The following is a 72,089-nucleotide window of genomic DNA, read 5'->3' as shown; positions in this document are numbered from 1 at the left end:
AGGTCCTCGGGTCCTATTTGTTGTCCAGTAAATCCTTTTTTTAATCACCTTGCTGTATTGGTTTCCATCTCTATGTCCACAAGCACACACTCAACCCAACATACAGCCCCTGCTCCAGCATGGCGCTCGCTTCCTGTCGCTTCCTGTCGCTCCCTGTCGCTCTCTGTGCCCGAGCAGCACCATATTGATTTATATCAAGCTCCTGTCTGTGCACAGTACTCTTACCTCACTGTCAATCACAGGAAGGAAATGGGAGCAAGTTTCATTGACGACTAGTCCGTCTTATTTTGCCATAATTACCAGATAAAGTAAGACAGCGTTTTACTGTAATTGCTGGTACTCACGTATGCATCAGCCCATAGCAGAAAATCATGATCTAATTCCACATTTCTCTGGTAAATAAAACACAATAAGAGATAAGAGTTTAGAAAAGCCTTTTTTTATCTATCTGAGGAAGCATATTGCCATCCAACTGGCCTAAAAAGCACTATATGCCCTACTTAGCATAGCTGGTGGAGAGCCTCGTTAGTGAAATTTGACATGATTAGTTCCCCATTCAGGCCTTTCATCAAAGCAGCCTTCCTTCAATTTGGTTGAATTTCATCTCCACTCCACAGAAAAGTTGCTGGCAATTTCCACACATCTGCGCAGCTTCGCAATCAAGACATTGGCAGAGCAGGAAAGAGGTGGAAAGCAGAAAGACAAAAATTCAAAGAGAGAAACTGGCATTGCGCAGGAGAGAATACAGAAATAAGTACTATTATCTATAGCATCTGAAAGCTCGAATAAAAGGATTGGTGGCATAAAAGCAGAGCTCATCTGGAGGTGTTATTGATTTCACAGCTGCTGTCAGATGCACAGAGAATAGTGATAAAAAGATGCTCCACAGACCTCTTGAGGATAGCGAGGATGCAAGATTTCTTTAGATGTATATCGTAATTCAAAAGCAATTTAAAAATTATCAATTGCTTGACACATTCTTCTCAGAGAAAGATCTCATTCCAAGTTGATACCATCCCAGCAGGCACCAGGCATCAGTGTAACAGCAGAAAAACTGTGTTTATATAAAGTACGAGTGAGTATATAAGGTAACACGAAGAGAATATTGGGGGTTGGACAGCTCAAGACAAAGTGTTGGCGGTGTTAAAACTTAATTAAATCATGCCATTAGACAGCTGCAGAGGAAGACAAAATTAGCCATGAAGGTATTCTTTCTCGAGCTTATGTGTTTGTTTTTTAGTGGACTTCATATTTTACTTTGAAATTATTTATCTTTAGTGCCTCATATTTTAAATCCGGTCTTAATCCAGTTCACGCCACAGTGCAGTACATTCTTTGATTATTTGGGGACTGGAGATAATCGTAGCTGATATGACGTGAGGTCATTATCCACCCTGGATGACTGGGTGCAGGACTGACGGACAACCAATCATGCCTACGGGCAAGTTTTTGAAAAATGGGACAAAACTGGGAGAACTTTGGATTGTGGGACAAAGGTGGAGTACTAATAATTTGATTCCTTTTTGCTGCTTCAGTCATTCCATGTGTGCAGTATTACTAACAAACAGAGGACACTTTAGGACACTCTTTGTCCTCCTGTTGTCTTCTGTCCTTTACTGGCATTCTCGTTCATAAGGATCCTGTGTGTGTGGAAGGAAGTGAAAATATGACCTTTAGGTTTTTACCCTGTAGAAAACCATTAGGGTAATGCTTGCTGAGTATAGCCATTGTAGCTTAACTTTCATGAAAGAAAGACTTTTTAATCCAACAATGTTCGTGACAGTGATAAAGCTTTCACTCTGCTCTTCATCAACGCAGCTCAAAATAATGAAGAGACTTTATGACAATAACTTGGAAAATCTCTGGTGTCTTTGATTAGAACAATGATCCACTCAATGCTCAGTATTTCTCTGCTAGTGAAGGATCATTTCAGTTAACTATATTTTATAATATAATATTATAAAATAATATTATAAAATTATAATATATCTTCTTTTTGTGCCGCTTTATCTGGCAGAGCTCACAGTTTCATGTCATTGTGTTAAGACCTTCATTTGCGGTTCTGTGATTTAAAACTTGGTCTCATTCATATGAATGGAACCCTGAAGTAGTAGTTTACGACCACTTTGTAGTATTGATTGATGTCAGGTCATGCCGGATAGAGAAAAAAGATCCTGGTTGATGGGGCTTTGTAGTTCAGGTCTCAAGTTCAGGTGTTTGTCCTTGCTTGACCTCGAAGTTCCTGTCACATGAGTACTTTATTCCAGCGGTCCCCGACCCCCGGTCCGCACAGAAAGAATAAATGACTTACATTATTTATGTTTTATTTATTAGCTGAATCTGAACTATGTTCTACTTTGAAAAATGACCGGATTCTCTCAGTTACATCCTTCGATGACTCACACTTGACGCATGTCAAGACGCTTGTCACGGTCACGTGATACGTTACCGCTAAAATTAAACCCGCCAAGCTAGCGAAATGATTGAAAAAGGACAGTTTCTTTGTGAAGGGGAGAAGGCCCAGTGAGGAGACAGAAGAAGATCCTGAGAAAGCTGCATTTAGACTCGGGGTCAGGGGGCAGAGAGGATGTTATGTAGCTACGAGGAGTTTTTATGCCGATCATATCACTTTATTTTGTTGCATTTATCCGCCACACCTTAAAGTCTGTGGAAATATTGTTTGACGTTAAACTGGTCCGTGGTGCAAAAAAGGTTGGGGACCTCTGCTTTATTCTATACTGAATAAAATGAACAACACAGTCCAGACCACATCTGTCTATAAAAACTGTTTGTTCCAGGGTACAGATATGTGATTCAAGACTTTTGGTTAAATGTTGTAAATGTTGTAAATCATAGATTTAGATTTAGTTTGTCAATCAATTTTCAGTTCTTTTGTTTTTCCTGAAGTCATGCTGACGATGGTGCTGAGTTTGTGTGTGTGTGTGTGTGCGTATGAGAGAGAGAGAGAGAGAGAGAGAGCCCCCTGAGCCCTTTGTTGGCCATCTGGACTTCACTGCCTCAAATGTAATTTTGCAAAAAAATTAATAAATAAATATTTCAGTTTTCCTCAGTCCTTAAACATTAGTTCTTGTCTGAACATTGGATCTAATGCAGTTTGACATATTAGTGGTGTCTTTAGTCTGACCCTCTGTGTTGTGTTGCTGTCCCTGTTAAGCTTTTGTTTGCGTGTCGAGGAAACATAAATTTGTAATTTAATCTTTCCAGCAAACAGCACTCGGAAAAGAGGGGAAGAAGTTTCATTTCTTTTGTTCTTATTGCTGCACAAAGCCTTCAACAGTGAAAATGTTTTGTAGGAAACAGACTCATTGGCTGGATTATGTTCAGAGGGAACATGTTTTTATATGCTGGGCAAAGCTCCAAAATGTCACACGACAGACTTGGGTTTGATTCCCAAGTCCTGTTTATGCTTAGGTGGTTCATGGTGAGGCAGCACCACGGCATAGTGGTTAGTGCTGTTGCCTCACAGTAAGAAGGTCGTGGGTTGGGGCCTTTCTCTGCAGAGTTTGCACATTCTCCCCGTGGGTTTCCTCCCACAGTGCAAAGACAGGCATGTTTAGGTTCATCGGTGGCTCTCAATTGTCAATATGAGTGAAAGTGATTGCTCTGTCTCTGTGTGTTGGCCCTGTGATGGACTGCTGGCCTGTCCAGGGTGTACCCAATGTGAGCTGGGAATGGCTCCAGCATCCCAACTACACCCATGACCTGGAAACAGGTAAGTGTTAGAAGATGAATGCATAACTGGTTATGGTGATCTTTTGATTATTGTTACATGCGCACACAGTAAAAAGTTTGGACTCACTTTCCTATGCATTTGAATGAGAAGGTGTGTCCAAACACTACCAGACTGGTCGTGTAAATCATCACGTTTCATGAATCAAATTAATAAATTTGCCGTCCTTATGAGCTAGAGTTGGGCTCTTATGGCTCTTTGAAGAGACTCGGATCTTGAGGATCTTGAGGAGTTCCACTCAAAGAGCTGTTCACTGGCTCGTCTTTATATTTAGAAGTCAACCAGGGGCAACTCATTTTTATCAGGGAAATGATCGCTAGTGGCAATTTTTAGGTAAGATTGGGATCAGAAATTCAAATTTACCAATCCCACCTATATATATTAGTGGGAGTTATTCTGAAGTATTGACTATTGTTTCATTTGGCCAGATATTGATTCGTGCCCAGTGGTGTCTGAGGGAGCGTTAGGTGATGCTGCTGCTGAAGATAGAATAAGAGTCCATGGCGATGTAAAATGTTTGGTGACCTGGACTCGAATGAAATGTTTTTCTGGCAAATATTGGGGAGGAAGGAATATCTACCCACTAGGGAGCCCACATACACACAGGGAGAACTTGTTTACTCCACACAGTAGGGACCAAGGCCCAGGAACTGAATTTGTTGTTGTGCGGCAGCGAGCCTAACCACCATTCCTTTTTACCCCCTGAGGTTTTGGTGGAAAACAAAAATGATCATTATCAATATTTTTCCATCGTGCCAAAAAGAACTCACATAATCTGGCCACCATTGTATAACTTATGAGACATTCACGGATGCAAACTAAGCATCAATTCTAAAGGAGACAGGGTTGCTGCAACACCTCATACACTGAGGCCAGTGATTTGCTTCTTTTTCTTTTCAAAGTCTTAAAAAAAATGTGTACATCTAAATATATTTTTACACTCTTATTTTCAGTATGTATGCATGGAAGAATTCATCCCGTCTCCATCTGGAGCGAGAGAGAGAAACCAAGTGAAACCAAGTGTGTGACACACAATTTCAATTTATGAATGCAAATCACATCCCGACTCTCCTCCGTCCTCTTATCGCTGCTTTCTTCCCGTGTGTGTGTGTATGTTCAAGTGTTTTTTTTTTTTTTAATTCAAGCTGGCGTCTGTCATGCTTCTGTGCACACACACGCACACCCACAATGTACTTGGTAGACACAAACATGCACAAGTCTGTATGCCAGCTCTGTGTGTGTGTGTGTGTGTGTGTGTGCGTTGGTGAGAGAGAGACTCATTCCTTATTTCTCCCACTGGAGCTATGGGGGAGATGGAATCTGCACTGTTGATGAGTTTAATGATTTCATCCAGAGCAGCCACCAGGTCAGTGCTTTCACACACACACACACACACACACACACACACACACACAAACAGTGGTTTTGACAGTATGATGAATTACAGCAATGTGGAAATACAAACAGGCGGAGATGCATTCGGACACCCACTCATATTCACTCTCACACACCCATTTCCTCACTCACCCACTGCACGCACATTCATGCAGGCAGTACTATACATACATTCAGTTGTCTATTTGTATGCTCGACACACAAACACAGTCAAATACATTCATCTATGACAATAGCAGCACAAACATATTTGCATCACCATGATTACGTTTATCTGTACAATAAGACTATGCATTGACACAAAGCACAACACAACACACACAATAGACATTTCCAGCAGAAAATATTAGGTACTATTTAGATACAGTTTTTTATGTAATACTTTGTTTCAGTCGTCAAGCTCTGTCTAGTTCAGATAAGAGTAAAATGTATTTCTGTATGTATGCAGAAGAGATGAATAAAATGTGAGCTGATGGTATAAAGTCGATTTTAAGTAACTGTCAAATGTGTTCCTTCGCTTGAAGTCTTTATGCCTGCTCACAGGTGAGACCTCCCTTCAGTTTTGACCCTGTGTTTACCGTAACTTGACTTTGTGTATGATCTGTTTGCTTTTTGTTGTTGTTGTTGTCGTTGTTGAATCTATAACAGCTGACAAACACAGTGTGACCTCAACGGTGAGCTCTGCCCCCTCCAGGGCAGCATACACGAGTTTGATTGGCAGTGAAGGTTATAGCCAAATGTAGGTCTCTCTGCAGTCTTTGAAAGATTTGCAGTCTCAATTTGAAAATGAGACCTAATTTATAAACCCAGTGAAATGCACAGAGCCTGGATTCAAAAACTGTGCCTTAAAAGCAACTGTCAGGACTTTTGGAACTCAGTGATGTCACAACAAAGAAAAATCGCTTGCCTCAGCTTCAGCCTCCGCCCCAAACCTCACCCATCATTGGTTTCTGTCTCAAATCTCTCTCAAATCTATAGTTTTTACTTGATCACGAAGAAAACATTTAGCCAATCAAATGGCTAGGATCCTCTTTCTGATTGGCTCACTGGCCTGATGTTACCAAAGATCCATAGAGAATATAAAACTGCACCGAGATCACTTTTACTCAATAAAATCACAAATTGCAATGTCTTATCAATTTCAAAATGTTAAATTAATACACAAATTAAGTTTCAAATGACGGGCCTTTTAATAAATTTGGAGTTCATCTTAATTTGGTACTATCTTGTCCTAGGCCTTGATGAAGAGGAATTAGACACCTAATTAGATTTGTTGCATATGCAAAGCTTGTAAAAAAATATACAGACAGCTTTTTGTCTTTGCGCTGTGAAAAATAAATTTTCCATTTATTTCTTCATAAGGAAACCCCTCTATATGAGAGACAATCTATTCTTTATTAAGTGTCGTCCTCCTGACTTAGCTTTGGATTTATGGTGGTATGAGCCCAGCAAAGGTTATCTACTCTGCAATTTCTCTCCCCCTCCAGCTCTTCCTCCCTTCCTTTGCTCCTCCCAAGACGATAAAATGACCTTCACCCTGACAGATTGTTTCAGCTCCATGATCAACACCGGCCACAATGAGTCACCTCCACCGGAGTGACGAAGGTGGGGAAGGGGCGGAGGATGGTTAATGAGGCAGGGAGAAAGACAAGGGCAAGTGTGAGAGTTAAGATGATAGTAAGACAGGTATGGGAAGGAAAGGCAAAGACAGAAATAAAATGTCGTCCCTCTGGCTACTGCATTATTCACTGTCAGAGGAGAAGGGAAGTCCTCATTGGAAAACCCCCCAGTCAGTTAATTAGCAACTTCCTGCATGTGGAAGGTGGATAGGATTGCCATAAGACGTGGAAGGGCCAGCTTTAAAGGTCTCTGGGACCATAAGTGAGATAAGAAAAAGAAAAAAGAATGGAAAAAAAGATGGAAGAGATTTATGGCAACAGCACTGTGGGGTTGCTCATTTCCAAATTTTAAACAGCTGTGCACACACAAACTACGCTTCTTCTTGATTGCTAGATTTAGTTTCTTCATGGGATTTTTATTTTCCATAAGAAAAATATAAAATATCGCCAGACTTCTCCCTTAATGAGCGAATGTTGAACAGTAACACAGGCACTATTGCTGCTGCTGCTGCCTGCCCTACAAGTGAACTCTGGCAGTTATTTGAACTTCCCTTCAACTTGGTGTAGCAGTGGGACAGACTTTAAAGGAGGGATTTCATGTCAAAGACTGATGGGAGACATGAAAATAAATTTTAGGACGGTTGCTCAGGGAAAACCTCCCTCAGCCTTGTGGGCTGTATATTTCTGTATAATGCTATGTCAGCATGGTGCCAAATCAGCTTTGACAAGTCCCCATGATTAATGAGGTTAGGAGCGGCTGCTCCAGCATCATTTAACAAGTGGCTATATTTTTTTGACGAAGGCGGCTTTATGGGACACTTTCAAGGCAGCCAGAATCGCAACGCACAGACATGGGCTGCCCGTATGTCCTGCAGTTGCTGCAACCTCCAGCATTATTTATGCACTTCACACAGGAATATACCTTCTGACCATTTATGTTGTAGATCAGAGGTGGTGAGGTGACACAAACAAGCCTGGATCCTTCCAGGTATTCGTTTACAGAATTTTCCCTGGATTTTTTATGTATTTCTGATTCTGATATTCTAATGAAATAAAATCTGTAGAGAAAGACTATTGAACATAGAATGTCCTCTTTTTTTGTGGACATCATGCCGGTACATGAATAAAACAAAAGATGTTAATAATCTACCCATCTAACAATGGCCCAAGTCAGGAAGTTTTATTCTTGTGCTTTAAAGCCAGAATGTGGATACAACATGGTTTACAACAATGTGCTGTAATCTATGACCAGAGCATTAAAACAATACGTTGATATCCATTCATAGTATGTGCTGCTAATGAATAACATTTTAACTCGTCTAGATCTAGATATTACAACAAACCATTCAATGCCCTCATCCACGCCCAAAGCTCCGCCCACTTGGACCTAACATTCAGCATTGAAGGACATGGTTTCTGACTGTTTAGCTGAAACATTAATTTTTTTTACCAGCTCACTCTGAAAACAGTCAGCCAATCAGAGAGACTTAGAGCTATGTCTCGAATCTTGAGCCTTAGCTAACAGGTTAGCATCTTAGCAAGATAAGTATGTTAATGCCATTGGCATTGTTGATTTATCCAGGGAACTGCTCTAATCTGCTTCAATGGCGTCACTTGCTCAGGTCTGCAGGATAAAACTGCTGAAAACGCACACATCCATTTTTCATTGTTGTTGTTCACCTTTTCTAAATGAATGTGTATCTGAATTCATTTTTTTCATTACTTGTCTTAAAATCAACATAATCCGACATCTGGTCAACATCAGAGGATGGGGGGGATGATATGTGGAACAAGGATGAGATAAGTGTCACAGCTGTCCAGCATCCTGGACAAATTGCTACTGCAAACGAGGGAGAGATGTGTTGGCATTAAACATCGGCAGAGAGAAAACTCTTGTTACCATAGCAATGGAATGAATGGTTGTTGTTTTTTGTTTTTAGTTTTTTCCAACCCTGTGATACGATCTGCACAATTGTCTCTTGAAATAGCACTGATGGCGGTGGCGTTTTCGGACCTTGGTTGTCATGGGCACATGCAGACTGTGCCAACATTGATCTACCTGGATCATTGCCATGGTTATTATAATAACGGTAATGTCTTGCTTAGGTTTTGGAAAAGATAATAATTTAGGTCAAAAGTAAGCACTTTCTCATTACTGGTGATTTTTGTTGTGACGGTTACAATCAGAAAGTCATGCTTAACATTCATGGATATAAAAACAACAAATTGCTAACATTCACCTCCATTATCTTTTATTGCTATGTTTTGCTGGCCCATCCATCAATCTCAACTTCTTTTTGACCTGGACTTCATCGCTTTATAAGCTATGCCACTGCATTTTCTCTTCGCTGCTGTCATCATTACAGCAACCATTAGATGTCATCTAGCAACACAATCTGAGTCTGACTATGGTTCATTATAACTTGCTGGGAGTTACAGTCTTTTCTTGTAACAAAACCTGCCTCATTTTATCAGTGGAGGGTCAGGGGGAGCAATTGGCACAGACATCAGGTATGGCTTGAAGGAGAAGCAGGACTTTATTTTCTTCCTTCAGCATTTTATTTGCCATCCGCTGTCGGACCACCACTCCTCCTGTGTGCCAATTTAAGCAATGAACTGCTGTCAGGAAAATGGGGTGAAGCCCTCTTTTCCTTTCCACCACATTGCACGGAACGGTACTGTTTACAGGCCCATGAAATGACATTTGAACTGTGACATGAAGTGACACCAGAGGCATCCGGATGCAGCTATCACCACTCATGAGCCGCCAGAGCTGGTGACAGCAGGATCTGTCTGAACAACGAAAAATCCTCAGGCAAGATAACTTTCTCCCTGAGTCACTTACTGACAGAACCCCCCCGACACCGTCTTCCCATCCACAGCTGGACCGCCCATTCACTGCTGCTCGTGTCCAGTGACTCAGATGTGGAGGAGGTCCTGCAATTTCCTGCAAAGGAAATGTTTGATCTTAATTACTGTTCTCAAAAGGTGAAAAGAGAAATCTAATTTGAAGAAAAGCAGTCCAGTAGTATTAAAACGAAACCGTAGGATCACACTGTTGATGTCGAAAACAAAGCGTGCTTGTTCGTCCTACTACATTACACCACGTCGCCCTTTGTATCTGATTTGCATAAAGACCCCAGGAGACGTGTCCAGATAGCATGACGACTGTTGGCAGTCTTGTCTCATGGGCTTGCTGAAAATGCTGCATCTCTATCTTCAAATTATTAACTGAGGTAATTGAGTCTCAAATTTAGATCTGTTCTGATTTGAATGAAATGTTTAATAATCACAGACAATAAGTGAACAGTGAGCTAAACTTGTGGTGATGCAATAGCCTGGAGGGTAAAGATGATGAATTATCGCCATGGTTTAACCCCCTTTACTGACTAGGGAGCTGTGGGTCAGTGAGGTGTACAAGTATTACTCCCTTTATACCACTTATGAGGCTCTGACAAAGCCACTGAACCCTTAACTGCTTGAGGAGCCTCCCAGTAGAAAATAATAAAGCTGTAGGTTGTACTGGGCAGGGACTGCCTGCCTGTAAATAGACCAGGCCCAGGCCCGTTGCCAATTAAAACAGGATAGACCCCTGGACCAGAGTGTGGCAGAAAGCTGGCAATAAAAAAAAAATAAATAAAAAAAAACTGTCACACAAACATTACAATGTGGAAATTTATCACTGAAATAAAATGAGTTCAAGCACTCATAGGTTTTGCACATCACTTTGGTGACCGTGGTGCTGACCCATGCCGAACTTCCCTCGTCTGTCAAGATACAAATTCCTCCACAAAAACAGACACATTAGTGATATTAATCAATAGTATACATACATAAACAAAGAGCATGTATGCCGTAATGTTAATAACAGATCTAGCTACCTTGAATACTTTGGTAGGTAGCTAACATGGAAACAGAGCTATTTTGAACGTTTGTTTTTTTTTTAGCTGTCTAGAATTTAAGCTTGTTGGATACAGTAACAGTTACTGACTCACATTTCCAAACAGGGAAGAGGGCGGGAGAGTAGAATGTAAGCAAGGATGATGATATAGATGAAACCCAGGAGTAAAATCTGTGTTGCTGTAACCGTTAATTTACCATCAGGGGTCGACTCCACTGGTTGTAAAAAGAAGTCAGATTGCATTAAAGTCGATGGGAAAATGGCTTTACTTCTCCGTTGATTTATTTGCACACTAAATGTATTGATGAGTTTATGTTCTCAGTTTCTAGTTTCAAGACTTCTATACAAAATTATGTAAATTTTTCGAATGACGGTTCCATTTAGGAGAGAAGACCATAACTTCGATAATGCCTTAGCGAGCATGGCTACTGTGTTATTGACAGACCGTAGCACACAATCAGGACAGAGTAAAGAGCAGGTCCGATCCAGCCCTCCCTCCTCCTCAGCTCCGCCTTCTCCATCAAACATGGTTTCTGCTAGTTTAAAAAAAAACAAAAAACAACACAAGATGGCAGCTGACAAATTACAAATCGAAGGTTTCAAAACAGTAGATCACAAACCAATGGGTGACATCACAGTGCGTTGCCACTTAGTTACAACTTATACTGTTCCTGGCAGGCAAACATGCAGTTTGATTCCATAGCCAGCAAAAGCAATTCCCTAACCAGCCTAGTGAGTAGTGACAGTCATCAAACAGTGAATGTGCAGCATGTATCTTACACGAACATCACTCATGGCCCGCCCTGCAATTACGCACTGAAGAGCAGACATAACACATTTCATTTGAACTGCTTGCTGTTTTGGTGCTTTTCTAGATTTACCACGGACGACTTGATTGTGTTCTAGGGAATTCTGGATAATAATCTGTAAGCCGCTCCCACACGTGCCTCTGAATGGAAGAGCCACCGAGCAGACCCACTGGCAAATAAAAAGGAGAGACTGGATTGCGGCATGAAATTAGGTGGGCATACTGTCAGAAGGAGGTGATTCACTCTGTGTGTGCGTGTGTGTGTGTCAGCGGCAAGTGACAAGCTGTTCATTCAGGGACTGCCAGTGCAACTGCTTGTAACCTGTGAAGAACAGATGGAAAGGACAACGGACACTGAAGGAGCATGACAGAGGTATGTTTTATGGAGTTTAAAATCCTCTGTGTGGTTGCTCTATCTGCCACCAATGTCCCACGCTCATATGGACAGTGCTGAGTGCTTTCTACTCTCCCTGCAGGTAGAGCGATGTGATATTAGAGCCCTGCCGAGGCTCAGAGGCCGTGAAGATGCAAACGCTGCACGGGAATTCCTCCATCCCCCTGCAGCACTGGTTGACTTCCATCATCTACCTAGTTTCTTTCTCGACTCCCCTTGCGCTACTACTTTGTCTCTGCGGAATAAAAGAGCTTTTCATGTTGGTGAGTGGGGGAAGAAACCTGGAAGGGTATCTCTCTCTCTCTCGCTCCCTCTCGATCTATCGTTCTCTCCCTCTCCTGAACAACTTTAAATCCAGGCCTTCGGGGGGTTGTTATGCAGTGCATCTGCAGACTCACCAAACATGCATCCTGGAGTGTCTTCACTACTGCATGTTCATACGCTTCCCTCATCAATTATTTACACCATGCATTTGTGTTCACCCAGTAATTCGCTAAATAACAGGGGTGGAAAAGTCCAGCAAGACAAGAATATTTAGTACATGTTAATGAACATATGGAGCATTAGAAAACATCAACAAATAAAGTGAATAAATTTAGACCTCTGGTTGTTGGAATACAATGGACCTGATATCAAATCTCTCTCTCTCTCTCTCTCCCACTCTCAACCCAACCGGTTGAGGCAGATGGCCTGGTTCTGCCCGAGGTTTCTGCCTCTTAGAGGAAGTTTTTCTTTGCCACTGTTGCCAAGTGCTTGCTCATGGGGGGATCTGTTGGGTCTCTTTAAATCATTTTAGAAAGAGTTTGGTCTAGACCTGCTCTATATGTAAAGTGCCTTGATGTAACTTTGTTATGATTTGGATTTGGAATCGTCTTTGCTAGGTTCTCTATAATGACCACTGAAAGCGATTCCATTAGTTAAGTCCTTTTCCGTTGCTGCCCCCTCCCTCTGGAACTCACTCCCCAAATTCATAAGGGAGTGCACACACCCACACTCCCAACATTCAAAACCCACCTTTTTAAATTGGCTTTTTGACTTATGACTTTGGGACCAACGTTTTAACTGCTGTTTTCAGAGGCTCACCTATTTTATTTTAGCTCTATTTTATATGTATAGGCTATATCTTTTTAATAATTTTTTTTTTTTTTTTATATGTACAGCAGCTTTGAGCACTTGTAGAAATGCTTTTAAAAACAAAATTTATTATTACTATTATAAAGGCAGATTGTATTGAAATCTATGGGAAAATGTCCCAACTTCTCGCTTGATTAATTAGCTCAGTAATGAGTTTATGATCTCAGTCTCTAGTTTCATCTCTTTTTCAATGCAAGAGGGTGTAAATACAGTCGACCTAGATTCAACATCCTGTCATGGGAAAACGTAATTCATGCGTGCATGCTCATGCAATATTGTTTAAACCTCTTTGTAACTGTTCCAATTAAAGCTGGACAGGCTTCAGCTGTTGCAAAAATGTTTGTACGTTCATATCCTGCATATCATGCTGTCATTACTGGATAAGTTAAGTTGTGTCTGTTTGTCTTTTTTTGATTCGTGCTTCACTTTGATAGTCTTGTCTTCCCTTGTGTTGGTGCCAGATGTATCCCCTCCCTTTGTTCTTTACCTGCCTCTGTGAGTATTGCACCTGTGTTGTGGCCTCTCCCTGGCCTCATGTGTATATATACTCCCCCTTTTCCCTCCTCTTGTTGCCAGAACGTCTTTGTTGAAGTGCCCCATGTCCTTTCAGTGAGTTTTCTAAGCAGCCTTTGGTGTGTGGCCTCCCTGTGTTTTTGACTGCTGAGTTTTGCCAAGCGTTTTTTAGAGGCATCTGGCTTTTCTGACTGCCTTGCCATGTATCGACCATTTCCATATAAAAGACCTGGACTTCCCGCCTTGTGTTGAGTCCTCTACCTGAATCTGATACATGCAGGTTTTAACTCCTGAGAAGTCACTGGCCTGCTGGTGCTGCCAGAAATCACCAACTGCGTACGGCACACTCGGATATTTCCACATCCTTGTAGCACAGGAAACTGGGTTATTCTCATTTTGAGGCTCTCGTTTAGTGGGGACCTTTAATCTCTGCATTAGTGTGAGCCAATTTGCAAATGCTGTGTTGAATAAAAACCATTGATCTGAGTCTAACCTTTTTGTTAAGGTTTTTCATGGCTGAAAATTTGAGTGTGGACAGAATGGGTTTTTTTTTTCCCCCTCAATGTTTTAGCAAGAAGCAAGTTTTATTGAACAAATGGGCAGTTCAGTTTGAAGCGAAATGCTCAGCAAGACCAAACAAGCAGCAGTGTGGAGAGAAAGCATGGAGAGCAGGAGGACTAAAGTAGAGGAGACAATGAACATTGGATGTGGTCTAGTTGACCGTCACTGTATCTGCAATGATTTTCGCTTTATCACATTGCCTGACTTTATATTATTGTTATTTTGTTGTCATTTGCTTGCTCCTTTTTACACTTTCTTTTATTTGAAATCGTTTTTGCAAGAATGGACTCCAATGACAGTTGGTGCTGTATCAGGTAATGAGGACCCCAGTAAATAAATGCCTACCTTATGAAAACACAAGTATTTGTGTCACAAACCAAAAATGATCTTAAATGGTGGCTTTGTTGTTAATGACACCCAATTTGGGTTAAGTGGGCTTAGTATGAACAGTAGAGGACTCATTAGGGTCTCGTCTGCGGAGGAGCAAGAAGAATCAATCAGTGACAATACTCATTAAGCAAAAGCCGAAGACTTTTTCTCTCACTAAGTCAAATTAATAGGCAGATGGAAAAAGTTTCTTCTTATTAAGATTTCTGAAGAATGAATAACCCAAGAGGCTGCTAAATTTAGCTAAAACCGGTTGAAGATGTCTTTCTGTAAAGATTAATGGTCATTAGAGGAGAAGCTGAAGTGACTAAGAGCATGATTCCAGTCACAAAGGCCTTTGTTTTTGTTCTTGACATAATTAGGTGGAGTCAGTGTCTCTCTCTTTGTGAGTGTGTGTGTATTTCAGGAGCTAGTGAATTTATCAATCAAGCCATAAAACATCGACAGCACCCGCTATACACACCATGTGGTGTTGCAGTGGATGGGTTCAGCAGGTTTGAAATGTGCAGCAATGAAAGAAGAAGGACGCCGTCATTGGCTGAAACTGTTCCTGAATGTTAGCGATGGAGCAGAGACAGGAATAGAGACAAAATGCCTCATTATATGCAGATATTTTTGGGATCAGAGTGACGCCTCTCTGATGTTGCGTGTGCTTATTGAAAGCTATTTTTAGAGAGGCGGACCTATTTTCTATGGATTTCAGCAAAGAAATCAGATGTTTGTGTTTTGTAATGCAAAAGCAATTGACAGTGTCGTTAAATTCACCACAAAGACGGATATAAAAATCATCGCGACCTAGCAAGTTGTACCAAACAAAATGAATCTGCCTGAGAGTGGAAATCTAGGTAAGAAAATCTCATCAACTCATACCAGTCCTCCAGAAGATACAGCCAGTACCTGTGTCTTGTGACTGGGAATTGCTAACATAGGACAAAGCGAATGGTAAGTTAATATAATAAATACTTAATATGATACAAATGGAAACAAAACTGAGTTTTGTATATTTAGGCCGTAAAGAACGAGGCAAGCTATTTACAGTCTAAACCAAGCTAGCTATCTAAGATGTGTCATGTTTAATGTGATCTCATCTAACCCACTGCCTGAAAGCAACAGTCCAATGCTCACCAGCAGGTGGGAGAGATGGACTGGTCAGGACCACCATGGTGTTGCTGATCCCACTAATGCAGCTGGTGAGAGAGTTCAGCTGTACACAGCATGTGTATCACAGAGAAACAGCCTATAACATTGACATTAGAGAGGCCAAACAAATGTAGGCAAACCCACAAAGATGCATCCACCACTGACTTCACATCACCCTCCAGAACATCCTGAGGGGTAGTACAGCCTTTAAGCCAAGCAGGAGCTATAGCATTACCTCAAAGACAGCCATAACAATCGGCAGGACGTATCAGGACGTGTGCTACCGACTCAGCTGTGAGCAAATCAGATCTCCACATAGTTTGATTGCACCTTGTAAACATCTGCAGGTCTGAAAACCCACCTTACTCAGCCTTTACATATACCACCATGTACCCAAATTCTGGCAGCAAGCTACGTTTAAAATGTCCATGTCTTCATTGGTTTGCAACCCCTTTGTTCACCTCTTCAAAATTTCCAGCGACACTTGAGACTATTTAATCTGTTGGATTACATGTTCTAATGAGTCACATCCCAACCAGTTAGGTCAATGAAGGAGATACATGGTGATGTCACCCACCCTGCAGAAGGCATGTACCTCCAGACTCCTGAGAGCACTTGAGCGGCTGCTCACATGGACCCAGATGAAAACAAAACCAGATGCGGACCTGCAATCTCCTAATGAGGAGAGAGTCAGGAAGCTCCTGCAGCGCAGCCTGAGGTAATTTCTTCTCTGTGTCTGTTATTGCAGTTGTTGCAGTGGGCTGTTTCTAACATATTGGCAGAATTTTGTATCGTCAAACTGGAGAAAAGTAAGTCCGACCTGTTAAAGGTAGCAGCGAGACAGAGGCCCCTCTCAGCTCAGCTGGCTTCAACGTTGTTACACTGACAGAACGGCAAATCATAGCCTGCTTTCACATCTGAGCCATCAGGTTGTGTCATTGCGTACAAAGGACACAATGACACATTTACACAAAGGTCATTACAATTTTTTCACTTGCTATGGATAAATTAAATTTTTGATAGGCATATGTTTGTACTTAGTGTCCATTACAGAAATTTATATATTTATATATCTATTCAGGAATATTCAGTTAGAATGGGTTCAGTCCAGTCTCTACAACTTCTTCAGTATGAGGTATTTTTGTATGAGACTGGCCTGTAAAAGAAAAAGGTCTAATTCACTCTTGCTTTTTTGGTAATTGCACTGGCAATTACCAAACAGGAAGAGCTTTGGCCAGGAAGATTTTGGTTTGGTCACCTGAGCAGAACTCGTTAAGATTCAAAGGTCAATTGAGTCTGCCGAAACAGTTTCTACAAAGAGCAGCGTTAATGATCTGTAAACTTTAGTAAAAGAGACATTTCAGTTTGTGATTTAATAACTTATTTCAACATTTTTTTTCTCTGTCAGTGTGAATAAATGGTGAGTAAAAGAAAATCCCAAAGCCTTTTTTAAAAAGCAGAAAATACGAAGTAACACAGTGAATGACTGTGTGATGCACAGGCAGTGATGTAACTGAAAAGGCTGCATCACTGACATTTGTGTTGTTTGTTTTTTGCTGCTGTTGTTGTCTGACTACACATCACAATCAATGTATTTCTGAACAGGATTTTATTATACCTTCATGTTTGTAGTGCAGTGGTTCCCCTCATGTAGGTTGGGTGACAAATCATTTTCAAAACAGGACAATTTAAAAGCATTAGTCATGTTTTACAGCAAACATGATCCTTGAAAATATGAAAATCCAAAAAGCCCCCTGTCATGTTCTTCTTTTATTAAAGCCTTGATAAGCTATTCAGCAGGGCTCTTATATTGCTGCTCCGCTACATTATGTTTGTTTTCTATTACAGTCTGATTGTGTGGCCTCTGTATTTTTACAGGGCTAGAGGAAAAAATAAGACCCTAACTCTAATCCTATATCTAGGCAGACTTTATAGCCCAAGAAGATTCTTTGTATAGTTCATTGAGCTGTGTGTCAAAAAAGTCCATTGGATAGTGAGGGGCATGACTGGTTGAAAAGAACTTGATCAACCCTTCATTACAGCACCGCCATGTTGCCAATACGGATGTCTTGGGCAGCTGCTGCATGTGATTTCCTATCAACGTGCCAAGCTTCAGTTTTCAAGCTCATTCTCTTCAGCGTTAGGACCCTAATGAATGATCTAAACTGAACTTAATCCTTTCACAATTAAATCTACAATACAGTGTGTGCAAGGACGGGAAGGAGTCTTCACTTTGGACTTTACAATGCGGAGTCAGTCTTAGCCGTTAAAAGTTAGTTGAGCAGTAACAGGCAGTGTGTTTCCATGCTCGCTGTTGCATACGATCATCCTTGTCAAGTGTACTGCACTGTGTGTGCGTGTGTGTCTTTGTGCCTTGTGGAGGGGCTGATGAATGGCTGTGATTAGCAGTGAGGGTGACACTGGAGCTTCTGGAGCACCCTGCAGGATTACAGAACAGCACAAGCATGCGAGAAACAACCACTCAGATAGAAAAGCACGACAGCAAATCAAATCAAAGTTATTTATATAGCACCAAATCATGACAAAGTCACATCAAGGCACTTTACGGAGGTCTGGAGCAGGTCTAGACCAAACTCTTTATGGAGTGACACAATTTCAGGGAAATTTGGATGCATGAATAAAAGATGGATAAACGTAAACTAAAAACAATAATGAGCAGCTGGAGATGGTCTGAGCTTGAAGGCACTCAGTGGTTTTCAGCCTATATCAGCGCTGGGCGTGAATATACTTGATATTAATATGTAAGTTGATTATCATTGCAGTTTAGGAGTTGATTTGGCAGTTGTTTTCATTGTTGAACATAGCTGAACTCTTGAAACAGTTGTTTTAGGTGGTCACCTTTGTTTGCTGAAGTTAAAGACCATAAAGCCATTAAAGCTATTACAGAAAGACTATATTGAGAATTGAAGGGCTTGTAAATGAGGCAGCAGCAATGAGTTTTTAATTCCCACTCATCTGGAACAAATCATCACTTGAATGCTCCTCCAACTCTCAATTCCTCTAAACACATAATATGTAACGCCTGTCAGTAAGGGTCCTCAATCACAAAAACACACCAAGAATCACAACAAGAAAGTCGCAGGTTCGGTTCGTGTTCTCCCCGTGCTTGCGTGGGTTTCCTCCAGCTACTCTGATTTCCTCCAACCATCCAAAGGCATGCATATTTAGGTTAATTGGTGACTCTAAATTGCCTGTAGGTGAGAGTGAGCTGGGATTGGCTCCAGCAACCCCGCAACGCAGGAACAAATAAGCAGTAGAAGATGACTGAATGGGGACGGCAGTGGCTCAGTGGGTTGGCTTGGGAACCGAAGGGTCACCGTTTCATGTCCCAGCTTGGACAAAGGAAAATGTGGACTGATGGATGGAGAGGTGCCAGTCCACCTCCAGGCCACTACCGAGGTGTCTTTGAATATGGCACGGTCCGCCGAAAAACTGCTCCAGGTACACTGAGCAATGGCGACGCCTTCACTCTGAAACCTCTTCACATGTTCACATGTTTGCATGATATGGGTGTGTGTGGTTGTCTGGTTATCTCGGAGTGTAAATGTAATTTTATTGCGTGTGCACTGGCCTCAGGGTGTGTACAATGACAATAAAGATCCTAAAAAAAAATAATAAGTCAATAAATAAAAAAGAATGAGTTGGTTGCTAAATGCTACTGCTAAAGATGGAGGAAACAGGATTTGTTTCTGTTTACGGTGTTGTGAAGGATGTTCATTGCATAAAACGTGCTAAAACAAATGCTATTTGCAACATGGCGCTAAGGGCATATGAATAATAAAAAGGCACATCTCATATCAAGGTCCATATATCCTGAGGGCCAAAACGTGCATTGCATATTGAGATTAAAAATGCATTACTGCTTTATTTCATTACAAGGGAAAGTAATTGACATATTATAGTATTTCTGAATAGGCCAAGTCATGTTTAGAAGGCTATACAGTACAGTTTGAATGTTCTATTTTCAGTATGTAGATTTACGCTTCTTGGAAGACAATGTTATATTGTTACTGCACAGAAAATATGGGAAATGAACAGTTTATTTTTTGTTTGTGCTTTTGTATTGTCTTAGCTCTTACATTTATCCTTGGATTTTCAATAAATTCTTGATCATCAGTCAGAGTCTTGACCATATTTCGGGTGGAACCGCTGTAGTTTACGTTGAGATTCTTGGCAGCCAGCCTCTGTATTTAGATGACATTGGTTTGGCATGAAACCAGGGGCATGTAAAATTTATGTACAGTCACCTGAAGATAACATCAACTATCAGTTACAGTGAAAAATGCTTTATGTACACAATGGTTTACACGCCGTCATTCTGCTACCCGGTTGTCACTGGCAACCAGTCCATCATTGACCACACACTTTGGTTTCTGAAAGGAGACACTTGGCATCCAATCAGAGGCTAAATGGACTGTGGTCACTGTGTGGCCTTGAGTCAAGTCCTACCAGAGGGGAAGATTCATTGTTGTGGAAAAAATAGAATGAGTGCATGGTATTTTTTCACCCACTTCAGCCAAAATGTATAAAGTATTCACGTTGCTACAAACTGCGCCGACAGATGAGGATTCGTGCTATAGCAGGACATGTGGCATGCTGAATCATGAAATTGGATATATCATGGTGTGACACTGACTGCTATGGCACTGAAATGGAAATAATCGTCACTCAGAGGATAACAAAGATACCAGTCTGCTTTAAAATGCCCCATTTCTGGCTCTCTGTGCCACAGAATGTACTGAACCAACCATGAGCTCCATGATACCAATGTTTTGTGTTAGATAAAGGCCTTTTGCAAAGGCTACTGATAGTGTTCCACAATAGAGGGTTCTTTATCTAAAGTTCTCAGCAAGGGAGGTCGGAGTACAGACTGAAGGGATTTTTTTTTTTTTTTTTTTTTGGGGGGGGGGGGGGTGTTACTAGCCAAAATGCTAGTAATTTGAAATAACTGAAGTTCACAGGCATGCATTTTGCATGGGTTTGATTCCCAGGGTCACAGCTTTGTAATTAACACTGGCAGGTTCATCTGAAGTGCACTGACAATCGAGGGAGCAAAAAAAGGAAATAGGACATAAGGCTGCTGAATCTGCTGAATGGGGAATGAGGTTTTACTCATGTCAAGAAATTATTCAAGTGCAAAGGTAGTGACTGCACATGCCCCACTTTCTAGACTACTTCATTGCTTTTTCTCCAGTCATAAAAGGTGCTGCCTGTTAAATCAGGCTCCACTGGGGCAATATTAACTTATGGGTCAACAACAACGGCAATACTCGCACAATGAGATCACAGTTCGGGGGATTCTTCAGTGCCTTCTTTTGTATGCAGATTTGGATGATGGGGGGGGGGGGGGGGGGGTTCAATGATGATTACCACTCTAAACCCAAGAGTATACAAATTGTATTTACCATGTAACAAGCATGAGTTAATCCTGATCCTGGGCTGTAATGGATTTTCCAGTGATGAGATGCTCACTAAAAGATTTTCGACCAGGACAAGGTTTAATCCTTTTCTCCGCGACTAGTCAACAAGCTTGAGGCAGTTATATGATTGGACTGGCTGACTGAATTATGTATTTTGCATAAAATAATGTTATTAGCAAAATTTATGACAAATATTTCTGTTTTGTTTGTAGATTTGTTCGTAGCTTGGTATATATATATATATACATAGGCCTTGCTGAAAACTTTTTTTTTTTTTTTTTAAATTAACTGCACTAGCCTTCAACGATGAAATATGTGGTACTTTGTGGCTCTGAATGAGTCCGATAGGAAAAAAAAAGGCGTTACAAAAGTTGTGTTGTGCCGTTATTAAAGAGCTGTTCTGTGAAATAAAATTCTGAGTATCTTTTGGGATCTGCTTCACAGACCATTCTACTCTTTTTTCATGACAGAACAACACAAAATCTACAACACTTTCCTACTTTGAATATATCATTCTTATTATATTTACATGATTGATATTCATAGTAATTTTAGTTTAAACAATCCGAACATCACATGCAGTGCTGTTAGTTAACAATACTGTTAGGCTTAGGCTGAGCCTGATAGTATATTGAAGGTCCTAAATAGGTGTCCAAAGCAATTTTTTTGCCCCTTTGCTGGCCCCCAAAACAGGTTCATCCAATCCTGAATTTACCTGACAACTGTGAGGAAGCTCCTGCTTCGATTCATAGCAACTGTGGTGCAGGGTTTTAAGGAGACCTAAAAGGGTTAGGCAGTAAATGAAATAGTTGACCAACAGAATAAAAAATGGGATAAGAGCCGGGCTTCAGCTTTTCAAATGCACCAACTTTCTTTTCTTTTTGTCTATCACATTATGATGCCTGTGATGGACTGGCGACCTCTCCAGGGTGCACCCTGCCCTTGGCCAGTGTGAGCTGGGATTGGCTCCAGCAACCCCCCGCAATCTGGAAAAGGATAAGCGGTAGAAGACGAATGAATGGATAAATGTATTATGATGATGAAAATATTTTTGGGTTGCAATTTTCTGACCAATGCGTTCATTGGATTAAAAAAAACCAAAACAAAACAGCATTTTACTCATCAGTCCAGAAGAAACAATGCAAATGTCACCATCAAACTTAATTATTTCATCCCCCCAAGGGCTACAACCCCCTGCACTGAAGTTAGCGTGGTAACTATCAAATCCTGTCTGATACCGAGGCACTGGGCTGCTTGGCGGACATATTACAACACATTTGTCTTCTAAATTCAACGACAGCTGAAGCTTTTGTCAAAGCTCTTAATCAAACAATCGTCAATGCTAATGGTGACTATGTAGCACTCACAAATCTCACAAATAGCTCCTTCGAGCCACAGGAAGCACAACCTCGGTTGGTGAAGGGGGATTCTCGTCTATTCGAGCTGTGTCAGATCTCAGGGTGTCTCAGCAGCACTGATGGCCTGATATCATGGCAAAAGCTGTTGTCAGAACTGCTGCTGATCATTCGGTACCTCTCTAACAGTACTAATTAAGAAGCATTAAGGTCAGATCTAATAATTTATAACCGTGGGCATCATGCTTGATGTCAATGCTTTTAAAACCCTCCTTCATCGTGGAGGTCAACCATCATAACTTCTGCCATCTAACATTTTGAAGAGAAGAATAAGCCCAGGAGTTAGAAATCCTCTATAAGCTTCAATCTACTTCTACTCTGCACTCTTTAGACAATATAGCACATTTAAACTGTGTATTTGGTGAACAGCAGTGCTTTAGGGGTGCATGTGTCCTTGGAGAGGCCATTTAGAGCCAATAAAGCTGTGTGTTGTCTGACCGGCTTGTCATAAATCAGGCGGGTTTTCCCCATTCATGAAGCCGACACTGACTCATATCTTTTCTTTTTTGGTCATTCGGCCACCTGCAGGAGCATCCTTACAACTCTCATCTCGCCTGTTGCCTCCGCTGTTCCGAAAATAACCAGCCACACACACACACACACACACACACACACACACACACCACCCCACCTACCTCTCCTCCTCTTCAACCCCCGCCACATGGTTACAGTGAAGTACATAAATCAGGCGCCACGGCCGCTGTGAGAGCCGAGGCGGGCGGCAGACGGAGAGGAGGAGCGCACACATGCACATCGCGCCGTCACCGCTGCTCGCTGCCGCCGCCGCCGCTGCAGCCGGTGCAGCGGAGGAGGACACCCGGGGCTTTTTTCTCCATCACACGGAGACGGCAATGCTCCAGCTCAGACGACGCGCACTCGTCCCGATCGGCCGACAAAGCACGATGATCCTCTGACTGTCTGCCTTCTTCTGTGTGTGTGTGTGTGTGTGTGTGTGTGTGTGTGTGTGTGTGTGAGTGGGTGTGCGTGAGTGAGTGAGTGTGTGTGTCCGTCAGTCTCGCCGCGAATTGCTGCAGTGCTGTTTTTCCAGGTGTTGTGGCGCGCTCGTGTGTGTGTGCGTGCGTGCGTGTGTGTGTGTGTGTGTGTGTGTGTGTGTGTGTGTGTGTGTGTGTGTGTGTGTGTGTGTGTATGTGTGTGTGTGTGTGTGTGTGTGCACGGTGTAATTCTCTTTACGAATTGGACTAAGCCGGGGAACGGAGTCTGATGTCACATGTGCTTCATCGGAGGAAACGGGGCATCTGCAAGCTGGATTTTGTGGAGGATGCTGCGGCAAGTGATACACAGAGGGCTCAAGGCTTCGTTCTACTGGCTGGGCTTATTCGTTAGCAGGCACCCCGTTTTCTTCCTCACCGTCCCCGCGGTCCTCACCATCATTTTTGGATCTACCGTTCTGAGCCGCTTCAAACCGGAGACGGACCTGGAGGTGCTGGTCGCCCCGACTCACAGCCTGGCCAAGATCGAGCGGAGTCTCGCCAACAGCCTGTTTCCCATCGACCAGTCGAAGCACAAGCTGTACTCGGATTTGCACACCCCGGGCAGATATGGCAGGCTGATCCTGCTCGCCAAGTCCGGGGGAAACATCCTGGAGCTGGCGGACCAGGTCCTGCAGGTCCACAAGCAGGTGCTGGATTTACGCGTTAATTACAAGGGATTCAATTACACCTTCGCGCACCTCTGCGTCCTGAGCCACAGAGACAAGCGCTGCCTGTTGGATGATATCATCACCATCTTCGAAGATATCAGGCAGGCTGTGCTCTCCAACAGCACTTTCCACAAGGTGCCCGTGAGCTATCCAAACACAACATTAAAGGTGAGATTTGTGTTTCTGTATCTGTTATCTTCATTTCATTTTCCAATACCACACTGCAGCTCCTCTTTAAATGCATGCCAAGCGGGCCTGTGCAACACTATCCAAGCCCCAGAAACCTCTCCATCGGAGCCCGGTGTCAGTGCAGCAGCGGCACAGCAGCAGCAGTAGCAGCAGTCGGCATGTGAACAGCCGGAGCTGGCTGGCCTTTTGGAGCTTGCCATAGTTTCTGAATGAACACAGTGGGCTTTGTATTCTTTGTGTTCTCTCCGGCTGTGATGCGAGGCTGCTAGATGTGAGATTGCTACATATTATCAGCCAGCGAGGGAACCCTCTACATAACACAGACAGCAGGTTTGCAGTTTTTCACCCTTCCTTGTTGGTGCAGGTGAATTGATTGGTTGCATGTAGTCCTCGCCCCCCCCCCCCCCCCCTCAAACCTCCCACTGCTGTGCTCTCCTTCTCCATACACGTTCACAATCACAGTCGCACACACGCACATCACACACATCCAAAGGGATATCCTCCCCTCTCTCTCTCTCCCCTTTTTTTTTTTTTTTTTGATGCAGTGTCTCCCTCTGGCTTTGCCCTGGCAGCACATGCTTTAGAATGACATTGCTAGAGTACCTACTGTAATAAACTCGGGCACCCCGCTTGCCTGTCTCTTCCTCAGTTAGAACTGACAGCACAAGCCTCTGCATACACAAGGAAACATGAAGATTGGCTTCATGCAGCCAGACATGTGGGCCTGCTCAATGCATCAGCTGCTCTGCAGATGGAGCCTGGTGCTCTTAGTCAGATTGTGAGAATGTGAGGCTTCTGAAGTGTAAAATCTGTTGCATACATGCACTATTTGAAATACTTACCTTTATACAGATTAAACCAAATAATCAGAGTGGCTTTATTGTGGCTTTATTTTGCACCAACTGCATGATGTGTGCTTTTTTTTTTTTTTTTTTTGGGGGGGGGAATAAAGTGTTTCACTTCTCCATTGTATGGCCTAGGGGAGCCATACTGTAGACCACTGCGCTGCACAGCTCCGAGGGAGAACTGCAAAGGCATCACTGCACATGGCAGTTTATTCAACACTGCTCAAACTGATTGCGAGGTACATGCCACTGGATATTGATTACTGCATGCTCAAACTGTCACAAGCACATATTCAGCGTATCAGGAGCCCGGCAGGTTGCTCCAGCGCCGCCACAGCAGCGTGAGCCCTCCACGCTGCATCAAGCGTCCGAGCGCAGCGGCGAGGGGCCATTCATCATCCCGATGCCTGCGTTTCTCTCCAAAGTTGACATTTACGAGATATACGAGGTTTGCCCGGAACACCGGGGGCAGTCACGTTATATGTTGTTGCTCTGCTGTGTCATAATAATAAACTCAGAAATACACGACTCATGCTCGAGTCCAGACGATCGACAGAAAGTTTAACGCAAACGAGGGTGGTGGTGGGGGGACATTAGTGTCTTTACTGATAGAGAATCTGGCAGTTAGAATTACCTGATCACTATCTGAAATAAAGAGGAATCGGGTCATCCACCGAATGTACTATTTTGCAGCAAACAACATTTCTCAAAATGAGCCTCTGATTGATAAAGCGCAGGTTCACCTCTCTTGACGCCTCTGTTGCCGCCCCACCGCAAAAATAGTTTAGTTTGTGTTGAGTTCTGGGGATAAAGTACGCGTCCTTAAAAGCCCTTAAAAAACCAGATGCCATTTGCATTGATTGTGTAACTTACCACCCTCTTGTGGCAGCAGCGGGACACTATCCAACAAAACCGGTTTGCACCTCAGCTGCTGTGTTCCTCAGATTTCTGTGGGTGTGACAGTGTCCTGCTGACAAAGGCTGGAGTTTTGCAAGTGGTGAGGAAGGGGAGTTGAAATGACCTGTTTGTCCATCCAAGATAATCTTGGGACTCTTTACAGGTGATTGGCTACAGCCAAAGTCTACAAGACGAGCTGTCCTTGGCTCATCCTCCATTCTAAGTCCAGTTATGATATTTCAGCCTTATATGCATGTTCTGAGACCAACCCTGCACGTCGAAAAACTAAAAATGACACTTATCATCTCTGTGTGAATTGTGCAGTATATCAGAGTATTGTTATAGGAGGAGAGCAGCTTGTGCAGGTGAGAGAGACAGAATGGTAATACGGGCAGCCTGAGCAGAGAATTAAAAGTTAGTTAGGATTTTTATCAGTTTAGCTGCGAACGTAGTCCTCCGATGCACTGTGAGATCCCGCATCTCAGCCACAAGCACTGTGGGCTCCACAACATGAGCCCAGAAACATTGGCCAGGTGTCGTCATCAGTTAGCGGTAAAAAATGACCACCGAAGTTTCCACATCTGGTATGTTTAGTGTAATTGGAGAAGAATAATCCCAGAACATCGTCAGACAGGAAGGAGAAAGGTGAGAAATCAGCAAGATGGAAGAGAGGGATTATCAGCAGAGGAATGACAGGCAGGGCAGAAATCATGAAACAGGACAGAGCCCTAATTTAAGAGACACACTTTTCCTGTCATGATTTTTTTTTTCTTTTTTTTAGCGACTGATTCATGTTTTTGGCATTAGCGTAATACAAGGATACACGGTTGACCCCTTGCTTTTTACTTGCTCATCTGCAAATGTCACTACATGGCACTGGTACTTAGTATTTTGTTGACAGAAAGTTGTCCTAATCAAATGCATTCATACTGTTGGCCTATGCTTGATAGTGTGACTGCTGTTCCTGCATTCAAATGTGCTTTTGTTGAAAATCAGGGCGCCACCTTCATTGGACAGCAAAGACACAAACCCATCATTCAGTCCAGCCTTGCATACAAAATCCTCCACCAAAGTATAAACAGTACTTTATACACAAGATCACAACTGTGTGAAAGTTGAGGGTATTTATTTGTAGCTTAATGTCTTTGAGCAATTCATCAAACGATACTTTGATGATTATTATCAGAGAGGTTCAGATCAACGAAAATATTTATGGAATTGTTGAACGAAATGAACTGAGCTTTAGTTCGGATTCATTTGAGTCAGTAGATAATGGGAAGCTGCGAGGATGACGGCTTGTCCAGCTTTGTCCTACATGCGCTCTTATGATAGCCAGCAGCAGAGCAGAGTCCACTCCCCATTTTTGCAGCATTGCTCAGCTCAGTCCATTGCGGGTGGACTTGAAGTGGTCCTTTCACTTGGAACTTGTGGCTTCTCAGCTGATTGAGTTATCTCAGTCAGAGGTCGATTGAGCAGAATGATTCTTTCATTGGCTCTTACGAGATAGAAACTTGGTGGGAATTACAGTCTCTGCTGCTTTTAAAGTCCATTGGGGTGGATGGCCTCTGCTACAGTCACTTTCCACTTAACAGCACTTGTTGAATCATTTTAAAAGTCATTTCTTGCTCAGATAAAACTTAAATATAAAATACTGTCAAAGTGAATGCAAAAGTATATGAAGGTCAAACCTTAGCTTATTAAGTTGAGTACTGACAAACTAAGGCTTTTTTATTATTTTTTAAACTAAATACCAATCTCCTTTGTCTCTGAGTATGTGGTCCAGTCCTGTGGACCCTTTTGTCCACTCTGTGGCGCTTCAGTTATCCTGGATATGGACATCCTGTTACCTCTTTTCTTCATGACAGCCTTTTTACTTTTTATTTTGTGTGAGTGACTTTGTGCGTTGACATAAGTAGTTTTAAATAGAACAGCTCTGTCTTTGACAGCCAACATTAGACATGCAAAGCCTTGTCACGTAGCACGTTGTCTGGCCATTCTTTACGTTTTCACATTCTAAGTTGTTCCTGTGTGTTTTTATCAGTGCTATTTGCGTGCACATCCAAATTCATCAACTCACCTGCAACATGAAGGACACCTCTACTCCCTTGAAGGCTGACGTGACCCTCTCCCTTTCCTGCTCTCCTCACTATGTATCAGGTTTTCTGCACTCTCCATGTTCATGAATACTTATTCTCTCTGTCTAGTGAGCTGCCTGAGCTAATTCTTTGCCTGGCTTCTTATGCCTCATCCTGCTCCTTGATGTCACAACCGGGATTTTATTTCAGTCCTTGTTATACAGAGGGAGTCTTCTTAAAAAGTCCTACTTTTTCTCAGCTGTGTTAGCTCTGTTCCCAGGAGAAAATGCTTAAAATATATTTTTTGTTTTGCTTTGACTTCTGTCGTGCCAGTTGCGTAATCTTCCAAAGCTGTCAGGTATTACAAGAGTAAAAATGCATGAAAGAATACTACAAAAAAGTTAAAGCAAATGGGACTAAACGAACGAACAATTGGCATATTGAAGAGAATGTATCCAATGGTGAGATGCATTTAATCATTATGTTATAGCTATAACTTCTGAGTCTGTGGTTTATGCTGCATTCGCATCACTAGCAGTTTGATCGCACTGCCGATTACAGATTAATCAGAGCTTGTTGATTGTTTGTTCAAGTGTTTGTTCAAAGTCGTCATGGCAACAGATGAGATGTACAGGAAAGCTTGTGTAATGCAAAGTATTTCAGCTCTTCCCCAGCAAACAGCCAGGGCACACCTTATCATACAGATATTGACTGCTGCCCCAAGGAAACAGATGAACATGGAAGCTCATATCCACGTTTTTACATTTTGTTTTTGTTTTTTTTTTTTATTCTTTTTTATCACAAGATCACCTTTAGCTGATGCCCAATATATGACAAAATGATCTTTATTTACAGTTTATCTAGCCACTTGTCAAATGACAGACAATTCCCCTTCAGGGGATCAACAAAGTAATTGTGATTTTAATTCTGATTCTGATTTCTGCTTTATGTACGGATATTGAAGTCTGTGTCGTTTGACTCTTTACTCTTTTCAGCAACATGAATTGGACAGCGTACTTGGGCTCTTGCCTGTTCAGCAGAGTGAATTGGTCTCATCTCCTTATTCGGTTTGATTCTCGTGTTCATGGTATCTACAATCTTTCTGACTTGGTATTTCAACCCTAAGACTCAGAAAAGAGTGGCATACCCCCTGCTGTCAATGCCATTTACAGTGCAATGCATGTAAGTCAGCATTGTTGCACCAAAATTATCTGACTCAACAAACAAACCACATTGTAAATCATGAGCTATTTCGTTCCACAGGCTGAAATTGTGATCTTATATTTTAAAGTAGTATAAAGAAATTGATATTCTAAGAAAAGGGGATTCAAAGGTTAAAGGCTATGCAAAATTCAATGTTTTTAATCACGTGAGTGGACACAAGGTTGCGATTTGTCTCTATGAAATGGTGTGGTACTTAGTGTCAAAGCTCATTATCTCGAGAGAAGACTTTGATATCTCATGATAATGAGATAATTAACTTGTTATTTTATGATAATATGGGGCAAAAGGAAGAACTGCTTTGGCTTCCCTGGGCTGTCTTGTACGCTCTAGTGGTCAGAATTGATTTATATAAAAAGACACACAGGTGTGCCATTTCTGTGTTAAATTTATCCTTACACTAATAATATTGTGTTAGACAAGCCCAAGCTTCTTGTTCCATTCAGGAAAGGACAGTGAAATTGAGCGCTGGATTGAATTAAGTTATTGAGTAGTTTGGGTGGTATGCTGCATGGCAATGTCAAGCTAAGGTCAATGTTTGTTTTATACCCCCATTCTCTTTAATAAATCATAAAACGGGACGTGGAAGCAGCCGCATTGAGGCTGCAGGAAAACAGTGGATATGCAGAGGGAGGTCTGTGGCACTTTGAAGGTTGCAGTAAAACCAATGTGATTGCAGGATGGGAGAACAGACACGGCACAGAAATTAGCCGATGAGGTTAGGTATGTATGTAAATGTCAATAATTGGCTTGCCCTGGGGTGCTTTTGTGTGCTGGCAGATGGAGAACAATCAATAGTGTCTCCTGAAATGACATTTAAACTGTCAATGAAAAATTTTCTGTATAAATAGAGAAATAGTTAAATATATAGTAGGTCTGAAACCAGTGAAGTCAATATTAAGATGCTCTCAGATAAAAGGCAACCCAGCAATTAAAAAGAGATGCTACAGTTAAACTCTTAATGTGTATATATGTCAGGATATATTTCCCAAAGGACAGATAGACTGTCAGATGACAAGTTTACAAAGATGTCTGAATTGAAAATGAAAATATATATATAAAAAAAAAAAAAACAACAACAAACCTTGTAGTATATTTTCACTGATCTTAACTAGCATCGCTTCAAGATTGGCCCATCACTGTTTCAAAGTAGTGATGTCCAGTTTTTCATTTCTGGCAAAAAAACAGAGTAATATTCATCAAAGGCATCATCCTTCCAAAAATCTGATTTAAAATCTCAATTGAGAGGGACAAAATTAAAAGAGGCAAAATCTACATACCAGTTTAGCAGTTAATGTCCTGCTGCTCTTTAATTATATTTCTCCAGTAGGTGTGTTTTCAATGAGTCATACATGTAGAACAAGTGAACCAGACTGTCGGTGTTAATAAATTATGCTAACAGCACAATGTTTTAACATACGGATAGTATTAGCGAGGCAAGTTCCTGGTGTTAAACAGACAAAGGCTAAGAGTTTAATTCTTGTCTCACTGAATTAGCGTCTTCCTGCTCTTTAAATCCTAAACAGACAGCCTATATGTCTAAGACTCAAAGTTCTGTTGGGGGGACTGTCGAGCTGAACAAGGCCCTTTTTGCCAGTTTAGTCAGACAGCCAACTCAACGGAGAATCCTGGATCCACACTTTCATTACATAATTATGAAGGCCACTGCTCCTGGGAACACTCAAAGCTGTAGAAATGGTTTTATATCCTTACCCTGATCAATGCGTGGCCACGCTTTTATTACCGAGGTCCACACATGGCTTCTTAGATTTCTCAGCTCGGCATTTGTCATGACATGCAGTGTGAACCGTGAAGACCATAAACGCACAGGTGTGCGCCTTTCACAAACATGTCCAATAAATTCAGTTGTTTTTTTGTGTTTTTTTTTTTTTTTTTTGGCATTCCTGAAAATTTGATAAAAAAAAACCTGAAAACATGTCTTCCACCAGCCACATCCGTCTTTTGACGGAGAGCTGGAGAGGTGTCACGTCCCCCCTTTTCACATTTCACTCAACCTCTCACAGACATCACACATCCACAAATACCTGCTGTTGTGTGGTGCCCCATCCACACCTACTCTCGCACTGTCATTCTCTCTCTCCCACACGCAATGGCACTGAGAATTAACATTTGTCTTTCTAAAGGCTGCTGCAAACAAGAGGAGAAAACAGACTCTGAGCATTTTAGAAGGCTGAACCAGACTTTTGCAAAATTTGCTGCCCGGATAATGTCACATCGTGCACTGTGTTATAGTGTATAGCATACGTTTTCGGTCGTGTGCACAGTCATGGCTCAGTGTGTGATGAAAAAAATGTAGAGAGAAGTGTGTTGTGACTATTGAAATTTATCTGAATTGCTTTGGTGAAGTTGGGAAGTCCATCTGGTAGATTAATTTCAGCTTTGTGCAATTACACAAGTGAAATGAGAGCTAAAGCTTTCTCAGCTCCCTGAGTGATTACATTACATAAACACACTTGTAGACTGTTATAAAATAGCAAATCTGAATGACTGAGTTGGAAATAACGTGTGGATATGGCTTTATATGTTAATGCAGAAGACATATTAGGGCTATGCAGGAATCCTGGCTCCTGACTTACAGATGAAATCAGTAATGACTTGAAGGTTGCAATTTTCATTATGACCAGTTCAGCTGCCTACATAATTCCAGAGCAAAATAATACATCGTTTTTTTTTTGTTTTTTTTCATCTCCCTGCAGCAAATTGCCTACAAAATTTGTCGTAAACAATCACAGGGATTTATTTAGCTCGAAGCATGAGATTTATATCAAGGTCTCCACTCTGGAATAGCATATTGGAGCCATTTGTAGCCATTTTATACATAACACGATAAATCACGTCTACAGTAAGTTGCAAATTGAGTTGACATTGATACAGCAACAAAACAGTGTGATGTAGGAGTTTAAATTCGCATCACAAGTTTTTTTTTTGTGTGTGTGTGTGAGTGTATGTCTTACCAAATTAAATGGAAATTATTCGGTCTTGCAGTGTTTTATAATGAAGTGAATAGTTCGAACATAGTGAATCTGGATGATTGCATTAAAAGTTAAGGTTTGGCGTTTTTAAACATAAATCACAACGACCTTTTATAAAGATAGATGATTAATTACTGTATGGAAGCGCTGTCATTTTGCACCATGTCACTTGGAAAAGTCGGCACAGTAGTTACAAGCAGGTGGAGCCCCTATATTGAGATCACACATACACACACCCACATGACCCGACCACTCAGAGTATGACCTTTGACCTATAATATGACCTGTGATACAGCCACCTAACCCAAGCCCTCACCCCGGATCACGCATCTTGTGCTGAATGTACTAAGACAGCGCCATTTTCCGTTTTTAATGTGCTATCCAGTAGTTACAATAATTCCTGGTTAGATATTTCCAAAGAATTCAAAGCTCCTGCAACATATGTAGTCGTTTCCCATGAACCATAACAGCGCATCAATATTCTGTTTCACCAATGAGAGTAGAGATGAACAATACATCCCGTTCACGTCATGTTAATCCACAATATTGTAGGAGTCGTGACATAGTTGTCCTACCCAGAGAGGATGTCTGTAAATCAGGACCCTGAGTGGTGTTGTGGTTATGGGGTGTTACGGCAATTCGCTGGAGACACTGTCTTGTCCTATCTCTTAGGGCCTGTGCTCGACCTTGGTTGCTATGGTAACTGCCAATGGGGATCAGGCAGCTGGACCATTGCTTACATTAATGGACCTGAGTGTGGCCTGTGGGGGAAACAGGGTTTAGTTTTATAAATAGACCAAACAGAAAAGGTTAAATATCTGAAGAATGAAACATTCCGTCTTCAAAAACTTTGTGTCTGTATGATGCTCTGATTTTTCCCTGAGAAGCCAATGCTGCCCATGTTTATTGTCCCAGCTGTTTTATGACTCTTCTGCTGCTTTGCACAATTCTTGTTTCGCAATTACATTATCTTCAAACTCTTGACAGTATGATATCTTGCATACACTGTGTAATTAGATTCATTCAAACATTGCTGTGGCGCTCCACATCAACGTTTGCCATATATCACCTGCTTTGTCTACAACTGTAATAGGAGTTTAAGTTTAACAGTGATTCAGCGTTTGAGCAAATGAGGCAGAAAACTGCTGCTGCACTGCTCTCTGTGGACCGAAAGTTTTAGTTTGTTATACAGCACTGATGTCAAAGAATGCGCTTTCTTTGGAAACACACCTGGGTGGCCATCAGCGCTGAAAACTGGTTGAATAATGTGTATTTTGAATATTTAAGAGCTACTCTCAGATGTCTCTAAATCCCCTGCAGGATGGCCGTGTGTCCTTCATCGGCCACCAGCTTGGCGGCGTGTCCTTCTCGGCCAACAGCCGAGACCAGCAGGTCAAGTTTGCTCGCGCGGTCCAGATCACCTACTACCTCCGCAACCACGGCCCCGTGGTGCAGGATGCCATCGCAGAGCGCTGGGAGAACGAGTTCTGCGCCCTGGTCAGTCGGCTGTCTACAGCCGAGGTGCCCCACGGGACTGACCAGCTGCACATTCAGTCGCTCACCTCCTTCAGCCTGTGGCGGGATTTCCACCAGACAGGCGTGCTGGCTAAGGGGGAGGTGCTGGTCAGTCTGGTTCTGGTGCTCCTAGCCGCCACCATTTCCAGCTCCATGCGAGACTGCCTGAGGGGGAAGCCATTCCTGGGCCTCCTGGGTGTTCTGACCATCTGCATCGCCAACGTGACAGCGGCGGGGATCTTCTTTATATCAGATGGGAAATTCAACTCTACGCTGCTGGGGATCCCATTCTTTGCCATGGGTGAGTACAAGCATCATAGTGTGTTGTGAATGTGTGTGTGCAGTGGTTAGTTAAAGGGCTTATCAGGGCTGGATACTCACAGAGGGTTGATTGGGGACAGGATTAGCAGAAAGTGTGTTAGGCTTTTCTTGAGCGGGGATGCCGGCGGCTCATTGTTGTTGTTACAAAAGAAAGAGCGCGGCATGTGTGTTTTTTGTGTGTTGCTGCAGTTGCGTGGCGCATTCTTTGTGAGGCCTGGTTTTCTCTGTGATTTTTGCATCGAGAACAGCCCCTGTGTCTGCTGTATAGGCAGTTCTGTTTCATGTGAACTTATCTTCAGCGCGGATTTAATAATAAACTCCATAAAAGCGCATATCATACCACTTCTTCATATTCGAATCCCAGAGTGTTGTGTGATGAAAAATTCACGATGAAATAATAATAAATAGATTTGTTTCAAGTCACGTTTCAATACTGTTACACAACTATGATATACTAACACTGTTACTGATTATAATACTAACACATAATTTGCTGAAAATGGTCATTTAGACAGGACTTAGTCAGAGTGAGTTGGAACAGAGTAAACACAAAATGAAACTAAAATTTATGAAAGATTTATGCTAAAACATGAGCCGATAAAATCATCAGTATTCATGGGTTTGAGTTAATGTGCACAGCTGATGTTCAGGAAAGTAAAGATGTGAAGAGAAGATTTACCAAACAACTCTAGTTGGTAGGATACCCCTCCAATGGCAGCAACGCTACCAATTTTTAGATGGGTCGAGTCATGTCTTTAATTCAAATGCTAACAGTTGGCTGGTCATGGTATATAAAACAATGTTATTTACAGATAAAGCTGTGAAATCTACATCCATTTTCTTTCATTTCAAATCATAAACCCCCGAATGACCCTGTGCCCTTGAAAAACAATCGTTTTTTGAAACGGCTGAATTTGGTTGATTTGTTCATATGCTTCGTGGCAGCAGATATGTTTGGAAAGTAAAATGGAGACATATTGGCCAGCATGGTGCAAGAAGACAATGGAATAAAATTCCACTTAGTGTAAGTTGAACCGTGTGCCTTGTGCTGTCGTGTGTAAGCAGAGCTGCGCCCACAGCGCTGGATCTGGCTGCACTCGTATGACTTGTTTGCATTTCTTTAAAGCAAGAGCAGCAGAGCCCAGCACACAGTCATGGTGCCGCTGCAAAACAGTGTGGGAGGGGAACTTGTTTTTGCATGTGCAATGGAAGGCGCAGCACTAGATCGCACAATGCAGATCTTGTCCGAAATTGATCTCGTCTGTCAGCATGGGGGACTCAGCTGGGAAGTTGTTGCTTTTTTCCTGTAGCAGGCAGGGAAAAGACGAGCGGCAGGCTTTATTTATGCAGTCTGCGTATTGTTAATAACCACACTCAGCATTACTGATTTGATCCACATTCAGCAGACCCCTGTTAGCTCAGTCTCTGTTTTACACTCTGCTTTTCTTCCTCTCTTTTTGTCGGTTTCACTTTGTCTATTTACAGTACAGATATCCTGCATTTCCGCCCTGTGCACTAAGGTCACTGGATCCCTGGGGCTTTGGTCAAGCTCCGCTGCAGGCTGGGGGATGAAACTAAAGTTTAAGTAAGACTCATAAGCAGGAGGCTGGATCGAGTCCTTGTGACCTAGAGAGGAGAGGAAAGGGGGAGGTGATGGGGGATGGGGTGCTAAAAGGAAACGCCAAGGAGAAAAAGAACAAAGAAAAAAAAAAAAAAAAACGTAGGAGGACAAAGAAGCAGGGAACAGACTGAGGTGCCGAGGGACGAGGTAGAGGAGAGAGAAGCTCACATGCAGACGGAGGAGGTGGAGAAGGGCCAGGGAGATGGCGAGGACTTGATTAGGTCTGTAATTTCATGTGACAGGACCTCAGAGGCAGCAGATGTCCACCCCTCCTCTTGGGAGGGAGGTTCCTACTGAGACACACCCCTATCACTGTATCAATGCCACATCAGGGCGGACACTGAAAAGCGAAATGGAAACTGATACACAATACGTCAGCGCCCCCCTCCCCCGTTGAGAAGTCATCACTATTCAGCAGATTTTTATTTAACGAGCAACTTGGAGACTGAGTCTCCAAGTGAATTTAAATGGAAATGGGGCTTCTTTTCTTTCATTGCATCACACCGTCAGTGCCCCCACAGCACGCCTTGTGGTAGAAGGAAGGCGGTAGTTGGTTTGGACAGTCATCTGGTCAGATTATATTGAAGTCTATGGGAAAATGTCCCTACTTTTCACTTGATTTATTACTTCAGTAAGTATTTTCCTGATCAGTCGTTAGCTGAAGACTAACTAGTGGCATAAAGCGATGGATGAGCAATGGATGACAACAGAGTGGTCGACACTCGACCTCATGGAAGAACCGGAAGAAATTTTTCAAAAATATTCTATTCTAGATAGTTTCTCAAGCTGAATCTACTAGCGACTTGTGTTTCGGTGCTGAATCGAAACCAATGAACACAACAGGCAATGAGACTCATAGGGTGCTTGATGACATCTGGCTGGTGTTTGTTTGCATGTTGCATTTTTGATGCTGCATAAATAGCACTAAGGGAGCTGCAGGTGTTGTTGAAAATTAAAACCTGTTCACAGGTGACATTCCCGCACACAAGATGGTCGCAATGCTATATAATAAATCAGAGACAAAAGATAACTATAAGAAACTAATTTTCTGTTTCCCGTCGTAATGCGCACAGCTTCCTGTTGCCGGTCTCGTCACTGCCGATAATGTTAATCATGGGCCCCTATACTTTTTAACATTAGGTTACTGTTACTGCAGTGACTCCCCATGTCCACTTACCATTCCTGCTCTGGCCACGTGTCATTGGCACGACTATTAATATCTATGCCTCTGTGCCCATGTAATCCATATTATGGATTGGCCATCTGTCCATCAGTTATTTGAATTTGACATCTCCGTAATGATTTGAAAGAACCTCTTTACATTTGGCACACCTCACTAGCTGAACTCAAGGATGAGCTGGTTATATTTTGGTGATACAAGTTCAAAGGTCACAAAATAAATGTTTTGTCCATGGCTCAGGAACCAATGTACTAATGATCACACAACTCTCTAATATGATAAGATAATGAAACGGATGACATTGCTAATCAAAGGGGTCGAAGGTCACCTAGACTGGGACAATGTAATGTCAGACTCCTGCAACCTGACTTCAGCCAAACGACTGGGATTTTGAAGAAGATTTCAGCTCTGCTTTGATTTTTTGAGCTAACGAGTTAGCCTCCAGCTTCTGGTGTCTTTCAGCCACATGCTAAAAAAAAAAAAAAAAACAGATACCTCCAGGCCTCAGTCAGGCACAATCCCATGGTTCATTTGTGGTGCCGATGTTGGTACTCTATAGATCCAATTATCTTATCTGAGTACAGCCCCAAGGCTTCTGAGTGGATTCTTGTGCCCTTCATCTTATCTCTGGAGGCTTAAATAACACTTGGGATCGCAGTGTGCTCTAGAATGGAATAGAATGGCATTGTTATTACAGAACATTTCTAGTCATATTGACTGTGCAGGTTTTCCTACTGGAAGTATCATTTCAGTTCAGTGTTATTTGCATTTCAGCAGATTCCAGAAATTGTGTTTTAATCGTAAGTTTTGGCAAAGGTCAAAGTCAATCATGTGTCATCACACCAATAGAAAAACCTGCTGTTGCGTTGGCTTTACCTCCAGGTTGCGCAGAGTCTCTGACAATGACATACCATTTCAGATTTCATTTCATCGTAGTGGATGTGGGGCGTTATGAAACCTTTAAAATGGTCTGGTCAATAGTAAAACAGTTAAAGAACAGATGGAGTACCACAAGGCACTTTTTTAGGGTTTTTCTTTGTAATGATCGATGAAAGGAGCCACGATATACCTTTGAAGGTGGGGCATGTTGTCAGAAATTAATTTAAGCTAAACAATATGAGATGTGGCTTTGCTGTGTTTGAAAAGTTCAAGACCGATTTAGAACTGCACTTTCCAAAGTACTTAACTTCTTTTATTTAAGTGCCATAGAGCACTATAAGGAAAAGAAAGTAAGGGTGTAAGATTACAATATTTATGTATTTATTTATTTTTTTTTTTTCACTGTCAACATGATTATTTAAAGCTCATCATCTGGTCATTGCTACAACATTATGTTGTAGTTTATTAGACTTTTTTCCCTCGGAGTTGGGGGACTTAAATAAATATATAAAGGAATATGACCATACATGATTGAACCAAAGCTAACTGTCAGTGGATCTGCAGAAGAGTATATTCAGAAGCACAGATGAGACTAAATAAATAACATTAAAATGCATTAGCAGGCCTCCGTGGTGAAGTGACCAGATGAAAGCCACTCCTGAGCTAACAGCATGAACAGGTTGAATCTCTTAGCCACTTAAAGCTGAAAAGCCCTTCTGTCTGATAAGATGACAGTTAAACCTTGACATTAAAGTGAAATGTGTGTGTGTGTGTGTGTGTGGTGAGTCCCCGCTCATCACTGTAAGGCATAAGTTAAGACGGTATGTTTTCATTAGCACTTGTCAGGACTTGAAGGTCTCTAAGCTTACTGTTTTGTGACTGATCCATCCAATAAAGACAATAAAGAGTTAGTTTTCCATACATGTTTGGGAGTCAGGCGGTCTGCGAGTTTTAAGAAACATTGATTTAAATGAAAGACTAGCTGATCAGAACAAGACTTTGACTCTAACCACACATTGGAATATACTGACTGCATTTTGGCTCCAACTAAAATATTTTTAAGGCTTGATACTCAAACCTATGAGTTATAGAATCATAAATGTACCACTGACAGAACAAAAAAAAAAAGGATTATTGTAACAGTGTGACGCAGTTTGATAGCATACACTTGTGGGAGTTTGGGGGAATTTCTTTCCCTCAGTGTAAGTTTGTAAAATGTGAAACTGCATCATGGTTCCTCTTTTATCGCTTTAATTTAAGCTCCTTCACACTAAAACTAATCCATTATTATCTCTGAACAATTCAGCTAATGTCATCTTTGACCTTCAAATCGTGTAGTGGAGGAAACCCTGCACAGGGCAGGTACCACCATGTGTCCTTAAGGCCCTTTGTTTAATATGGAGCAGCTTCTCCTCCTGTCTTTGTCCCCAGCGTCAATCTGCCCTGTCATCTGTGAGCTGGCCAATTACTGCTGAGCTGAGCTTGTCAGTTTGTTCTCTCTCAGGATATGTGATGGCTGTTAGAAGTGTAAAAACTGGCAGGGACATGAGAGGAAAGAAAGCAGAGCAGGACTCATGAAACATACATGCTGTGACATTACAGAGAGACTGACGGCCCTGTTTGTCTCAGACACCCTCCAAAACAGGATTTTATTTACTTAACACAACATGTGGTGACTGCACGTCCCACTGGGACATGATAATACTCCGTTGTGCAGAGCTTTAATGTCATTTTTTTCACCTCTACCACATTTGACTCATAGTGAGAGCTAAAATAGTTTCAAATGGCTGCCCTGCATGAAGCTTCTGCAGGTGTATGTTTTTAATTTTGGTAGAAAATCAAACCAATACCTTGTACTACTTCCACTCATATTTGTGCCCGAAGCAGTTATTAAAATTGTGCATTATACACATGCACTCGGAGGTGATTGGAATAATTTGAGTAAAGGAGTAAGGATTCATTGGCAAATATTCTGAACTTGGGGGCCAATTATTTCGCAATTGCCGTCACCCTTTCCTGAAAAACTCCACGAGATGCTAGATCTGATAACAATCTTCTGTTTAGAATATCGAAACACAACCATGGCAATAGACATCCCGATTCCAGGCCGCAATTGGAAAATAAAAAAACGCAGTAAATTAATTCCGCTCAGTGTTTGCATGGTTCCACTTCCTTGTAATATTATGCTTTTATTATTGACATCAGTGCATTCATGTATTTAATATTTTCAAATTTCCAATTTTGCGGATGTTTCCTACCAAAACAAACAAGCAACAATATCTTATAATTTGTTGTGAAAAATACGCATTAGCCACCCTGCTAATACATGCCTTGCTTGGGTTTATTGCCCTCTAATGGGCCCATCATTTGAAAAATAAATATCGTGTTGTATTAAACAAGACTTGGCAGTACACACTGGGACCATAAACTTATTAGCAAATGTTATTGAGCTAATAAATCAAGTTTGACGTAGGGGCATTTTCCCGTAGACTTCAATAGTTCTTTTTACAACAACTTAATTCGCTCTCTGAAGGTCATTATAGAGAAGGTAAGTTTAAGAATCTTCAGTGTTTGCTTTTCTTTGCAGACCCAGAGTCTATTTCAATTTTTATTTACAAACCAGCAGCAGTAGCTATTAAAATTGAAGACAAAACAACATTTACCATGACTGTAAATGTTGCGATTCTTGCAAGCATGACAAAAGAGAAAAAAAAAAAAATCAAAATGTTGAGGAAGAAACTATAAAAAATTTCGTTTTATACATTTTTAACACAAATTCCCATCTTCCCCTAAACCAGAAGATCAGAATCATGAGCTCCACAGCTCTTTACTCGCCTGTGATTTACAAACTGGTTAGATCTCGGTGTGGGTTTGGTTTGGCTGTAGGAGGGAGGCTGATAAAAGAAGAGCCCATGGAGCAAACTTCTTTCCCTTATGTCCACAATCTGATCTCAGTCCCATCAATCTGAGTCAGTGTTACAAGATTTACAAGCTCTTTGGAATTTTCTCTGTCTGGACACTGATATTTTTTTTCGGCCTGATGATATGTGTATGTACATATATATCCTATGAGGGACACTCAACATTCGTAGCCAGTCATGCACAATGGCCATTACTGTTGATGGTGAAAAGCCTTCTGGGAATTCCTGCCTGTTTCAATAAGCAGGACTGGATGACTGATGATCGATCTATGGATGTTATGGCAGTGAGCGGCTCTGGGATGACGACAGTATGACAGCTTCAGGGTCAGATTTAAGGACCTGCAGGGAGGAATAATCAACTATGTGTGTGTATTAAGTGATGTTGCTCCAGGATGATGTGTTCCCAAACGGTAAAATACACTATTTCTGGAGGAAAGTCATTATACTAACCCCGATGTGCCCACCCGAATTTCAATTTAACTGTGAGCAACAGGAAAGCGGATTTTGTTCTGGGAGCTCGAGTCACTCCTGGCCCCCTTCCCAGTATCTTGTACTGATTTTATTTTGCTTTTCCACTGCTTTCTCAGTTCATAATTATATAACCAGCGTTCACTAGCCTGTGTAACAGCATCTTCAGTGGTAGACTGGGAAATTTAAACTCTGCTGTATTTATAGTATAATAAGGCTGTGTGTTAAAACTGGCTGCAACGTCAGGAAGAAAGAAGTCAGGGTCTAATTAAATCAAACACAGTTTGTGACTGCTCTGTTGTCCCCTCCACGTGGTCATGGTGATCTAGCAACCTGAAGGTAAACCCAAGGGGGTATGTAAAATTTGAAATGCTCCGCTATACGTATGTCGAGGCTGTAGATGTGCAGTGTCACATTTGTATTTATTTGGCTAAAGCTTGGAAATTTCAGAGTAAAATCCAACCTCAGGCCCTGCACTCCATCAGATATCAAAAGGTTATTGCTTTCATTTCTTTTCAGAAATGCATTTTCCTGCAACATTTCATTTTGATGTTATGGCCTCACATAAACAAGGATTGTGTTTTCCTTCCCACAGGACGCACCTTTTTTTTAAGTTCACCATAAAATGACAGAAGTGTTGTGATAGAAAATAAGATGGGAAGTCTGAAGCCATCACAGCAGCTCTGTGACGCTGCAATTCACCGCTGCAGTTCATTGAGCCAAAACGATAACGCATCTTAGTTTGGTAAATGGCTCTAAACATCCAAGTCCAGCTGAGGATGATGACAATGTTGTTGACTTTGCAAGTATTTTCTCCATAGACCAATATTTGGACATATTACTAGTATTCCTGGATGACAACAATAAAAGCTGGCGTCAAAAAGATTGCAAATCACCCAGGGGAAACTTGAATGTCTGTAAAAAGTGTTACAATAGCAAACTGTATATCTATTTATACCGATAATATTTGTGCAGGTAGTATACCTCACGGTTGGATCATCACAGTCAGGAAGGTTCAGTTCCAGTTGTTGCTGACTGGATGACTCCTTGGATGAATATGAATATTGTGGACTGACCAAAAAAACTGGTGACACTTGCTTAGGCTGTAAAACTGAATGTATCATGACTCCGGCAGCCCTCGATCCATTATCGCTGATGATGTCCTAGTGGTGTCAGCAGGTTTATCCCTAATTCGGTTTTAATGTGAGTCATAGTCTTATGACGTGAAAAGAATTACATAACTGCTAAATAAATGCATAAGCAATGACAATGGAAATAATAATACAAATGCTACATTGATTTGTTCATTTCTTCTTCTACATTAGGTATTTATTTCTGCAATTATTTATTTAACAATAGTTTAGAACTCTTTAATCATTTTCTACATTTTTTTTTTATTTCTGCATTCATCCATTCATTTATTCATTACTGTATTTGTACATTTGGACATTCATTCATTTCTGTAACACTATGTCCATGTTGTTAATTAGGGTTAGGCATTAGGTAAGGCTTCACTTTTAAGCCATTTCATGGATCCGGTCCTACTGTCCCTGTGATGACCGGTACTGAGTAGCTCTGCCTTTTCAATGATGCCAACTTGGTGACTTGATCGACACTGACAAATGAGCCCCCAGGCTATTAATATGCAAAGTTCACACTACTGCACTTGGAAACCCATCACTTGTGCTACCTTTAGGCCCATCTGATGTCACCCAAAGGCATTTTAAGTACAGTGTGTTTCATGGAAAAACACAGGGCATTACTTAAAGTTTGAAAAGAGATGAAAACCATGAATGAACACACAAGCACATCAATGTGCATCTGTTCACTGTTTTTAATGTGTGTGTGTGTGTTTGTCTATATGTGTGTTGATGCATGTATCATTTGTGGCTCCTCCTCAATATGTCTGAATAAGCCCCAAATCTCTGTCCAAGTCCCCTTTTCAAGGAAAAAGCTGATCTGCACAAGCAATGAAACACAGATTCTCACACACACACACACACACACACACACACACCCATTCAGTATGCTCTACTCAGCAAAACCATGACTCTGTCTGGTAACAAGAAACAGACAGGAAGGAGCTAGAAAAACCATGCAGCGCTTATGCTGCTCATGTTAACATATTTAAATTCATAGCATACAGTACAGTACAGCACAGTATTAAGATTAGAATTTTCCAAACTATTGATTTTCTAGTTTTCAGTAAAATGTGACAGAATTTTAATAAAGCCTAGCAGTATCAGATCTTTCCAAGGCTGACATGTTATATGCCTTTAATCGAGCAGCTGTGTAAATCTTCATTGGTGTGTGACAGGGAGTAATGGACACAATGGATGTGAGACCACTGCGGCTGATGGCCTCGGGTCTGCATTACGCTGAAACAGCACTTATGTTCTGAGATACATAATGATTGGGGCCGTCCTTTTAATTTGCCATAAAGATGATAACAGCTAATCATTTTGTTGGGGGGCAGGGACGAATTTTCAAACTGCATCACAATTTAAATTACAGCAATCAATTTATGATTTGCTGAAATTCACATTTTGTGATGGTGTGATGGTGTGATGACATTTGTTCATTTATAATAACGACCCAACTCACAAAAAAATGCTAATACTAAATTACAATATTCAAAGAGATATGAAGACGTCAATATAACACAAGCCAAGTAAAAGATTCAGAAATGAATTTAATGCTACTATCAAAATCTGTCATTATAAATTACTTGATCTCACATTCATATATATATATATATATATAGAACACAAAAATATCATTGTTATTTGTATTTTTAGATTTAGATTTTTAAACTGCAATCGAAATCACATATCACAGCTGTAATACCCTCTGACATAATCATACAGTAATATGACTTTCATGTAATCCATGTTTGTTTAGAATGAAAATGTTCTTCTTTTTTTTTTTGTTACAATTTTCATTAATTCCTTAATCAATATATGTGTTTGCATACAGAATGAAACAACACAAAATATTTAATTAGAACGAGGTGCACGGTATTGCCACCTAGAGTTTGCCCTCATTAGATTTGGCTTTTAAGTGGATTGACCCAGAGAAGAACCACTTTCACAGAGAAGTCAATGAGCAGGTGTGTTGGGGAGTTAATCCATTTTTAATGGAATATCCAGCAGGCTTTTGAAAGGGCCCCTCTCATCAGAGCTAAGTATGCAATCGAGGAGTTGGGACCTTGTGAATTTTTAATGGATTGTCAGGAAACTGCACAAACGTTTGCTGTATATTTTGGTCTGCTGGTGTGCTATTTTTGTCAACAATGTATCATTAATGGCTTCTGAAGTCATTGCACATCAAAGATGAGATTGTGACAGCGAGCTCTCTGAGCTGTCAACACAGTTGCAGCTCTGAGACTTTTTGCCAAAGTTATATGAAACATTAATCATTTGAGCAAATTTTAGAATCAAAAAGGTATTTGATTTGTCTGCTTGTTGTGTGCAGTGATAAGTGTTCCTTCGCTTTTCTTTGACATCAGCACATTGACACGATCACCGAAAGGCAGAGCTGCGTCCACTGAATTATGCGTCAGTTTATTCACCCCTGAATAAGTTTCCACTCCCTGCTTTCTGTTTTTAGAATTCAGACAAAGCCCAAATAGCACAACTCCAACAAAACGCTGTACAGCAAAAACAGACACTTACTTTCATGTATTATTAAAGTTCAGCTTCTCTAGTGAATTAATTAACTCCCAGGATCAGACCTTTCTGCCAAAGTCAAGGGGGAGTACAGAACAATGATTCTTTGCAGACAAATAGAAGACCTCCAGTTTTTGACACTGTAGGTTTGAGTTTGACAGATTCCATCTTCTGAAGTGGCATCAGTGTTTTAGTGTAGCAGCTTGGATAATTTAGCTGGCTGATCGCTCAAAATGATCGTGCCTTGAGTTCTTTTCCACTGAGGTGTAATATGATTGATGGGGATCGGGCCCATAAACAAATTAAGTCGCGCACAAACAAATGCTGGGAGGTTACTCGCCTTAAATTAATGAGCTCACGGCCAAGTCTGAACACCACAGCTCTCCAACAGAGAGCAGTATTACTTTATTAAATAAAACCCTGCTGCCCGAGAGAGATGACGAAAAGAATAAAAAATAAACACGGTATATGGTAAAAACAGTGAACACACATTTAGCAGCAGAAAAGCAGCAGGGACATACTTTGGAGCTTTTCTTCCAGAAGGAGACAACCTAAAAATTCAAATGAGCAGATTTTGCTGTTTCACACCCGGGGGTTTTTCTGTGCCTTTGAGTGGGAGTCTCTCGCAGTCTCTCGCAGCCTCCCACTCAAAACACAGGATAGTGTACTGAACCACAATGAGGATGGATGTGAGTTTATTAACCCTCCGGTCGTGTTCACCTCCCGCCCCTTACTTTAGTGTTCCCGGTCAAAATTGACCGGTCTGTTTTAACTGCACTTAAATTAGCACAAAAACCATTTTGTCACCACCAAATTTTTATTCAACATTCTTTAGCTGTGAACAATGTCTCAAAGTTGTGTTTAACATGAATTTATAGAATTAGACAAAGTAACTGCAGTGAAAGTACAAATAGGCACTGAAAATGTATTACAAAATGAACATGTAATGTAAAAACTAAATGGAAAACCAAAGACCAAACTCAACATGAAGTTGTGTGTGTGTGTGTGTGTGTGTGCATGTGACACTCAGGTCAGAGTGGGCCTTGCAAACATAGGCATCACATTTGCAGCATCTCAGGCTTGTTTTGTTGTCTGTAGGGGCACAGAGCTCACAGCGCTTTTCTGCCCATGTCCTTGTTGGGGGAGAGCAGCCAGGGCAGTGGCTGGAGCTGGGGCTGGGGCTTTCACACTCCTAACCAGACTGGCAGAGGCTGGTGTGCAGGGAATGTGCTGGCGCCTTTGAATAAGAGGAGTCACCAATGCTGCCCAGATTTTTATTCCATATTTCCCTGGTTTGCTTGGAATGTACACCTTGAAGGAACAGCGACCTCTGAAAGGAACCAGGCACTCATCAACTGTCACGTCAGGGCCTGGATTGTACATAAGTGGTAGGCGCTCCACCCACCGGTCCCAAATGTTCCTGATGGCAGCCAGTTTGTCATTTCGCCAGCGGACGGGTCGTGTATCTCTATTAGCAAATCGAATAATTCTTGAAAGGACATGAAACTGTTGTTAGGAATAGTTGCCCAGAATATACATCTCCCAGACTCTGCATCCCACAGACTTTTAGTAGCCTCATTGTTTGAGCGATATACTCCAGCTAAAATCAACAGACCTATGTAGGCTTGGAGGTCTACCAGGTCGATTTCTCTCCAGGTGTCCCCAAACACACGCTTCCCCTCCAGGTTTGTCATCTTGAGTATAATTCCCTCAATGGACTCTGGTAAAAACAGTTGGAAACTGGACTTGATGTCATCCACACGAGATGTCACATACCGTGTTGGCCCTGGCGTCATCTTTATGATGTTTTCCACTCTTGCTCTACTTCCTCTGTCCTGGGGGGATGAAGACCAGAACAAGTGTCCACTCTTGGACTGGAATGTCTCCTCAGGTGCCTCTCCCTCTCCATCTGTTGACTGGTCAGTCTCCCCAAAGTCTGGATCAAAATCTAGGTTGTCTTCCACTTCGGAGACATCCTCCTCTATCTCTGGTTCAATTTCAGTGCCTTCTTCATCATGTCCAGAAAGCTGGACCAGAACCTCTTCGACAGAGAACCGCTTGGTCAGTGGCCTACTCATTGTGCTCAGAGTAAAAGGAGTGCAAGGCAAACATCATGCTATATATATGGGGTCTGTGTGAAGGTGATACATTGATTAGTCTGGAAGGTGTGGTTCATGTGGGGGATAGGCACAAAAGCGTGGGAACGAGATGGGTTCACATAACAGACACCTGTCTAGTCTGTGTGAAGTTATGATACATTGTTTCATCTGGAAGTTGGTTCACATGGGAGGATCGGCACATAAGCGCGGGAAAGAGATTGTTCAGTCTGAAATGTGTGTGTGAGTGAGTTGGGGTGGTGTGTATGGGGATGTTTTCTGTCTGATGGATGAATATAGTCTGGAAACCCATTCATTTCCTATGGCAGTCACTTTTGACACCACAAGTGTAACAAGGTTGATTAAAACACTCAAAATTCTGTGAAAGAGGTGATCCTCACATGTTCAAGTGCATAGTGTGGAGGATATCATAAGGCCTTGAGGCAATCAGATGTAAAACACAATATTTATGAGTGTTTTAAGTTGTAAATCGGTCAGATTTGACCCGAACACGACAGGAGGGTTAAAACATAATATGTGCATCATTAAAATGATATCAAAGGAGCTGTACACGTTTTGGCTTGTGATAGAAATTCTGTAGGATTTTGCATTGTTCTGGCTGCAGTGAGAAGAATGGCGTTGGTATTGTGCAGTGATGCAGGCTAAACATCAGCCAGCTAGCATCGTCAATGAGTGTTGCTGAAAACAGTAAGGACATCAACAGAGCACTGACGGCCATTTAACTTTTAACTTACTTTACTCAACGTGAGAAAAATTCAGAAATTACAGCAAAGACAATGAAAAGATTAAAAATGTTATTAACCTTTCCGGATAACTCAGACCTTTATGAATGATGACCATCACAGAGACCGCCAGCCCACCAGCAACCCTCTCAGCGGAAAACATATATAATGTAACACAGGCTTCCACATTTATAGCTCTTTATATATTTTATATGTGTCCCATCAGTTATTTCAGCCATGTCTCAAATTGCATGGAGTGAGTTGAACTGAAATGAATCTCATGGCAGTTATTATGCCATAAACCAGGAAAGCTCAGGTATTATGGCCAAAGCCTCTCTGTAATTGTGGAGGGTCAAAACCAAGAAGTAAATGTTTGTCACTGTCTCTTGATGGTGAGCAGCAACAAGCATAATGCGGCATGAGAAAAAGTTCTCTAAATATTATATGACATACATTATAAGGAGCAATGACGTGGTTCAGCAGCAGCAGAACGGCTCTGTCCTATAAAATACAACTTTTTTTTTTGTTTTTTCTTTTATTCCATCCTTCATGATGTGTCCTTTTGCTGACTGGGACTAGCGCACGTGATTCATAAACAAATGTCCACGTCTCCTGTCTGACATTTGAATGCATTACACATGCACTCGTCATTTTGCCCTTCACAACTTCCTGCCACATAAAGGCCTCCCTACGTTGGCATGAGGCACCAACTGGTCCAGTAAGGAAGCAATTCCATGCAAAGCTGGTTAAAGAAACAGCAAAATAACACTGTAGCTATGTAGCAATAAAACATGTTGTGAAATAGCCGTCACCTCTGCCTGAGAGCAATTTTGTAAATCTCTTGCTGTACTCTGCTTAATGAGAATGCCTTTTAGTAGCCATTACCTTCATAGTCCTACTGCAGGGTAAAACTCACCTCCAGCAAAAGTAATTGTGCGAGCAAATAGTTCCAGTTAAACAGGCCAGCAACCCTAGTTGGCACGAAAGAAATGGCCGTTTGAAATAGATTTTCAAATCGTTGACATTTCCTTGATGATCAGTCTGCCTCGTGCTCGTCCTCGCTTTCATTAGCCTCATCTGTTTTTATTGATTTTAGATCACTCCCTATGATATTGACCCCTCTGTCATCACCATGTGTGAGAAGCCGGCTTGGTAAACAGTCAGCCTGGTTGGAAAGGTCTATGGTGGGTGTGAGAGGCGGACAAGCTCTTTCACTGCGTGATGGATGGGTTTTAAAGGTCTGAGTGCCACAGAAGTTTTAGAGCAGCCGAGTAGTTTAATGAGTGCTGGTGTAGGCCAGGGGAGCAGAGGAAGGCAGAAGCAGCCAGTCCCTCCATTACAGCACTGCTGTGCTCTGGCTGTGAGATTGTGAGCTCCCCCCCCCACCATCTCTGCCTCTTTTGGGCAGAAAATAGTCTACAGGACAGCCAGTGATAAACTGCCCTCTTACAATCCATTCAGGCTTGTACCTGCATCTTGGAGATGTTTGAGATACAAAGCCTCTTGCCTCTTCATCCTTCCAGTCTGAGCAACAGCTCCCCATCTTTCTTCCTCTCTTTATCCATCCCTGCCTCCTGACACACTGCTGCAATGGCTGGCAGACAGCACAGGCCATCGCCCATTAAACAGGAAGGGGACAGGTGAGTCGGTAAAAGGTTACAAAAGGTGTATAAATGGTCTGAGTTGTGTTTAACGGCTGCTGTCTGGGTGCAAAGTTTCATCCATATTGTAGCTTTAAAAAATGACCCAGTGTTATTATTACTCAGTATTTATACAGACAGGAGACAACCTGGGCCAGCGCCATGATCTCAGATATATTAAGGTTGTCAGTCTAAGTGCCTGCTGCGAAATTACATAAATAGCAAAGTAACAGTTAAAATAATAGCGCTGATCAAGCCTTATGGAGATAAAAGCAAGCATGACCTTCCTCTTTGGGTCTGCGAAAGGTTTTAGTGATAGCGACTCCTTCAGAGAGCGATACAGTAAACCTGGATTACAAACTTGTCATTTAGATAGCTCACCCAGACTGGACAGTGCAGGCACTGGGGAACAAAAATTACAATCTTTAATTTCGAGTCATTCAAACGGATAATCAGAAAAACCTGCCCCATCAGTTTCTGTTATGTCGATTGATCCCTGTCAATAATGCTGCAACAGGAACACTCAAAATTCACGCCAATCTCCCACTGTTGTCACGTCAACCAACTTTTTGGTTGTCTTGGCAACTGTTGCTGGCAGATGGTTTTCAGCCTACGGATACCTGCCCAGAGATATGTATTTGATTTGATCTGATCTGATACAATGCAATTAAAGGCTAATGCAACATAATAAGCTGATTATGTCTGATTAAGCATAACAGGACGATTTTTTTATAGTATAAAAACTGTTTGTTCATTCAAAACATCACATTATTCAGACTTAGTCCCGATGTGTGTTTGTTCAACAATGTGCTTGTGCTGAAAGCAAGCGTCTGGACAGTTATGGCTATCAAATAAGTGTGTGTGTGTGTGTGTGTTGGTGTTGTGCAAGTATTATTAGTATAATGGTGAGAAAAACTTCTTAAACTACTCACATTGTGGTAGCTGGTGTTGACTATGTTATATTGTGGAGAGTTGTGTTTATCTCTTGACATGATGAGGACTTGTATTTGCCTACTTACTTTATTGGGACAATGTTTTCCTCACAGATTTGGGTTCAATGCTTGTCCACAGCTCAAACTAAATGAAAGTCTGGTTCCAAAATTGACATTCTCTTCTGCTCACTCTAATGAGGCCTACTGAAATTGTAGGAGCCATTTTAAAAAAACAAAAAGCCAGTTATGGATTTTCAAAATGCATGCAGCAGTGAAATGAGGGAAAAGCATGGAGAGAACAGAAGCTTTAATCAGAGAAAAAGTGAAAGTGCAGGCGGGAGAGAAGGGTTAGGGTCAGGGCATAAATAAATCCCAAACTTTTCCTCATTGTTGCTCTGATACAAACCAGTGACATGCTATCAGATGTGCTCTTCGTAATAATCCAACTCCACCTGCCAGCAATCAATCAGTGTAATGAATCCCCAAGCTTTTCTCCTGGTCCTGTCTAGAAAATGACACACTACTGAACAACCTATTTGGTAACCGGTGAAGGGAAACACATGTGGATGCCCCTGGTGTACCGTTGGAAAAACCCAGGGTTTTTCCACACACACTGCACACACTGCCTGACACTAAATAATTGACTTGAATCACAATTTAATAAAACTAAAAGCAGTAAGAGCCATCAAGCCGACTCATTACATGGGCCTAATCCTTTATAGTTAATTAACTTTTTTCCCTTTGTCAAGCAAGGGGAAATTTATAATGCTGTTGTCAAGGATAGCAATCCCCCTCGCTTCCCTGTCCACCAGCTAGATCTGAAAGGAATATTTTATCTCAGTATTATGCGGATGTGCTAAATCCATTGTTCACTGTTCCTGAAATATTTATGTAGTGGAGGAAACCCCCCCCCCCCCCCCGCATCAGAAATGCAGCGCTTTTTTGCTAAACGAAGACTGTGTGTGTGTGGGTGTTCATGCCAGTGTGCCTTTGTGGTGCTGTGGATGTGCAAATGTATGTTAATTTGCCTTGTCACACCAAAATTCATCAACTTTTCTTCAGATGACTAGGGGAGTTTCAGTCCTTACAAGCCTTTGAAATTGTTTGTCCCCTTTTGTTGTCTATGTGGAAAAGGAACTGAATTTTAAGAGTCTGTGCTGTCTGCAATCATTCTTTGCATTCAGAGTGAAATCATTCTCACAATTGTAAAACAATATCTACATTTGCGGGTTCAGATAATCAGCAGTTGGTAGCACATCGTCTTTCTTATCCAACGCTAGAAAACAAAATATCTGAAATCCTTCTGGGGCCATTTTACTTCCTAGAAATGATCACATCATGGAAATAGAACGACTTTCAGAGTATGCCATTTTTGTTGCGCACATTTTTAACGCATCTCTCTCTCATTCACTCTTTTCTTCTAGGCCACGGAACCAAAGGAGTGTTTGAGCTGCTAGCAGGCTGGAGGAGAACGAGGGAAAACCTCCCCTTCAAGGAGCGCGTGGCAGATGCTTTTGCTGACGTGATGGTGTGCTACACCATGACCAGCTCACTCTACATCATCACCTTCGGCATGGGAGCCAGCCCTTTCACCAACATTGAGTCGGTGAAAATCTTCTGCCAGAGCATGTGCGTTGCAATACTGGTCAATTACTTCTACGTTTTCTCTTTCTATGGCTCGTGCCTGGTGTTTGCAGGACAGCTGGAGCAGAACCGCTACCATAGTGTTTTCTGTTGTAAAATTCCCTCCGTGGAGTACCTGGACCGCCAGCCCACTTGGTTTAAAACCATGATGAGTGACGGCCATGACTTGTCCACGCATCATGACAGCGTCCCCTACCAGAATCACTTTATCCAGCACTTCCTGCGCGAGCACTACACAGAATGGATTACCAACACTTATGTCAAACCATTTGTGGTCATCCTCTATCTCATTTATGCCTCATTCTCATTTATGGGATGTTTACAAATCAGTGATGGGTCAAACATTGTCAATCTGCTGGCGAGTAACTCTCCGAGTGTTTCATATGCTCTGACCCAGCAGAAATACTTCAGTAACTACAGTCCTGTGATCGGGTTTTACATTTACGAGCCCATCGAGTACTGGAACACCACGGTGCAGGAGCACCTGAAGACCCTGAGTCATGGCTTCAATAAGATCTCCTGGATGGACAATTTTTTCCACTACCTGCGGGTGGTCAATGTGAGTGCGTCAACCAAGAACGACTTCATTACCATCCTCAAAGGTTCCTTCCTGCGCAGCCCAGAGTACCAGCATTTCACAGAGGACATAATATTTTCCAAGAACCGTGAGACTGACGAATACGACATCATTGCCTCACGGATGTACTTGGTTGCACGAACGACCGAGAAGAAGCGTGAGGAGGTAGTTGAGCTTCTGGAAAAGCTTCGGCCGTTGATGCTAATTAACAGCATCAAGTTCATTGCCTTCAATCCCACGTTTGTGTTCATGGACCGCTACAGCTCCTCTGTCATCTCGCCCATCCTGACCTCAGGCTTCAGCGTACTCACTATCCTCATCCTCACTTTCTTCCTGGTCATCAACCCCTTGGGGAACTTCTGGCTCATCCTCACGGTCACTTCTGTGGAGCTGGGCGTCCTGGGTTTGATGACCCTCTGGAACGTTGGCATGGACAGCATCTCAATCCTGTGCCTTATTTATACCCTCAACTTCGCCATGGATCACTGTGCACCACACCTGTACACTTTTGTGCTGGCCACCGAGCACACTAGGACGCAGTGCATCAAGTTGGCACTGGAGGAGCACGGGGCTGCCATCCTGCAGAACACATCCTGCTTTGTGATTGGGATCATGCCCCTGGTGTTTGTGCCTTCCAATCTGACCTACACACTGTTCAAGTGCTCCCTCCTCACTGCGGGCTGCACTGTGCTGCACTGCTTCGTCATCCTGCCGGTCTTCCTGACCTTCTTCCCACCCTCCAAAAAGAGACACAAGAAAAAGAAGCGGGCCAAGCGGAAAGAGCGGGAGCGCGAGAGGGAACGGGAAAGGGAGAGGGAAAGAGAAAGGGAGGAGATAGAGTGCATTGAAGTCAGGGAGAATCCTGATCATGTGACAAACGTCTGAGTAGATGGTAAATTTTAGCAGCGCATACAGTGGGTATCTGTCAAGGTACTGGTGGATGAGAGGTGTTCTCAAATTGTTAGGCACCTCTAGAGGTGCAGGGGAGTCTGACATGTCCCCTGAGGAGTTGGCACTCGTCACTCCCAACCAATAGCAGCTGGCCAGAGTAGAGCGCAGCCCCACTGGTCAGTCATTCAGTCCTTCAGTCTGGACAGTGTATCTCATTTGCACAAACTGCAACATGCTCATGGTTCTAAAGCTCTTTCCCAAGTATTTGGTATTTATAAAAACAAGTTAGTCGCCAGAACCTATGCTTGCTAAAACTGTTAGTAAATGCTCTACATACAGTTTGTTAGTCCATCTCAATATTAGCCTTTCTATGGTCATCTAATGCAGCCCTTACCTCAAAGACAGTAAGTGAAGAGCATAGCAGTCTGTTGGTGAAAGTGCTTAGGAGGGAACAAAAAGGTGTACAGGTTATAACCGTGCAGGACACCGTGCAACCACCTTCCTCCTGACACCTTGGTCACATCGAAAAGAAACCAAATTCTGTGGAAAGAGGAAAACTGTGGACCGAAAGCACACTGCATGCTTTTCTGTAACGTGAAAAATAGCTGAACAGCTGAACTGGGCAGATGGCATACACTGTGTCCATTATGAAGAATTACCTTGCACATTGCATTATGTGAATAGAACTATCAAGCTGTAAGCAGGAGGCAAATATTTCTGCGTCTCTCCAGAAGTCATACAAGGTCTTAGGCAATGGCAAAAGAAACTGCAGTGGGCTGCAGCCTATGATGAGGAAGTGATAACTGACTGTTGTGCAGCAGTATTTCAAAAGGCGGTAATCTTAGAGTATGAATTACGCAAATCCTAAACTGCTTTAGCAGACCAGTTAAACCAAATGTGAAGAGGAGTTTCACAGACTAGAAATGTCAAACTTTCTAGCAGAATAATAACAATGGAAAGTTTTGTGAGAGTGCAAATGTCTTTGTTATTCACCTACAAAAAAAGCTCACTGGTAATTAGAAGATCTGAATGTGATTCAGTAGTCTCAGTGGTGCCATAAACTTTTCTTTGACAGATTTCTATAAAAAGCAAATGAAAACAAAATGAAAAAAAAAAAAAAAAAAACAGTCTTTCTCCCAAATCAACCACGAATTGTTCCATCTGATTTGAATGATTGCTTTCAAATGTTGTTCAGGTTTGTGGAGCCAATTATGGAGCAGACTTTAAATGAAGCTGAAAAGTGTGGAGAAAAAAAAAAACTGCAACGCTACAGTGAAACTACAACTTGCGGGTTTTGTTCCAAATGTAAGAAAATCCCATTCAAAATCACACTGATATTTTAGCAAAATGAACTATTCAGCATCCAGCTTCGCCACATTTCCTGTCTGAAGAGCACGTTCATTCAACTTGTCAAGACAGGAATGCTACATTTTAAAGAAAACAATGCATCATAGTTTTTTCAGAATCATTCTCTTAATTTCTCTATTTTTGATTGTTGTGTTTTATCAGCCTATAACCTGAACCAGTTGTTATCTTTGGATCAAACAACGCTTGTATGCAGCAGCAGGCAGCTTTTACCTGTACAAAAGCGTTAGGGTTAACCCTCTGTGCAAAACAGCAGACATAGTGACATGCGGAAGAGCATAGGAGAAACCCTAGCGGCAAAAGAGCATGGTGTTCTCCTGAGAAGTTGGTGGAAACCAAACAAGAGCAAGAAGGAGATTGGAGTACAACTCCAAAGTGCTAATGTTGCTCCATGTCTGCTGTATATGTACATAGGTATTTGTTTGCTAAAACATTTGCCTCAACAATTTAGAAAAGTAATACATTGTCAATATTTTGATTTGTTCCTGAATAAAAAGAAAGATAAACCTATTCATCTAGCTCTAAAGGACACCCTTTGCCATAGTTTTGCCATATCATAGTGAGGGTAATAGCAATGGAAAGACTAGCAATGTAATGCAATGTATAAATGCGAGGCCATGCCAAGAAATTTTCATAGTTTTGTTTTTTTATGCATTCAAATTAATCAATTTTCTTTCAGTGATGGTTTGCAGTGTATACACTCACTGAGCACTTTATAAGGAACTTCATACTAGTGGAGCCTCCCTTTGCGCTCACACCCTATGGCATAGGTCCAAGTAGAAATTGGTGAAGAGGTTTTCTTCTCAGATTTGACATGACTGCTCATCATTTCTGCAGCTTTGTCTTGCTGCCAAATTCCTGTCTCGTTTCATCACATCATCAATGTGCTCTGACAGTTTGAGGCAACTTCGACCTTGTGACATTATCACGCCGGAAATAGCCATTAGAGGATTGAAAAGTGTGGCTATCAGTGTGGCTATCATCTCCTCTGACCTCTCTCATCCACAAAAGGGTTTCTTTCTGCAGAACCACTTCTCACTGGATCCCCTATGTTTTTTCACACTGTTCTAAGTTAAAACTCTGGAGGCGTTTGTGCTTGACAATCCAAGAGATCAGCAATTTCAGAAACACTCAAACCAGCTCTGACTCCAAAAATCATGTCACAGTCAAAGTCACATCAAAGTTCTGATATTTGGCGTGAACGTGAACTGCAGTCTAAGTTTTCCTAAAAAAGTGCTCATTGAGTGTATTTGATTATTTGAAGGTGGTCATTTAGGTAAATTTTATTTAAAATAACTTCCCATCAAACAAATAAAAAAAAAAATAAATAAAAATAAAAATCAAAAAGTCTATAAATACCCCTCTTCAATATTCAATCAGAAATGGCTGCTGTTTCCCCGCTGTTATCTACGTCTGCCAAAACCTGATTTGAATCTCTGTTGCAGTCTAAAAACAACCACACTCAAGGTCATCAGCCCCAACAGATTGCAATCTCACGCTGACCTCTGGCAGGCTGATCTGAGCCAGTGGCATGGAAGCAGATGTGGCTGATTGCTGACCAGTCAATACCTGCTTAGGGAGGCTGACATTGAGGGGGGACATTGCTGTCTTATTTCTTTGTGCTGCCAACAAGAAAGTGGATGGCTCTCACACAGGTCAGCTAATCGGGCGGCTGGAGGGAGGTTAGAGTAATACCTATTGGACCAAATGTCACCGAAGGCGTGCGTGTTGATGTCTGACATCGGAGTGTAAACAAATCACTAGCTATCAAAGAGGCTATTAAACCTACGTGTTATGTAGATTAATGTGAGAAACTAAAGGTGAAAGCATCATCTTGTGCTCGTCATACTTTGCAGTGAACACACCTCCTGCTTTTGTGGAATTAGAAAGCAATCCTAAATGCTGAATTGTCAAGAACCTTATATCTCTCATCAACCAGACATTGCCCCTTCTTAGAGATGAGGAGTCTATGGCGAGCTGCTCTCTGTAGCAGCTGCAGTGAAAGTCGCATTATGTAAAAGCCATGTCATGTATGTATAGCAAGAAGGCATGAAAACGTTTGAAAAATGGGAAAGAAATGAAAATCTTAAATAATTTACTTCACAAAATGGACTGTGTTTGCATGGCACTGTATTGTATGTATGCATGTATTTAATTTTCCTGTATGAAGTCTGCGTATTTTTTATTTATTTTTTTTATTTTATATTTTTTTTAATTATTTTTTTCATTTTGCTACGCTGTAGTGCTTTATGTTTGTTGTTTCAATGGATATTCTGTAACACCATGTGCTGCAAAAGAACAAAAACGAGTCATATCTGTTCCTGAACTAAAGCCAGAGGATATTTCATGTGTAAAATACCTGTAAATTACTCTTTTCTATATTTTCTAAGAAAAAAAATATACTATAGAAAGATTTTTAATGACCGAATTTTCTTATAAAAAAAAGAATAAAAAGGGAAAAAAGTTGAACACAGTAGGCCAGTAACACACAGTGGAATGTTACCAGTATACTAGATCTTATTCCTTGCACACTACAGTGTCAATGTTTGTGGATGATTCACATTTTTATGTGGGAAACTGTTGTCACCATTTTATTGTTTGTTTGTGGGTCTTGACTCCTTTCCAACATCTATTTAGCTCTCGCCTTTATTCAACAGCCCTTTTTAGAGCAGCAGGCTTTGTAAAGGTCATTTTTAACAAAAGCGCAGATAAGACATTTACAATGTACACATGGACTCTCCAGTTAATCTCATGGAATACATCTCGTACAAGTTTAGCAGTGGAAATAGTCAATATTTAGCATCACGGTTAATTCCTCTGAAACATCATTCCTAGATATACTCGGTGTCTTCTTATCAATGCTGCATAGATAGCTGTTGCCACTGGCTTTTTTACTGCTAGCATAATGCCCAATACCAAACGCTGTCTGATTAGGCTACTGTGTATTTTGATAGCATCATTAGCAAAAATAACCGAAATTATACTTCTACATTTATACACCGAGGGCTCACCAATACGTTATTGAAGCAGCATGCAATGTAGACCTTAAAGGATGAGCCTGCCACTATTCATTCCTTCTGTCACATCGCTTGAGAGGACCAAAACCAACAGTGTCTCAATCCTTTCTATCTTCCATGCCACTGGCTACAATCTCTCACTTGTGTGATTTATCTTAAAAACAACAAATGCTAAATAGAACAGTCATAGTTTTGTTTTTTGTTTTTTTTCTGAATATTGGGATAGGCTCAAGTCGCCCTGCAACTCTGCAAAAATAAGTATTATAGTTAATAGATGGACGGATAGAATAATTCCAAAAATTCTGGAGTCTGTGCCAGAAATTGTGGTTTCAGTTTTTTTGCGTATGGATAGTTAAATCATCTGATGACTAAGATGTTTTTTTCTCCCATAGCCATTCCAAATGTATTTTTTCTTAAAGATATCAGCTCAAAATCTTGAAGCTTGGGTTATTTACGCAAACAAAAACACCTGAAAAAGAAAAAGTAAATACTAAAGCCTAGGAATGCAACGATACTACTTTTATTCCAAAACGAATAGTGCGTTTGAGTACTCACCGATACAAATACTTACGACATTACCCATGAACCTACTTTTTTTTTTACAACATTCTTCAGTTTGGTTTCCTTGTATATGGGTGACTGTACTGCAGAGAAACTTGTGACAAAATTGTCATATACTGACATTCAACATAAGTGCTTTTATAAACATGGCACTGCCACACATACACATTCTGCTTTGCTTTTGTCGCTCTCATTCACCTGAAAACAGTTCTGTTGCTGATATTACTCTTCGCTTCCCACCATGCAGTCAAGTGCTGTAAACCGCACACTGCCGTAAAGTGGTATCGGTATTAATTTTATGAGTCCTCATGCCCGGTATCGGACCAATAATCGATACCTGTATCAGTATCAGTGCATCCCTACGAAAGACTATCCATAAAATTGTAATTTTGATAATACATAATATTTGCATCATTCGTTTATGTTTTCTTTGTCCCAATAAACCAACAGGGTAAATTAAAAGAAAAAGAAATTGGGATTTAGATAACCTAAATAAGATTAGTTTAGGACTGGTTATGGGGCAGCTTCAGAGAAAAGAAAAGAAGTGCAGAGAGGCCATGAGATCAAAACTAAAAAAAAGAATAAAGCGCAAGAGCCCAACTTTTATCCGTCTGTAACAGAAGGGGGAGAGAGTGTTGTGTTATTGTATAACCTCCGGATAAAAGCACTTTACATATAATCACCTAGGATTTTGTTGGTGTGTGTGTTAGGGCTTTCTTTTGCCACTTCCTGTTTGGAAAGATTTTACACAGAGCTGCTAGCTGTGCTAAGTTTAGCACTCCTGATAAATGCAGAAAAACAAATTTACAATATCATAAAGTTTAATATACTTTGGTCTCTGCAGCAACATTAAACACATAGGTAGTATAAATGTACTATATTCAGAGTTTAACAAGGTATTTATGGCCGACAAACTTCAGCACAGCACAACTGTGATAAACAGAAGGCCTCGCTCCCCCACAAACACACCATGGAGCCTCTTTAGAAGAGCTGCTAGCTCAGCTTCACCCTCACTGTTTTTCTGTCAGAGGAAAGGAGCATCCAATGTTCATTCTCATGTGAAGCTGGTCAGAGGTCAGTCAGAGCCCTCTGTGACCCCTGATGGTATATCTTACCCATGGCACAAATGGCTAAGACACATCAGGCCCTGAGCCACTAGGACAAACAGGTTGACGTTTTTGGTCCTCTCGTGGGGTTTGTAGATAATAACATAATTGCCAGGCTTATTCTTTAAGAAGGATAAATTTAAAGAGGCACCAGATATGGAAGCTGACTTGATCTCTTCTTATGCAGGCACACGTTTCTTCATTGGTCGTGAATTCTGGTAGCTTGAATCACATTCATTCACCGTCTTTAACATCCTAGGAACCAGCTTTCGTCAATAAATGCATATAGATAATGGTGACTTCTAATGTCCCAATAAGTAATTAGATCCTGTTGTGTTATAGCCCTCTTGGTCTTCTATGGCGATACTATGACATTATAGCTGATATATCCACGTGAGAGATGAGCCGCAAATGGCTGTTAAGTAACGTTACCTCAGAATCTTTTCTTTTTTTTTTTCTCTCACTAGACAAATTAGTAAAATGCATGATAATCAAAAAGCAAAGGCTGAATTAAAATAGAAATATATATGACGCAACCTTTGCTGGTATTTCAAAAGTCAATGTTTCGGCAGGTAGATGAGTGTACTGTAAGTCTCATGGAGTCCTTTGACCACGCACCAGCACATTTTCCGTTTCTACAACCAGGGACAGCACAAATATTTCCACACTACAGGGCAATAAAATTATGCAATCACCACTTCGCTCGTTGAATAATCTACTTGGTAAATCGGTTTCAGACACAGCCTCAAAGGACAAATTACTGTTTTATTGTAACTCATCTATATCAACACACACACACACAAACTGCTCATGCTCCCGTCATTCATCAGACCTGTGGCATACAGTTCAGAGTTTTCCATGATGTTTAAACGTTGTGCAGAAGGTGCCAAACTTAAATGGAAGTGAGTGGCATATCCTTTACACTTTATTACGCTCTTTCCGACTCTTAAATGCATCTATCTATCTATATATCTATCTATGATGCTTTATTGTGATCTATGATTTGTTTTCTTCATTATTTATTTGAAATACTAACCTGTGGCAATACTGAAATACTTTTTGGTTTGTTGCATTGCTCTCAAGAAGCCGCTGTTGTGCTGCTGGTTCCCTCTCTTTGCCCTCTTTACATTGTCTGACTGATGGTTTTGCATACCTTTCCTGGTGTGACTGTATCTGACCCAGTTATCCAGAATAAGGAGCATTGAGTCGTATAATGTACCCATTTAACTCCAGCAAGAGTACACTTGTCTTTTGTTTTGTTTTGTTTTTTTTATATATATAATAATAAGTATGCATTTGGAGGATTCTGGCTTGTTTGACCTCGCCAAAATCTGAGCCTTATACCTTTTTTAAAAGGGGATACCACCTAATTCAAGAAGGTACATCCATACAGTATACAAGCAATCCATTCAGCCTCATGAAGAAGATGAGCTCTCCCTCAAACTACACGCTAAGGAATGCATTTTAAGGCTCACATATAATATTCCGGAAAAAAAAAAAAATATTTAGAAGAATATTATGTATGTCTCCAGGATTCCCAGTAATGCTTTTACTACAAGATGAATTACACAAAGCTCTCTACTCTGGACTGCAGAGAAATACTTCTGGGTAAATTAAGTCTTAAACAACAGACATGGCAGAGCGAGGCTTCAATTCTGCCAAGCCCAGGTCATCCCAGCTTCAAATTTGCCAAAGGTTGGAACATTTCCAAAGAATTTATATTATGTAAATTTGTTTACCCATTTTAGGTGACCCCTGCAGTCTCTATAAATTGGACCATTGCCTCATTACTTTTAATGTTTTTTCTTTCTTTCGTTTAGCATAGACTGAGAATCGATATTTTGGCAATGACATTGAGAAATATCTCAACTTTACTCCTGTTTGCTAACACTAGCCAACACAAGCTAATGGTCATAGAAGTGCAAGAAAAGTTGTGTTGTGAAAACCCTGAGCTTAACCCGGTGCAGAGAAAGCCGATACCTTTTTCCCAGTTTATCTGCAGGACATTTTTAAAACATCATTCAGATTGGACAACGCTAAACTTTATGTGGTTTTGAAGGAGACATGATTGAGACTTGTTGTCACTGATATGGACAGTTTCACAAATTGGGTGGTATTCCTCTTTGAGGTGTTGTAAGCACTTGGTAGCTTCATAAATCCATGTTTTTCACTGTACCCGTAGCATTGCCTTACATATGCTTTCAAGTGTTTAGGGTTTTCTTACATTATGAGAGATCAATGCAACATACGTCTGCAGAACCAGGTGCAGGAAAGATCACTGTGAAGAGATGACATTGTTGATTGTTTGCGTATTGTATGAATAGGTGAGATTGAAGGTAACTTGTCATTTAATATTGATATATAACACTGTCGAATTAATATTTACAGTGGTGTTCATTCTCACTGCCTTTCTTATACCCATTCTTCACAGAACAACACTCACAGTCGTCTGATGTTGAACCTATGTTGAACCTATGAGACTGAAAGAAAAATGTGCATGTTTGCACCCAGAAAAAGATGGTTGACGAGGTGCGATGCTGCTGGAATTGTAATCTCCTCCTTGCCACCTCGAGACACTGTTAACTTTCACCATCTTGTGTAAATGCTCATCTCACACAGCTGTTAGAGCGGCGCGCAGCTCTGTGTGGCTTTGTATCAGACACAGATGCATGAACAAACATCGACAAGGTATATTCTACACAGAAGAACAGGACGTTGCCCGCTCTGTCTTTGTTTTGCTCCATTTTTTCTTTTTCTTCTTTTTTTTTTTTTTTCCACTGGCTGAAATCTTAGGGGTCGGCAGAGCTCGAAGTCTTTTTTGTTAAACTATGCTTCTTACCAAGCAAGCTGGAAGATTTTACCTCATTTGACTGCAGTGACAGGGACAGAAGTACAAGGGAGGTTTGGGGGGGCTGGGGAGGGGGGATTGGTACAAGGATGAGAGAAATGTTAGAGGGAGGAAGAGATAAAGAAAAAACGGATGCCAGCAAAACAGGAGGTAAGCCATCATTTGAATTTGAGAAGATTTCAGCTGCAGGGATAACGGGAAGTTTTCCGGTGAGGGGAAGCTGTCATGAATGGAGGGTGACTGTGTTACTGAGGAAATGTTCATCTTAAGTTGTTTGCTGATGCACTGACTTACTTACTGGCTCATTTTACTTACGGTGCATAGAAAAGACACTCCGGTGTGACAAAGTGAAGATGTGCTTGTTCAGAGGAACAGCAGATTTTCCTTATTTCCTGCGGAGAAAAAGGGAGTCAGATGTTATGACTTCAGTAAGTTACCATTTTTACTGGGGTACTACAGCATGTTTTTGAAATGAGATTTTGTTTTTCACGAAGGGCCAAAATTGACAAAAATCAAAACACCCTGTTTTCAGTTCCAACTATGCAGTTTCAGTCAATAACGTGAAACAATGCTCGCTGTTTGAGAAGATATATCAGCTCAACATCTAAAAGGTCTACATGAACACAATGTTTGCATATTTTTGTCCTTGCTCATGTCACTATTTTGAAGTAGGCAGGGCTAATGTGGAAACAAATGATGTCACAAAGCTCCAATCGGAGAGAAGTTGAGGACTTTTCTAAATGACAGGAATTAGTTGTTCTGAGTGTACAAGCGGCTGCTAAATTCAAACTAGAAATATTTTCTGCCTAAACAATTTCAATTGTTGCTGAATTCTATATCATGGAAATTTAATTTTTTTTAGGGAGAAGATGTAATAGCCAGATTTAAGAGGCTCACACAGGTATAGAAATAAGACGCAGCCTCTAGTGGAGAATAATACATCTCACACTTCAAGGCCCCAACCAGTTTTTAAATGTGCTTCGCAGCGAGAAAAAATGTGTAATTAAGCTAATTAATTATAAGGAAGAAGCTTTGAATTTTAGGGTATAGGCTAGCATAGGTCCATCACCAAATACACTGCATCCCACGCTCCCTTTCATCCCACTCCATAGCCTTGTCCATTAGAGCGTCTCTGCCTAAATTAACACCCTTCAGGCACTTTTACAGCCCACGTTAAAACACACAGGCCTCCTGGTGTCATTTGTAAACTAGACAACTGTGTTGAACTGATTAGTCATCATCCCAATGACAAATTCATTGTGCTGGGTTTCCCTTTAAAGCCTGGTCACTTTTGGATTCCTGGCCATTTGAGTACACAATTTATTGGTATTTGTGAAAATGAGAGGAAGCAGACAGACTTGTGTGCGTCAGGGCTTGAAACCGCACCACAGTGGAAGTTTAACTGTACGCGGCGACATCATGGTGGCTTTTTACAATCCCCTAACGTTTTACTTCCTGAGCTGACAGAGACTGGCAGCAGGAGCAGCTGCTGTCGTGTTGTGCTCTGTTGCAGTATTATTGCACCAGGCTTCCTTGGCCAGAGATATTTTTGGCTCCCACCTTGTCTTAATCCTGTCGTGATTCTCCGATGGATTAATCATGCTTCCTCTCTTCCATTCCCCTCCTTCCCCGCCTCCTCTTTTTCTCACCCTTTTCTTTTTTTTTCCTTTCTTCATTTTATACTACCCCCATCCTCCCCTCATGTGAACCTTCCTTCAGCACCACCACCAGGCTTCCTCCTAATATAGCCATATCATTATTATCCCTGCACCGTCCGAGGCTGAAAGCGTGCACTCCCATGCTGGGGATCACTTCTCTAATTTATTTATTCATTATGTTATATAATACATCTGCAGTGCTCCCCATGCCCTCCAACTATATAAAAAATAAATACTAAATCAATAATCCTGTTAACACCACAACCAACCTTTTAATGTATCCCTCTTTTCTCTCCCCCTCATTTCGATTTTGCTCATAACCTGTTGAAGCAGTCTGAATTCCTGAGCGCGGGCTGCCGTGATAATTTCTTCCATAGAATTGTGTCTTTCGCTCTCTTCACCTGAAGAAAGAGCTCTGACAACAAAGAGAGTTGACACTTATGTGAATATATACATATATATTTGAAAAGAGACTAACAGAACATTAGCCCTCATTGAACAAGAGAAAAGCAGACGTTAAAGTAGCATCTGCTTTATAGTAACGATGATGTTGGTAATGTGTGGATTGGAGGAAGTTCAGACTTGACTTGATTTGCCAGATGACTCTAACTGCTAATGCTAATACTGTCATTTATGAGTACACTGACTTGTAGTACACATTGTACCCAGTATGCTCACTGGACTGCAGGAGCTATTTGCAAACTGTACCGCCCATCTCTACTTAGACTTGAATGGCTTAATCTCCGGCACAAGCCGATGCTTGCGGCACATTAATGATGCGCTTTTTCAGGGTAGCGTTTCAAATCCAACCTCGCTGTCGTGAACTAACCAGATGTGATGATTGCAACATGTGGTCCCTTGCGTAATTGGACATCCTACAGTCCCGTGGTCCGTGAGATAAATATTAAGCTTCCATCGGTGCAGACGACTTTTCCTCATCCTTTGTTTGTCGCAAGTTTAAAAATAAAATTCTGAAAATACTTGACTTCCACTAAAGACCCAAGGGGCAAACATTGTGGGTGCGAAGGGTCTATTGTTTTACGCTTGTTTGAAGTGGACCATCCAGGTACTTGTAGCGCACTGCGTGTTCTGCTAGACAAATATGTTTGCCAATATTGTTTTATTGGTGGTAAGCAAATTGAGACACAGCATTAGGCCTGTCATGAAGAGTTCAAGCAGCATGGATCCAGTCCACACTAAGCCAGCTTCTCTCCGCTTTGGCTTCTGTCCACACAAAGTTTCACTCCTGACATATCAGAGTCATTGTGACATGGTATTTTTGCCACGTCAGGTCTGTTTTCCTTCGTTTTGCATGCGTTGCTACATGGATTGCGTGTATGGCTCCGGGTGACCCACACTCATCCTGTATAGACATGGAGGACTGTGGCAGCTCCAGCTCTGCTGATATATCGTACAGGTCATGCAGGCAATGTGGAAGCTGCTGTTTTTCTTGCCCTCCGTTGGGAGGTTAGCTGTAAGGAAAGTGTAAATCATGGTTAAGAAAGGATGTATACATGGTTTGTTGCTGACAGTTTCCATTGCCTCTATAGTCCCATTACAGGTGATGGGATAAGTTGTATTTATGCTGATTTGGATCCAAGTCTCAGAGCAGCAGAGCAGGGTTTACTTTCTGTCCGATTTATGGGCAGGTTTTATAGAAGTTCCAGGAAAACCACTTAGCAGCTGCACACCTTAATGGTCATACTGCTGTTTCATTTGGCAACAGGAACTGAAAGAATACTGAAAAATCTGAGTTTCAGATGTTAACTTCATTAGTGATGCCAGTTGGCAGCGGTCTGTTCTTTTCAGAAACGATCCGAAATGTTGGGATGGATCGCCATGTCAACTTTTATTTAAATGAGCCAATGTCACAAAACGAAATTGTGAAATTTGTCAAGAGGAGCTTTGCAGTCTTTTTGGCACATATGAGGCCCAATAACAAAACCAGAGAGGAAAAAACACAACAAATAAAGTATAATAAAAGGGAAGAAAACTGCAGGATGGATGGATGGTTGTTACTTTTCCATTTTGATAGAATTTTAAAAGGAACTGGCTCGGTGCTGACTTACTTAAAGAGTACAGTGGTTAAGCTGTTTTAAACTGTAGAGGCAAGTTAGTGAATCAACCTGAAAAAAAAAACAACAATTTGCAATTATTCTTTTCCATTTCAATATTTAATTTTACCATACAACTTTCCTAAATTTCCTTTTTTTTCCTTTTCCTTTTTTTTTTTTTTTTTTTTTTTGAGGCATAGGAAAAGATTTTTTTCTGACATCATCTCGGGCTTTGTGATGGCCATTTTCACTATCTTCTGATGCTTATAGACCAAATGATTAACCATGGAACTTACCAGCTATTTAAATCCATTACGAAAATAATAGATGTAATTTGTCACTACAAAGTTTCTCAAATAAAGTAATAGCACAAAAAAGAGTTATAATAGTTATAATACACCTTTAATGTCGTTTTAGGCAGTGTAATAGTATTGTGATATTTATCATTACACAGGTTGATAATTAAATTTACCCAAAATTGTCAATAGGTGTCAATAAATCAAAATTTGGATGAATCATCCACTGCAGCTACTCATAAGCAACGTACATATGCATGAAATAGCTACAACACCAATACTTTAGCATGTACCGGCCCTTTGGTCACCACCAATGTTCCGATATAAACACACATTATCTAATAACGATTAGACGGGAACAAATACGTCACGTCAGCTTGTGTGTATCTTTTGTGATGTCTGTTGCAGCTGTACTCCCATGAACTCTACTTTCCTCTCAGATGTCAACATCAGCTTTGTGAAATAACACAAATCTTCACGGCAGCAGCAAACAAACAAGCAGTCTTCCATAAATGCAGATAACTGGGTGATAAATTCTCAGCTGGGGGAAAAGACCTCTCAGACCTCCTAGATTAGTCATCAAATATAAGTAATAGGACGTAGAAACAATATAGGAAAAAATGCAGAGGGGTCAGACTGAAATCTCCTGGGTAAAATATTATCCTGAGTCCTTTTCCTGAGGCTTTTCTCAGTGACTGATTGAGCAGCCAACTGCTTCATCTGCCCAAATTTTCCAACTCTGGCAGTAACTGCCAAACCAAAAGCTGATCTGGACATACACGTGGAAGGATTTTGGATAGAATTTGAGCCCAGGCTTGTGTACTGTATACATTACTCTTGTAGCGAGGAGCTGAACCACCGATCAGACCAGCCAGAAGTAGAAACCATAGTGAGTCGATGATATACAGGAATGTCTCAGTTTCAATTTACTAGAAGACGTATGCTTTTGAATGCTCTGAATATTTTAAATGTAAACTCTTTTTCTACTGCCTGCTATGTTGAAGCTATAAATAGTATGCATATGATCAACCTTTTATACTTGACAGAACAAAAAAAAAAAAACATGATTTTCATTAAAAGAGCTTTTGTCTATGAACCACTTGCAGTGACTTTTGTTTTGTTTTTTGTTGTCTATTTAACCCAAAGATTAGTTCATCTCCATCAGCCAGCTAAAGAGAAATGGCGGTGGAAAGCTTGTTCTTTTTAGAAATTCATTTTACAGTAATCTTAGCAAGGCACCCTGGGTAAATTTTTATTTCAATCTGAACAGTTAGGTAACCTTAGTGAAATGCATGTCTGGTCAACAAGATCCTGCTGTCTTGATCGTGGTTGACTTCTATGTTTTGTGCCCTCTCTCTGGATTGGTGTGAAACTTTGATTCCTATTTTTGCACCATGTATGGCAATCAGGAGATTGTATTTTTGTATTTTGTTTGTGTTTTATAGTTTCTGTCCCACTGCTGTCTTCATGAGGGACGAGCCCCATAAACCCGAGCGTGGTGTCAAAATCTTTACAGGAAGTGGGGCAATGACAACACCACCACCAAGACGCAACCATTGCTACCAGAACCAATTAAGTAATTAATCTCAAGACAAATTCATATTTATCATCTCTAGATGACTGGAGCGAAACAAAAACTTTCATCGGCAGCTGTTCCTGAATTCTCTATGCAACAAACTACATCCATCAAAATGTTCTTTGGCAAATTAACTAAAGGCTCCAGTGGTGCTGCTCTTTGACAAATGGAAGAAATTGGGGCTTTTGCAGAGACGCTTCCCTGTGTGCAAAGTATGAAATGATTAGAGTGTGAAATTGGACTGTGCTGAATTGGGTCGTGCATATTTGGCAAATGCTCCCAGCATAACTCAAAGTTGAAGGCAGTCGCAATTATCAGCCTGATGCTAAGATGCTAACGTGGCATACGCCTGAGTAATAAAAGGGAAACATAAAAGATTTGTTTGATTAATATTATAAAGAGAATTAGACTCCAGTCATGCTATGTGTTGACAATCTATCTGAGTCATAACAGAATACAGTATATATAGGCATCTTTTATTGTCTCTCTATAGAAATAATAAAGTGGGATTCAAGCCTTCAGATCATTGCCAGAAAAAAGTCAAAATAGTGCTGCTAATATTAATCATTATAATATTTCAGGCCCTGATTCTAAGAAACTTTGTCTCTTCTCTAAAAAAAAAGTGTCTGAAATTGGGTGCACATACAAATAACACTCCAAATGTCTCTTAACTTAAATGGAATCTAAATGTTCAACAAAAGTAGGATGTAACAATAGTTACATTGAGGAGGTTAACCCCTGCTGGTGTTATGCTGTATGGGATCACTATGATGTGTAGCCAGCAGGTTGTTGTGGCTGGATAAGATGGGAGGAAAAATCAAGATGGATATAGATTAAGCATCAGTCATTTAATTTTGAAAGTCTACACAGCAAGTACTTATATCTGCCAAATAAATGTAGAGCACTGTAAAAAAAAAAAAAAAAACGTATGACCATCTGAGCATTGCATGCAAAGGCTTTATTTGATGACCACGAAAGTCTGGAGGATGGCCATGTTACCAGTATTAAAACATTAACTGAATTATCTTTTGGAATAGCAGGTGATTTCTCTCACAAGTGTTTCCCGTGCTTGGAGCTGTTCTTGATGATCCGGGGCATCCAATACTTTACTTTTTCTTTGATTTTCCACCTATTTCCACATCTGTTCTTGTATTTTTGAGCGGTGCTTATCAGGGCTAATTACAGGAGCCAATCGGATAATGAAATTACCTGTCTGCCACAGTGAGAGGAAGGTGAAGCAAGCAAAGCAGTGCTGAGAGAAGAGGGGTGAGCGAAAAAGAATCCTTCTAAACTTGGCAATTTTTATCCCGAAGTCTTCTTCACCTTCTGCTGCCTGTTTGCCAGAACCTATCCAGAAATTAAATACTCAATATATCCTTGGTTTTCATTGGTTGATCGTCCTCCTGGCTCCCTTCCACTCTGCTGCTTCTGCTGTGGTTTGCAACTACTACCACAGTCTGCATTACCGCGAAGCTGCATCTATCCTGGGTTAGCACTGTTTATTCGAGCTGCTCCTCCAGAAATACAATGACCATCCACCAGCTACACTTCCAGCCCCCCCTCCCTTCCTCGAGCCTTCCCACCCACACAGGGAGATAAGAAGAACAACAAAATGGTGAAAGTAGTGCAGTGAAATGAGGGAAAGTGGGTGTCTTTCTGGTAGATCTGACAGAAATGGGAAGGAGGAATGGAAGATATACAATTACTGTATGCCGCTGAGATTCCCAGTGGCCCTGAAATCAGCTGGAATCACTGGAGATTTCAGTTTGTAAAACATTGCCTATCACCCCACTGAAATAAAGGAATAAATAAATAAATAAATAAAAGCAGTTAAAATAAATTCACAGTTTTACCGTCATTCAGGCTGGTGATGCTGAAGATGCTTTGGCTGTCTGAGCAAAGAGCAACTGCACCACCTACAGGAACTTTGCTTTCAACCGTTTAATTTTGTTCTTTTTTTTTTTTGTTTGTTTTTTTTTAAGTCATCTCTAGATATGAGCCGGCAAGTAAAACAAATAAAGACACAAGGAAAAGATTTAATAATTAAAGTTGACACTTTGATGTTTTATTGACCTATTTATTATTATTACAGACAAAGGCTTCTGGAAAGACCTTTATAACTGCATGTTTGGACCAAAAATAAAAGATTATTTAAATGATGCTTGCAGCCTCACATGTACTGATTATAATTCTTAGCTCTTTTTTTCATTCGGATTACTTCATGATTATCTTTTAATTTACATAAAAATAACCGCAGTCAAGACTTTAAAAGCCTAAATGTACCTGTTTTAATCATGAAATGTAATCATCTGTCTTCTTCAAGCTATGCTCATGACCTGAAAGAAAATTGCAAATCCACACAGATTTCCTGTTTTTCCTCTATTTGTCCCATCTAGAGTTTGGTTTGTTATCATTTGAAAGAAGTTGCAGTGACAGAATGAGCCAGAATGAGAATGAGCCTGGGACTGTCAATCGGAATGCAGTCGATTGAACTGTCAATCGACTGCATTTATTTACTCAAATGGTGCTTTTCTAGTCTTAGTGAACACTCGGATGCACACATTCACTCTAATTACAAAGGAATGTTGACACTGGTTTCACTCCTCTGACCTGTAGAGATCTGGATCAAATGTTTCAGAGGTTTCTCCAAAACAGACATTAACACATGGGGCTCAGATCAGATCTGGATGGCTAAAGAACAGCTCGCACATGAAAGTCAGCAGAGAAAAGTTAGATTCAAGCTTATACAGTGATGGAAACTGGTTTATGTTGTTCAAGTACTTCACCACTAGAGGGCAATGCACATTGTAGCAGTGGGGCAACAGCCCAAACCACTATGCCTCCGTGTGTCCCTGTAAACAAACATGTGCTTTCATTTAGCTTTTTATGACTTCCATCAGTGCCCTGATGGCTCTCATTATCCGGATTGAGATAATGTTTCAGACAAAGATTTTGAAAATCTGCCATAAACTGAAGAAGACCAACTCGTCCAAAGACACATGGGATAAGATGAGATAGTACTTTATTTATCCCACGTATGGGAAATGTTTTAATTACAACAGCAACCACAGGTATAGAAAAAAAAAAATAATACAAGAACAGAAATAAGGAGTAGAAGTATGAGAAAAATATAAAGTGGCAGTGATAATGATAAAGGATCTCATTACCGCCGAGATGACTGTGCTCCAATAAAAGAAAATTTGAACTGCTCAATTAACTCCACCAGGAGATCAAGGATCTAAAAGTCAGACTGGAGCTCTCACATCAGTAGATCAAGAGATAATGCCAAGCTCTGATCAAAGGTCTCCTGCATTACAGGTTGATCAGCTCAAAGGAGAAGAGAATAAATTCTTAACAGACTGTCCTTGACATACAGTCCAGGAGAATGCGGGACAATCTCCCAGAGAGCTCCCTGGATAACCCAGAGACCCAGATTAAAAACGTCAGATAGAGACTGTAAACAACATCACTGATTCGGAACCGTAGGCCTACCCTAACCACATCGGAAAAAAGGAAAGAGGACTGCACTGACTGCATTGACGGTGGACATGTTATACGTTTACGGTCAGCTGTTTCGGGACGCCTCATCACCCTCTGGCTCATTTGAAGGGCTAAGCACCACAACGAATTCAACATATCGTATATACAAAAACACAAAATAAATTAATGAATTTAATTTAAAAAATATATAATATCACCAACCAACAATACCAAAAATATTGCAAAATGTTAATGTGTGTCACCTCTCTTAGCCTTTAACTCTCCGTGTCAGTCTCCTTTCGTCTTTCTCCCTCTCCTCTACACTCCCTTTCACTCATCCCCTCACCCCTCCACGTAGTGAGGGTGAGGACTCCGATGCAGAGACACAGAGCGGGGTGAAGGTGGAAAATAAATGTTTTTAAGAAAAAGAAAAAGAAAAAGAAAAACCAAAAACGTCGCTGAGGCTGTGGACATGGAACAAGGCAAAGGAGAACAACAACATGGACTAGAATGAAAACAAGACTTAAACACACAGTGACTAGACAAGACACAGGTGAACCACATTAGGGCAGGGAAGGCAATCAACGTGAGGGAAACTGAACAAGAACAAGACTTTCAAAATAAAACAGGACGTGAATACAAACTGAAAGCTCAATCCCTGACAGCCCCTATACAATAACTTTTCTCATTGTG

At 41.2% G+C, this 72,089-nt stretch overlaps 1 protein-coding gene across 1 annotated transcript; it reads left to right on the top strand.

Moving 5' to 3' along the window:
* The first annotated feature begins 23,687 nt into the window (after positions 1-23,687).
* ptchd4 (patched domain containing 4) lies at positions 23,688-53,429 on the top strand. Its single transcript, XM_029496982.1, has 3 exons — positions 23,688-24,113; positions 33,660-34,155; positions 51,748-53,429. The coding sequence occupies exons 1-3, from the start codon at positions 23,688-23,690 to the stop codon at positions 53,427-53,429; spliced, it is 2,604 nt and encodes an 867-aa protein (XP_029352842.1).
* Positions 53,430-72,089: the final 18,660 nt, after the last annotated feature.

This window comes from Echeneis naucrates, chromosome 24, assembly GCF_900963305.1.
Source record: "Echeneis naucrates chromosome 24, fEcheNa1.1, whole genome shotgun sequence".
Classification (NCBI taxonomy): domain Eukaryota; kingdom Metazoa; phylum Chordata; class Actinopteri; order Carangiformes; family Echeneidae; genus Echeneis; species Echeneis naucrates.
Note: the sequence above shows the minus strand (reverse complement) of the source record. Positions and strands in the feature narration are given on the sequence as shown.

What these genes read in the sequence shown, in the direction of transcription:
- ptchd4 (XM_029496982.1), top strand. Translation starts at nt 23,688, where the DNA reads ATGTGCTTCATCGGAGGAAACGGGGCATCTGCAAGCTGGATTTTGTGG. An exon ending in AGCAGGTGCTGGATTTACGC is followed by an intron (nt 24,114 to 33,659) that starts GTTAATTACAAG and finishes AATCCCCTGCAG; the next exon opens with GATGGCCGTGTGTCCTTCAT. An exon ending in GATCCCATTCTTTGCCATGG is followed by an intron (nt 34,156 to 51,747) that starts GTGAGTACAAGC and finishes CTTTTCTTCTAG; the next exon opens with GCCACGGAACCAAAGGAGTG.